Raw genomic sequence first — 72,089 nt, 5'->3', positions numbered from 1 at the left:
ATCAGGGCTGACAATCAATAGGCCTACCTCGCAGGCTGTATGTAGGCCAGTGGTTCTCAAATATTTTCACATAAAGGACCCCTAAACTGACAAAAATTAGACTACTGACCCCCATTTGATAGGATTTTGTCCTATGGTCCCCCATATGATAATAAGGTTGAGTTCTAGATGTTTTATTACAGAAAGTGTATAAAACCCATGACCAAAATAGTCATTGTGTTACTTATGAATGGAATTAGAGCAAAAATAAATTACCCCCCTTTTGGCTTGGGGACCCGCTGGAACCCCCTCAAGGACCCCTGGGGGTCCCCGCACCCCCATTTGAGAACCACTGTGTGTAGGCTATACGTAGGCTACATAATAGGTAGGCTACAAGTAGCCTACACTGCTCAAAATGTAGCATATTACAGCTGAAGTCATCAGATTGTAAGGCTTGTTCAGATCAATGGTTCTGGTCTGTGTGAGTGACTGTCTGGTGAAAAGTTCATGTAGTAGGCCTATTTTTAGGGGTCTGCAGTGGATTGTGGACTAATGGCGGCCGAGTGTATTTTTGTATAATTTTGTCCACGTCTATCTTTAGGCTGTAGGAAATTGAAAATCATGCCTAGTGCAGAGTTCCAGTTACAGCCGCTCATTATGTAGCTGCCTGGCTGTATCATTACAGCCAGCTCGGTCACGGCCTCCTGCAGCCTGCAGGCCGAGGTGGTGTCGCCTAGTTTGTGGGTAAGGGCGACATCTTGTGTCTCAAATGAGCATTTCACGGATTTCAAATTACTTTCACCTCCTTGTTTTCCATTACCTGCATTATTGGGTTTTTAGTAGTACTGTATTTTAAAAAAAGCATTTCAAAGAGTTTGAATGATGATAATTGCATGTAAGTTAATGTTAATTGCAATACTAATGCATCTCTATCTTTCTCTCTTGAAAGCAGAAGGCATCACAAAATGTGTGATGTGAGAGAGAAACTAGGGATATTTTGTGCCCGTATTTCTTCAGAGAGCACACTAATGTGAGCTGATCTTTGAAATGGCTCCGGTTAACCCTACAGGCAAAGGACGGCATAACTGAGGGATCAAATACATTCATATTTCAGATGATAAATGCCGTAAATGTAGGCCTACATTTACTTAAGACTTATTGGAACTCACTGTATTCAATCCGCATCCATGTAACCAAAAACCTTAAGTGACTAGGAAGGGTGGTGTTTCTAGAGGTAGGTTATCCAGGAAGTTATCCAGTCAAGGTTTATTGCCCATAATGTAGCGTTATTATAGGTGTGTAGTCTTTGTACACAATAAAATAGTCCCATGGTGATAAGGTCTGTGCCCACGTCAGTCATCTGCTGTGATAAGTTCTAATATAAAGACTCACACTGCCTCCAGTCTCACACTGTCCAAGGAGCAGGGTCCAAGCATCGTCCTTCAACTCTCCAACTGCACCATCTGGTAAGACTTACCTCCTGCTTGACTGGAAACCCCAAGCAGATCACTTTTGTTCCTTTTCCACATTGTTTGATGTCTGAGAGGCCTAATTCACCGTTATCTCTGTTGTATGAAAGACAGTGATTTTCAGTGTTCACTGTTGGCAAGGATCATGGTTTCACTGGAATTATGTTGCTAGGGAGCAGTTTGGACGCAAAAACATATTTTCTGTTAGCTTTTATATTAGCAAGCATGGCAACAGGAAGTAAACTTTGGTCCATTTAGAATAATGTTTTATGTTGTCAAGTTGAAACTGTCTATGAATATGACCAGTGAGTGAGAAAGGCCCTTTTCATCCAGCAGAGATGCAAGACATGGCTGTGACCAACCAACCAGGCCCATACGAGCGCTCCGACTTCCAGACGGGCCTGTTCAGCTGCTGCGATGACTGTGGAATTTGTAAGCCTCTCCTTATGAGGAGAAAATAATCTTTTTCTTTTGGAGATTCAAATGTAGGATTGCTGATAATAGGCCTACAGCAATTATTATACAAACATGGATTAGTTAAGCAGGAATCACACAGTGGTGGAAACTCAAATCCTTTACTTAAAGGAACACTCTGCCCATTTTCAACCAGCTTTGTATCATAAGAACATCAGTAGTATATCAGAAAACTGTAAACTGTTTTGAAGTCTGTCATTTAATTTGACAGTTATTGAGTGTTAAAGTGTGGACCAGTGACATCACTGGTCCACACTAACTCAAATTAATAACTCATTAACTCAAATCAACTCTCAATAACTGTCAAACTAGATGAATGACTTCAAAACCGTCATCTAGTTTGACAGTTATTGAGAGTTGATTTGAGTTAAGTAAAAGAGTAGCAGCGATTTGCATCATGGAAAAACATAAAACTAAAACTCCTGCATTCAACAAGTTATAATCCGTAAGATTTAAGTTTTGTTCTCTTGGGTGACACCTATGGTGATGAGTGGTGATTGCAGGTGAGATCCAAACTGTTATGTGACGTTAGTCAGTTTGTTCGGCCAGAGTAACCACCTGTAATGCTAGCAGAGACCGAAAAGAAAAGTAGCTTGTTAACCTACTTCACACAAGAGTTGTTGGGAACCTACAGTAACCTGCAGAGTGAGTCTATTGTGTTAGCTCCGCCCACCCTGCGTCACCACAGACACCAAGTTCATAAATGCAGCAATACTGAAAATGCAAAGGCTTCCATCAATGGGACATATGCTCATTCACCATTGTGTTAACTATAGTGACTTAACAGACAATCATTTAGAACACATCCTGTGCATAGGACAGGCTACATTAAAATGAGACCACTGATAAAGCACTTTTAAAGCAACTGACAGTAGCAGGCTGGTAGCAGGGAACTGCCATGGTGACCTTAGGGATCTCAGGGCATCACGGCCAGAGGGAGGGGCAACGGAGGCAATGTAATTAACACCCCCTTGACGTAATGTAATGTAATGCAATTAACATTGGGGCTTGATCGGATTATGACCATTTTCAAATTCGACCTTCATTTTTACGTCAACTACACACCTGTAAGGTTTCCTGACTGCATCTTGCACGGTTTTGACACCATTGCGCTGGCAAAATCTGTCCACAGACTAAAACACACACACACATACAAGGCCATGTCTTATGCCCAGTGCAAGGGCAAGCGTTATCTTTGCTAGTTTCTAGCACTTTTTCTTTTAATTAGCACTGGGTCGCTGAAACACTTCCTTTGATGTACTGACCCAGCCGTAATGAATTAAAATGAATAAAATTGATATTTTGAGTGCTAGAAACTAGGGCTGTGGCGATTCACTTATCTCCCGATTCGATACTATCACGATTCTTGGGTGCCGATTCGATTTATATTGCGATTCTTAAGTATTGCGATTCTACGATTATTGCGATTCGATATTACGATTTATTGCGATTTTTGTTTATTTTTTTCTTTTATTTTTTCAGTTTGTTTGCTTTTTTACACTAGATTAGAACATGGGAAAAGTTGAATCATACACTAGAGACTGTATATTATATATCATGAGTAGGGCTGGGCGATATAGTTAAAAACAGGGGCGGACTGGGATCATAATTCAGGCCGGGCATTAGATACCAAGCAGGCCAGGCCGATATGGGCCAACGCGCGTAAAATTTGGGCCGTTTGAAGCCAGATTTGGGCCGTTTGAAGTCCAATTTTACAATGAGATGCACCCACTTTAACCCTGAAGTGTAATTATTACTTCAGACTAACTAATAAAGTAATAAAACCACTAGTAAACCAGTAGGCGGCGCCTAGCCTGCTGTTCAGTGAGTGGCCTGACTGCAAGCACCCAAATTTTTTTTTTTTTTTTTTATTTGCGATTATCGATTCTGGAATAAAAGATCGATCCAAAAAATCGTGACATTAAAAATCGCGATACTTAGGTGAATCGATTTTTCCCCCCACCCCTACTAGAAACTAGCAAAGATAACACTTGCCCTTGCATTGGGCATAACTAAGATATGGCCCACATAGATACAAGGCGAAAACAATACCAGCAAAATAATACCAGCCGACACTGTCACGGCTGGTAATAAGTATAAATGTGCTGAATTACTTACCAGGCAACTGAATTACTGTATCCCAAGTGAAAGTCCTCATTCTTTCAGAGTAACCTGTAAGATTTTATTTTATTTGACAATGCTGAGGAAGGCTCCACGCCGAAACGTACATTGTCACTTGCTTGAAGGTAAATAAAACAACCAAAAGGAATTATTTTGAGTGCTGGTTTTTTGCCCCTCTCTTAAGATTTTATTTCCTAACATTATTATTATTTATCTATTATTACTGGGAGGAACATTAGGTGTAACTACAAAAATATACAAATACAGTACAAATAGAAATGATTGTCCCACCTGTAAGAAGTATTTCATTGTAGGCTACTAGCTCTAACGGCTCCATATACTGCAGCAGAGTTTTACACTAACAATACAACATACTTTATGAGCTTAGTGTAGCCTATGTTTTGCATGTAAAACCTGATTCTGCAAAGCAACTAGTAACCCCTACAGCTGTCAGACAAAGAGGACAGAGTACAATATTTCCCTCTGAAATGTAGTGGAAGAAAAATATAGTCTCACAAAATTTGAAATATTAATTAAAGGGCCACTAACTCTGGATTGTACTTAAAAACAGTACTTAAGCAAATGTACTTTCCACCTCTGATTAATTCAATATATTCTGTATTATGTGTTTTTCTGTTCCAGGCTGCTGTGGTATGTTTTGCATGTGGTGTCTGGGCTGCCAAATCGCCAGTGCCATGGACGAGTGCTGCCTGTGTGGGACAACCATGGCCATTCGCACGCAATACCGCACCAAATACAACATCGATGTAGGTTTTCACTGGATATCTACAACTGACTGTAGCGTAGGACTTAGTACATATCAAGGGGTGAAAACCAGAGGGGCCTAAGTGACATTTTGGGTGAAAATTAGTTATATATATCAAATGAAAGCTCTTGATGAGCTCTTCCTACTGCCAAAAGGGCACATGTGAATTCTAAACCAATCCAGAGTTATTCATCAAAAACCAAAAGACTGAACACTCTGAAGTATTTACGCCATTTTGGCCCCGATGACTTTCTTCAAAACAAAAAACAATATATTTTTTCAATGAATGTCAAAATATTGTTCATTAAGTATATTGTCAACCACATGTTTGTAAGTTATTAGTCACATAAGTCCCTAAATTACATAGTTGGAAGGTTGTGGTGCATTTTGCTTGCCAGTGTCTCATTAAAGATTGAATTTAATAAAGTCAGGGCAAAGTATGGTCATTTTTTTGGCGCTGCTGTAAAGTTGGTCAAATGTCACTTACGCCCATAGATAGTATATTACGCCCCTCTGGTTCTCACCCCTCGATATGACCATTAAATGATCATATCACAAATTCTGACATAACTGCTTCACAATGATATATTGTGAATGGCTTTAAGAGAAAAACATAGCCTAGCTAGCAAATTCACTCCGCCGTGTCCAAATTGTACGCATATTCATATGATTCACCCTGGGAGGGCACGCTGCAAAATAAGTGTGAGCCACCCAGCAGAGATTATGCTGTCGGCTTTTGATATACTATGCCTTAATAAAATAAAACAATAAATAATACTAATAACTAACGAGCGTCGGATTGGAACTGCTGCTTCCTGGAATAACCCTCCCCTCTCCTCCCCAGGGATCCTTGTGTAGTGACTTCATGTCAACAGTATTTTGTGGCTGGTGTTCCATCTGTCAACTGAAGAGAGATATCGATCGCAGGAAGGACCAAGGCATTTTCTGATTTGGGTGAGGGTTGGTCTCTGAACAGGCTCACATCCATGATCCTCACATAATCTTAACGTTTACAGAGCACTGTAAAACTATCATTCCCCTCATGACAAGTGAACAAAGGTTAGGTCCCATCCCATGGTAGCCCAGCCTTCAACGTGACTATGCCTGTAGCGTAAGTCTTCGTGATTGATAGCACATGGAGGTTACGTGGAGGCTGGGTTTACCCAGGCTAATCCCATGGTGCAACAGTTAGGCTACACATGACTTAATCTGATTTGATGTTTATGGATGCCAAGCAACATCATGACTTATTTTATATATATATATATAAATATTATTAATCATTGTTTTATCTCTCCTAGATGCTGCCATGACACCTGAGAAGTCCAGATTTCTTTCTGATAAAGATGTAAAATTATTGATGAAATTTGTATCATTTACAAGATGATCTATACATGATTTTTAATGCAAGTCGACTGTGTGATCTTTCCTGTCAACTCTTCTCTTCTGACTTCAGAGGAAATGTGATTCATCTGTTCCAGTCAGGCAGTTAAAACATTAAGTCGCTCGCGACAAACATGGAGGGTGGAGAACAATGTATCATATACTGTAATGATTTACCATGAATAACCACATTTTATCTGCGTATCTCTATAATAGTCAACTCGATTTGCGTATACTGTGCAATGAATGACGACGAGTAGTACAGGACTTACAGGTGGAGAGTGGAGTGTCCCTTCTATAACTGGTCTTACCATCACTAATGTAATCCAGATGCAAACCTTGGTCTTGGTTGATACACAATTGTTCATGTTCTAATGTTGTATCCCTTCAATAAAGGCATTTTAAATACTTTCCTTACTCCCCCCCCGTTTACTTTGAGATCAGATTTTTTTTTGGATAGTGATATTTTACCAGCAAATTCATTACTACCTTTTGTTGATCAATTCAATTCACTGTTTTGTCATTTTAACATATTTCATGTTTGCATCAAGGGTTGGGCTTTGAAATTTAATGTTTAGAAGACGTTGGTCCATACACACACAGAGAGAGAATGAGAGTGCTTGCTTGTGTGTGAGTGAGCAAGACCGAAAGAGAGAGGATGTTGGAATTGCGATAGATCGATAGAGGGGACTTTGACATGAAATGAAATGAGGAAACTTCCATCGGCAGAAAGGCAGTCTAGATATACAATGAAGCTTGTCACCATGTCCGCTAAATCCACTCTCCTTGTTCTCATCATATGCTGCCTTTTAAGTAAGCAAATTCATTTGATACCCCCCACGGGTCCGCGGCCCAAATTGGGTCCCGACCAGTGGGCAAGCTCTGCCCCTTTCCCACGAAGACGTGTAAGTAACCCCGAAAGCTGTAATTCCTCGAATGGCCACTTGAGGCAGGACTCAGAAGTCCCCTCGTTCCCGTTCACCCCCATGTTAAAATGCCCCACTTGTACGCATCTTTACAGCCTGGGCCTTAATACGGTTTTGATCTATATAGCTAATTTCACCTTTTCATAACAACTGTAGGGGGGTAATTTCTTTTTCCTATTTTGCTCCCTGGTCCTGGGATAATCTGCAGAGCTCTCTTCATCTAACTAACCCTAGTCTCTTTGGGGAAATTTAAAGCCATGTTAAAAGTCTTTGTAACCGAGAAATGCAACTGCCTAACCCGAGTTGGATTTTAGTCTCTTGTGTATTTGATGTTTGTATTAATTGTCTGTTTTATTTGTATTTTAATTTTGTAACTGTAACTGACCTGTCTTGGCCAGGTCTCCCTCGGAAAAGAGATTTCAATCTCAAGGGACTTCCTGGTTAAATAAAAATAAAAATGGCTTATATAACTCGTCTGGAGTAAAATAGACGATAGAAAAGGGGGTGATTGACAGGTCACCTGTCCAGTGATCGTGCAGCTTGCCGATCACGGACCAATAGCAGGCGGAGCTACGGCTCTGGGAAACCCCCATCTCACGTGAGGTGCGGAAGGACTCAACCCATTCCCTCCCACTCTGCTGATGAAAAATCAAGAATTAGTCCCTATTCATCTATTTAGCCTGGATGTTACAACTACCAAGTGACACGATGCCCATTCATCTTTGAGCCTGTGTGTGGGTCCAATGGAGTCACCTACCCCAAAGAGTGTGTGCTGTGCAAGAGCATGAGGTAGAACAACCAAAACAAAGGCTTCAAACGTCCTAAATAGTACTAAACACTGTGATCAAGCAGCTCTCTGACTAGGCTACATGCCTCGCAGGGAAAGTGGGACAAAGAGACTGGTAGCTAAGAGCGGACCTTGCTGAGAAAACTGCTGGAACACAACCTACGAGGAATCTGCGAGGAAGTTGTACGAACGGTGATAAAATGGAAACATTTCAACAAAGCTCTACTTGAGGAGCGAGCAAGCTAACCTTTCATTCTAAAATGACACAACCCAGCACACTTCTTCTCGCCTGCAAGTTTAATCCCCCTTGTTGATAACAGCGTGTAATAAGATCGGTTTACATGAAGCAATACATCAAGAAGCACTTGACAGGTATTGCTATGTGGGATAAGCAATTCAAAACATGAGAATGTGTTTGCAAAGGTTTTAAATAGACCAATTGTAATATACAATAAGTCCATTGATATATTTGAGTTCCTGGACTAATGTTAAAAACATCTAAATTATCATAAGCAAGCTGTTAACTCCAATATGCAGTAGGTATTTTTCGAGTTGCATGCCATAAGACACATGAAATAAATACCATGAAGTAGAGATTAAATAATAGCACTGTGTGTGTGTGTGTGTGTGTGTGTGTGTGTGTGTGTGTGTGTGTGTGTGTGTGTGTGAGGGGCAAGTCTTGATTGAACCATTTCCCATGTGGCCAAAGAGTGAACAAACAATGCTGTCCAAACATCTAGCAAAAAAAGGGAAACATCTGAAGAGAGTGACAATGACATCAGAGAGTGTCCCTTGGGGGCTTCCGTTAACTTACTGGGAGAGACGACATGGTGAGAGTTTGGAGTAAGGAAGACAAAAGACGAGGTGGGAGGGGGCTTGGCTGAGGGCGGAGTTTGGGGGAATATGTGGGAGATGGTTACTGGGTCATCTGGGTTTCCATAGCCTGCGCTGCCCACTCTGGAGCGGTGTGGGAGATGGTTACTGGGTCATCTGGGATTCCAGAGCCTGCGCTGCCCACTCTGGAGCGGCCGTGCGGATCTTCTCTAGGAGGTTGTTGACTTGGAAACATAGAGACTGGATCTGCTTGTCCCAGGTGGGAAGGGGTTCACGAGCTGAGAGACACAAGAGATGGTAGAGGAGGACGGGGGAGGGAGGAATATGAACACATTTACATGTTAGAGCTAGGGGTGGGAATCGTGGAGTAACTCACGATACGGTCACGATATTATCACGATACAGCGATTCTGCGATAATCGATATATTGGAAGAAATTTAACCTAAGATACATCACGATATGTGTAACTGAAGAGAAAAAAATACCCCTAAAAGGCAAGAAGCAGGTATTGTGTATTTATTAGCAGAATTGACATGAACTCTCTCAGAGTTCACTCACTCACTCATACCATTTTCGATAGCACGGAGGAAAAGTTACACATTAAGTATTTTTATTATTATTATTAAAACAAGAAAACCTATATAACCTATATAATTTCTAAAAGTAGATATTAATGATCAAACATTTCCATTCATGTAGCCTACAGTATTTATGTTTTTGTTTCAACTACAAACATAAATAAACGTCAACTTGAAACTATGATTCAACTACCACACACAGCATAATATTTTAGCCTGTTTATTAAAAAAAAAAAAAAAAAAAACATATCGATACTTGGTGCCAGTGTACCGATAACGTATCGCAAGTGGAAATATCGCGATACCGTGAGCATCGATATTTTGTCCCACCCCTAGTTAGAGCTTGAAAAGTACTTTGGTTAATGCCTGCACTGCTGCCCCTTCATATTAGCAGAGCATGCATTGTGTGCAGGGCTGTGTCTCACACAATCTCAGTCCTGCTTCAACAGGCTGCCCCCACCTGGCCAAAGCTGCACTTGACATTTTTTGCTGGAGATTAAACTACCCAAAGAAATCTTAACAGCGAAGACCTAATTGTAGTCTTGATTTTTTCCACTGCATGAGTTGTCAAATTCTAAAGCCGTTGACAGATAGTGGTCTATGGCTCATTTCCACCACATATAACAGCACAGTACAGCTCCACTCTATCTGGTATTACTCGGCTCTACTTGATATAGACTCTGTTTCCATAGCAAGTTTACTTGCCTCCGCCCACACCTGGTCGTCATAGCGACTGCATATCTGCCCTCCGCCCATAGCCGAAGTAGGCTATAAGTATAACGTTAAATTGAAATCAATACACGGAACTTTTAAACTGATTATGAAATACTGGTGCCTCTAAATGACCTACAGTGTACATGGGAAAATGTGACAATCGGCTAGGAGAATGGATATCACTTTGTTGTTACTCAAACTCACATGCATGCACTGCGCGGGGACGGGAGGCGCTACGAGGAGAACCCCAGCGGCAGCTCAACAGGCAAGACCGCGGCTTCGCCTGCGGCCTAGCGGAGCCAACTACAAAGGGCTTCCCGAGGAGCGCATGTTAAAGCTGAGCAAGGAGATCGATTTTATTTCACCAGCGCCAAAGGCAGCAACACAAAAGACTGATGGAAATAACATAACAGAAGAGAAGGTAAGCTAACTAAACTGGTATTGACAGTAGATGCCTACAGTAAACACGATTCTGCCTGACCAATCAGTCGTCTGCAGTGTTTTCACGTCACCATATAGTACCGGGTCCACAGCCCTAGAACCTCAACAGAGCAGGGACCAAAAGCAGCACGACTCAACCCCGATCAACCCGGGTTGTCCACGTTTTTGATCGGTGGAATGAGACAAAAAAGCGAGACGAGCTGTGCGGGGCCGCGTTGATACCAGCGGTGGAAATGGGCCAATAGAGAACTGCAGGAATGAGTCCGGGTTACTTCCGGGTTTGTCAGGGGAAAAGTGAATGGGGTTTTAAAATGGGGATTTCACTTAAATACCTAAAATAAGGTCTGTGGTTAACAAAAGTTTATGGGAACGCGAATTTGGTTTCCGCAGGATAATCTTCACAAACATAACTTTTGGAACATAAATGCGTTTTTTTTAACACGATTTTTAGAAAACGCTTCAAAAGGGATAAAAGTGATTAACGTTTGTGAAGAATATCCTGCTGAACCCAAATTCGTGTTCCCATAAACTTTTGTTAACCAAAGACCTGATTTTATGCATTTAAGTGAAATCCCCATTCTAAAACCCCATAGACTTTTCCACTGAAGAACCAAAATGACGGCGATTTCTGGTTAAGCCTACAAAAATACATCATCCCTGCGGTACTCTATTTGGACAAAACATCTAATCTTCCCCATCATTACACACCGCAATGGTCTACCCCAGAGGACAATCAATTGATTTTTGCAGTTTGATCAATAGAGACAAAGTCACACCCACTTCCGGTTTCGGCATACGAACCAAGAGATTTCATCTGCCATTCTTTTTTTCCATCTACATTTCGTAAAATTCTTATAATGCGTAGAATGCTTATATTGCGGGTTAAAATAATTTTGTTTTAAAGTTTTGGTCAGAGTGAAATGTTCTTTTCCGTGATTCTAAATATAGCTGAATCGCTTCGTTTGACCAAGTAAAACAATCTTTTATGAGCTTTTAGAAAAGAAAGGCAGATGAAATCCATTGGTTCGTATGCCTAAACAGGAAGTGGACGCGACTTTGGCTGACCTACATGGCAAATTAAAAACAAATGTTTTACAGTCAAGTGGGGTTTGTCTTCACAAAGCAGTTTAGCACTGCCAAATGTACACCTCAATGCACAGCGCAATTTACATCAAATGGGCCCGAACTCTCAGCTGAGTCAAGAGATACTGCAGCAGTTGCATGCAGAATAAAACAACAATTATCATCTTAATTATTCATGGGAAAACAAACAAACATGTGGTTAGATGAAAATCGTGATCGGGAATCGGGAATTAAGTGACTTGTATACTGCAATACGGAAATGTAAAAATTCTTTGTAAGTTATCCTCTCATTTAAGCATTCTGAATAAGACTTAAGTGGATTACTAATTTTGCAAAACACCTATCAGGCGACAGAGACATTCGTGTTGTGATTCAATGGATTCGACACACTGGCCAGTGACACTCACTCTCAAAGTGCACGATGCCATCTATCTGGTCGATGAAGCCATTCATGCGTCCTTCAGTGATCATCTGGGAGGCGATCTTCTCAGCCTGAAGGGAAAACAGAAGCACAGTTCACTGGCTTCTGCGCTCACAACGTGAAGACAAACAGCTACACAAGCCACATCTGTGAAGCACAAGCACTATTCAACATTTTGACAGATAGCTTATAGACCTTATTCGCTAACCCCGGACGGCGCCATATTGTTGACATACCGTCCTGCAGCTGACAACTATAGTAACGGCCTTATTGTCGTGTCTGTTCCATTACGCGATAGCGATGACAGCAATAAAAAACCCAGAGTTGTCGTTTGTATGCTGCCGTTAATGCCTGTAATAATAAACAAAAGAAAAAACGAGGTGAACAGACTTTGCTGTGAGGAGCTGTCAGAAAGTTTCACCTGTCTCTCCTAACTATCCACACATCTCCTGTGCTGCTGACGTACTGTATCCTCCGTCTCGCTCCCTTCACGTCTGTGGACGGTAGAGATAGAAAGAAACCACGGGGACTTTATTGCTGTCATTACTACAGCCGTGTGTAACGCAAAAAAAGCCATCAGACACTTTTCTATGCATTTGGTGTATTCTGAAGTCTGTCAAACCACAATATCAATCAGACTATCTTGACTCAACGCTTGAGTGTCTATAGGACCAAATATCATAATCATGATCCAATAGGCTTCCAGGAATTGAGCGATGGGGGGGGGGGGGGGCGCCTTTTTCCAAGCTTTTTCTGGAGGGAGTCCCACAGTCTCAGACTTTGAAAACACTTGGTTTATAGTGATTGTTAAGTAGTCTGATGAAGCTTTTGATCTAGAAAAATGCTGTCAGAATGAAAAAGTACGCCTCCGGCATAAGAATGCTTTCATACATGTCGCACCTTTGCTGGGGGGATTTCCAACAGAGCCCCCAGTTCTTCAAATGTAATGTTGTTGTAGAGTTTACTAGCGGACAGTAGGTTGTGCTCAATCACCGCTCGGTCTAAGATGCTGGAGCCTGGGACAGAGAGGAGAGGACAACCCACATCACAGCCTGGATCTGTGCATCATGACACGCTTGCAATAACACAACCAAAGTGTAATAGTTGTAATAAGAACTGCCAACTTACTGGCTCTTCATGAGACGGCTTTGCATTATACAGTGTTATTTAAACATTTTATATAACGTACAGTATTGTTAATACTAATTATATCTTATATTTTAAGTTACACACACACACACACACACACACACACACACACACACACACACACACACACACACAACACACAAACACTCCGTAGCCTATAATACACTAGTTAGCAAGTGCACACACAGAAAAGCAAAACCTTGTGCTGTCTTGCATTCACTCTAGCCAACCAATCTATCCAGCTTAGAGGCAATGTGACTTCAGATGATCTCAAACCTGAAAGACTCAAAATAGAACAAGGGAATCATCATTTTGATTTCCCTCCTTTGAAACACATGAAATGCAGTTAAAAAGCAAATGATGCAAGCATGCTTAAATCCAGTCCAAAAGCTACTTGGCTGCCAACAAGGCAAACAGAAAAATATTATTTCAGATATTACATTTGCACGATTGGCATTGGCATAGGCATAACCACCCCCCCCCCCCCAAACACCCCCTGATCCCAGGCCCAGACTGTCCTCTAATGACTCCAACATACAGTAACAGACCAGGTAGACGCTAATTATCTCACCATCTGACTCACCATCTGCTGTGGTGGCCTTCTGGTGAGGCATCAGCATGGCGGCAAACTCCTGCAGCTGGTTGCCTCTGATGATGCGGTCCAGATACATCTTCTCGAGGATACCATAGGCAGCCAGCTGCTGACAGCGCTCGTCCTTAAACAGAGTGGCCAGCATACGGGAGCGCTGCTGGCCTTCAGAGTGAACAAAGGCAAGACGATATTTAGCCTATGAAACATGTTGGCAAAACAACCAATCGGTCATAAAGAATGTAGCAGTTAAAGCCTCTGCGTGTACAGCAGGTTTGGGCATTGGCTTTGCAACGGGGGGGGGGGGGGGCTTTTGTTTTTCAGCAATTCCCTCAAAACCTTCATTGAAAGTTGAAAGCGTAAACACAGCAGTCTGTGCAGTACCTGCGGAGGCCAGTATGGTGCAGTTCAGGGCGTGCTTCAGCGCCTCTAGACGTTCACTCTCATGGACAATGGACTTATAAGACAACTCGTTGTACCGCTGTGCAGCCTCAATGAACTTCCTCCTGAAGTCTAGGACTCTAGCATAGCACACCTAAGAAGAAACACGGCGTGACAGATTTGGCTCAGTCAGTTTAGACATTGCTTACTGATTTGCACTTTCCAAGTTTGTCCAGAAAAGTAAGGCGATATGAGGCCACGGCATCACTGAGCGGCTTGTGTACCTTATAGTGAATCTGCAGCTGTTCGTTCGAGGACTCGTTCTGAAGCAGTGAGGCTCTGTTGATGTAGGCCTCTGCCTGCACTGGGTCATCATCCTCTAAGTAGAGACGGGCAATTTTCAAGTATGTATCCAACTTATAGTCAACATTGTACTGCCTATGGGGGAGGAAGTAAAATGGACTTAAAAACATGACAATCAGAAGAGAACCAGAACAGGGCAACAATAATAATACATCAGCTAATAGCGTACTTTTGTCCCGTTTCCAAGGGAATACCAACTAAAACCTGGGCAGCATTTCTCCAGTCCCCCTCCTTTTCATAAATGGTTGCTAAGTGCTGTCTGATTGAGGCCACCTGGAGGACGCACACACACAAAAAAAGAGTATGTTCTGGATGTGTAAGAACAACATGTAATTTCAATGAGAATATTCAAGTTCAAATGATCTTGTCCACAAATAGCCATCCTTACTTGTTCCTCAAAGGAGATGACCCTGGGCTGAATCTTCTCCAGGGTGAAGTGGTATACAGCTTTGGCTGTGCCGTCAGGCAGGTTGGGCAGGTGCGTGCAGAAGTCTGTGAGCAGCTGTCTGGAGATGACGAGGCTGACATTCTCGTTGACCACTGCAAAAAGAGGACAGTAGGATCATAGTAAGACATCCTGTGCATAGCACGTGTGCTGCGATTAAATCAGACTGTTTAAAATGTAAAGTCGAGCTGAAACGCCATTTGCACAGTATGTGACTTCCTTATCATGACGCATTTCCGAGTTGAACAGGGTAGAGAGGCGGGACACATAGCGAGGAGTTGGATTGGACCGTTGAAAAGTGGGCATGTCTGGGACGACGGACTGACTAATGCGAGGCAAGTCGAGTGTCTGCCGTCTGGACCAGGCAAGGGAAGAAAGCAGTCCGCTAAATAATGTATTTTACCCGACAAATCTGGAACCTACCGGTCACCTTTCACAAATCACTTTTTGACACAGTGGGGTCTCCCCCGGAGGTGGTCTCCCCGGAGAAGGTGGGCTCACAGGGTGCATAGAGGCAGCGCTGTGCGTGGTCCTACGGAGCGAAATCACTTTTTGGCACAACACCGGCCTTGGAGTGGGCCACGAGCCACGGTATCAATGTTCTTGGAATGCGAGTTAACAAGCCAATTACATGTCCTTCGCATCTACATTAAAGGCCCATTCCGTCGGTTCTGGCGAGAAATAAATGTGCACAAAGTGTTTTTTATTGGCAACAATGAGTGAATGTGCCTTGACGTAACTTAAAAATGGCGACCAGGGGCGTTTCTCTCCGACCAGCCGTTCAGAAGATACATGGAAATACCGCAGTTTCGAAGGGGTGAGCATTCCCCGCCACAGCTAGAGGATGTGACGTCTGCGCGTTCACGAGCCTGCCTCTTGTCCTAGACGGCTAACAGGAAATGGCTAACGTTACGTTCGTCGCTAGCTGCTAGCAAAAGGAAACAACACAGACTCCAGAAAAAGTCCACACTAAATAAATAAATATTTATCTAATGCTGCCCGACTGGCCAGACAGCAGCAATGTGACCGACATCGGGGGGAAACTAGAGTCAGAACTGTGTTTTCGGTTCATGAAGGAAACTTGCTGCTTGTAGCTACTGTAATGTGGTTTTGACCAGATAACGTTAGCTGCTTGCTAATGGATTTTCAAGATTCAAGATTTTTATTGTCACTCCGTAGTACAAGTATCTGACCACCTGGTCAGAAACTCTGCTAACATTACCGTCTTGTGTGAAGTAATGCAACCCTAACGTTACTACCGTTATGCTTATGGTCATGGAACATTATTGTTTGACTGCAGTTAGCTGCAGTGGTGAGTCTGCCTATTATTACCATAACGTTAGCTTGATGCTATACGTGGCTAACTAATAAGATTTAGCTATAGACAAGTTTCCTGGGCCGTTCCTAGGGCGGCGCCATAGCAGCCTTTCGTGTCGCCGGCTTCCGTTTAAGTCCACATTGCGTCCACAGCAGCGAGCACATCAGAAGGCAGCAGCCGAAATATCCAAACTTTTTTACAACGATCGATAACATCAGCTACACTAACGTTAGCAGACGTTATTAACAATGGGTTATTCTGGAACACATTGTGCAGTGCGTGGCTGTCACAAAACACAGTGCGCGTTTCCATCCACTGCTATTTTGCGAATTATAGAGCTGACAATCACCTCGTGTTTGAGGCTGTCTGAGCTGCTGATCAGCTGCTAGACCCGATATACAGCTCTGTTAAACACATCTAACGTTATTAATTTAAAGTTTCTTGATGATCTACAAGTAGACAAAGGTAGCCTACCATAACGCCATTTCTGGATTACCAGGTGCGACTCGGCAAACTAACGTTATAATCCCAACCCGATCTCCCAATTTTTTTTTTAAATAGCAACGTTTGTGGACCAACGTTGCTATGTTACAATTTCGTCTCCGAAATTGTAAAATGGTAATCCACGGAGCAGATAGTAGGTGAATACAATTTCATTCAAGTCTAGAAGTGAGTCGCCTTAAAGTTAATATCCCAGTCTTCTTCTGTTTACCACGGCGGGTATTGTGCTGCGTATTTACCATGATTTACCGTGTGTAGCCCTATTGTGTGGAGGCTACACACGGCATGTCATGTTTTGCAGTGATCAAGGCAAACTGGGTTGTTTTTGAATGGAGAGACACCTAACGTTAGTCTGGCTGACTGTGACAGAGGAGAGGACAGTAACCTAAGTCTGACTTACTGTGAGAGAGGAGAGGACTGTAACCTAACGTTAGTCTGACTGTGAGAGAGGAGAGTACTGTCACTGTAACCTAACGTTAGTCTGACTGACTGTGTCTGGCTGACGCTTCGGAGCTTTTGAGATAGTTCATCGCGTTGCCGTCCACCGCCATTGATTCCTCAAAATACGCTATAATCCTGCCTGTAGTTACGTTCGGCCATTTACACATATTATCTTCCCATGTGTCCACTGTCAACGGGTGTGGGATAGACACTCTTTCATTAGATAGGAGACTCGCAGAATGATCCCAAATTTGCATTTTTTCGGCGGTCGCTATGGCTACTACGGTAGTACGTTACGCTTCTCCGTATTCACAAACACCGGAACCGACAGACACGATCGCGGCCGAGACCGGAAGCAAACCGGAAGTGCCCAGGAAACTTGTCTATATTTATAGAAATTACCACCAGCCCCACTAATAACGTTACTGTCTTGTGTTGATAATGAATCTAACAGTCGGAAATATGCCTAACTTTAGCCTACTGTCTGTTATGCTTACGGTACATTGTTTGACTGTTCAGTTTGGTCAAGACATACCGGGGGAGAAGGCTCTGAAACATTGTTTGATTGTTCAGTTTGGTCAACTCCAGGCATTACACGGTACCGTACCTACTACAGGGGAAGCAGGATAGTTCCTGGCTCACGGTAACGTGAATATCCTATCCATTCCCCCGCAGCCAATCTAAGCCAAAACACGGCCAAACATGCCACAATAACGTCCGATAATTCATCCAGAATCCTTCCTGGGCATCTCGAGGCTGATCTGACCGATAAATTGTCCAGGTGTTCAAGTGACTTTTATGAGTTAACGTTACAAAGCAAACAACACCTCTGCTGTTGCCAGGCAACTGCTTGTGCGCGTGCGAGTATGGTGCCCGCGCGTCAGCTCGTTCACACGCTGCCAGCATTTACTCTAACGGCCACCGGCGTCAGTAACAGTGACAATTGAGGGAATGGGCCTTTAAACAAAGACATTATTATTTGTTTTATTTTTTATGTTACATGCTTATTGGCTAAGGTTAACATTTATCATGGGCTAGGAAACTCTGCCCATGTAGGCAGTAGGGCTGTGAATCTTCACTGGCCTCACGATTCGATTACGATTCAGAGGGCTACGATTCGATTACGATTATCGATGCATCTTAAATCGATGCATCACTTTTTTGCGCAATACATGATTTATTCTTTCTCACTTTCTTTTTTCTCACTGTGTGGCTACTTTTAAAATAAAAGTGCATTTGGAATTGCATTGTATTATGATCCATAATTAAAATAAACAACTGCATGTACTTCCATTATATTTTATTTGATTATTAAAAAAATAAAAAAAAAAATTAAATAATCAAAAAAAAAATTACATTTGTGAATCGATGCAGAATCGTGCACGTCCGCATTGCGATGCATCTTATAATCGATTATTTTTGACACCCCTAGTAGGCAGCCATGTTGCCTGCTTGGAATTTTCTTCTAGCCATGAAGATTGACAGTTGACAGAAATTGGATTTTTGTCAATTGTTTTTGGCATACATTGAACTCTATGCACTCTATGACCAGGGATGTGATCTAATTTGTCATTTTTCATTTCAGGTCGACTTTAAATACAGAGGCAAATAAATGCTGATCAAATTGAAAGAATGCAATCATACTTGCTTCGACAAAGGCCTTTAAGGATTCGAGTTGATCTGCATCTGTGAACTGAATGGCCTTCTCCAAAATTTGTCGATACCTGAAAAAAAGATTAGGAGTTTAGAAACGACAGATTGAAGATACTAAATAAAACATGCAACATGTGCACGCGCGCCTCTCTCTCTCAATGGCAAGACAGACATTTCCAAATAAAACAAAGATAAAGCTTGAAGCACATTCAAAACTCATACTAAATTTTAGTATTTTAGTAGCTAGCGCTAGCGTTAGCATTGTAGCAGCCAGCCACTAACAATGGTATGATATATCAACTGCCAGGAACAATAAACTGCCAACGTTCGACAACGACATGCATGCAATTGGACCATAGTTGAATGTTTCCTACTGAGAGACGGCAACACATCGAGGCTTGGGTAACGTAGAGGAAAAGCTAGCGTGTTATGTTTAGCTAAGCTAATCCTAGCTTGTCTATCTGCCAGCAATGCTATCAAGACGTCCACATAGGCCTACTAAATCACACAAAAGATTCGAATTATTATCAGCGAGTAATATATTTTGCATGAACACATACTTTGCAGCAAGATCTTTGTGCGATCCAGTGGAATTCATTAGCTGGGCAAGCTCCTGCCTGACTTCGGTCGCCATTGTCGCTGATGAAGTGTCAACGACAACGCTTTTCATGTCAAGAGGGGAGCGAGACTTCCGCTCCGTCCGACTGCGAGCTGTGCGCGTGCTTGTTTGGTCCTCCAGCAGCAGTTGCCCAGTGTCCCCGAGGCGCGCCGCGCGCCCACGTCGATTGGAAGTGCTGGTCAATGGTCAAGAGCCACAATGCCACAAGAGCAGTGGCAACTGCTCCCAACTGTGGTGTAGTTATTTAACCTGTGTCAAAAGAAGTGAAGTCCGCACACTGCATCCACTTAACTCACAGTTTATTTGTTATAATAAAAGTAGTTATTTAACCTCGCATAAGAGCCTGGGGCCGGTTGCACAAAGCACCTTAAGTTAAGATTTTCATTCGAGTCCGATTTAAGGTGTCCATAAAATAAAATCGGTTGTAGCCTACAAAACACCCTTAAATCTTCTGTTTAGGTTAAACATTTTAAGGGAAACGTAAGCACAAGATTTAAGGGTGTCTTATTTCATTTTATGGACACCTTAACTCGGACTCTAAGGAAAATCTTAACTCAACCGGCCCCTGGTACCCATCAGAAATCAGAATCAGAACTTTAATGATCCCCGGGGGGAAATTGGGACAAGTTACAGTTGCTCGTTCGCATAACACACATAGCATAAAATAAAATACACAGTAGTAATGCGATAGTAAGATAAGCAGAATAAGAAGAAAGAACACAACATAGCATGGAATAAACAGTAAACAGTATTAAATGCGATAGGAGCAAAATAGCGGAGTACGTCTAAGTAATCAAATACATAGAGTAAGTAACCTATACCTTACGTGCCAATTGTCTTTATTGCACACTGAACTTATATTATTCGGCTTGCCCTATACGTTACACGTGGCTCAGCCAGGCACTTTTTCCAGTTAGCCTATCGGCTGGCTCAGTCTCAGGGAGACTGAGCGTCTCCGAGGTGCTCTTTTAAGAGAGGCGTTAAATAGACCAATGGCTACAGGCAGGAATGATTTCCTGTGCCTCTCCGTGTTGCATCTAGGTGGAATCAGTCTCTCACTGAATGTACTCCTGTGTTTGACTAGCACGCCGTGGAGTGGGTGCGAGTCATTGCTCATGATGCAGCGTTGCCTGGATAACGTTCTCTTCTCTGACACCGCAGTTAGAGAGCCCAGGTCCAGCCCCACAATGTCCCTGGCCTTACGGATCAATTTGTTGAGTATGTTGGCATCCGCTGCCTTCAGCCTGCTGCCCCAGCACACAATAGCATAAAGGAAGGCACTAGCCACTACCTACTCATAGAACATCCTCAGCATGGTCCGGCAGACGTTGAAGGACCTCAGCCGTCTCAGAAAGTAGAGACGGCTTTGCCCCTTCTTGTAGAGTGCATCAGAGTTCTTAGCCCAGTCTAGTTTATTGTCAATGTACACTCCAAGGTACTTGTAATCCTCCACTATGTCAGCACTGACCCCGTGGATTGAAACAGGGGTCACCGGAGCCTTGACCCTCCTCAGGTCCACCACCAGCTCCTTTGTCTTTGACACGTTGAGCTGCAGGTGGTTCTGCTCACACCATGTTACCATTACTACAGGCAGGATGACCCATGACCCACCCCGTGTTCTGGTCCGCAGTGTTTTCGTTCCCCCATAGAAATGCAGTAGGCAGCCATGGGCATTCCTTTAAAACTGGGAAATAAATGGGAATGTGATGGTTCAAAGGTCATGAGCTCGAACCGTGACGTCAACAGTGCTCATATTTTCTCTCCCACATTCGTAGGAGCCTCAGCAGCCCCGACCTCAAAAATCCAAGATGGCTGCTCCGCACATCAACAGTAGTTATGGCCCGTTCCTTTACCGCAAACAAACTGGGATGTGGAGGTTGAATGACATCACATCTGTTTTGTTAGCGTTCCATTTGCAGAAAACTGGGAGCTGGGAAGTTCACTGTTGAATTGCATCACATCCATTTAAACGAATCAGATCCAGTCGCTAGCCAGGCTAGTCATCTTTAGCTATAACAGTTGATAAAAGCTGATTTAATGAGACACAAACAAGACAGAAGTGCTAATAAACAGTATCTACTATGATTTTAACTACTGTTGTTGTGCGGAGCAGCCATCTTGGATTTTTGAGGTCGGGGCTGCTGAGGCTCCTACAAGTTTGGGGGAGAAGATACGAGCACTGGTGACGTCACTGTTTGAGCTCATGACCTTTGACCCGTCAGATTCCCATTTCCCAGTTATAAAGGAATGCCCCGTTAAAATTGTAGTACTGTTAATTATGGACACCTTCTGTCTTCTGAAAATTCACTTAATACAATTTTATGTCATGTAAAATGAAAAAAAATATTGACACTAATTTGCACTTTGACACTGAAATGTAGCCAATTAAAAATCTACAGAATTTTACCTGAATATGGCGAGTAAAACAAATAATATTCTTATTGTGTGACTAAAGAATTAAATTACTTTACAAACCAGTGCATTTCTAAAAAAAAATACTCCTACAGTGTAGGAGTATTTTTTTTAGGACCTACACCTTTAAGTATGACGTAGCGGTGACGTCAGGTTAGGAGGCTGTGGCCGGGCTGTGAAATGTCAGGGAGGAATGGCGCTCGGCGCGGTATTTTGAACAATCGTCTTTTCCTTTGCCTGTTTTATCTGGAAACATCCCCCTGCACAAACATCGCATAAGCCTGATTGTGTGTTGACACATTTGAGGGCTCAGTCCACCGCGACATCGGGAAAGCAACACACGTAAGAATGTGTTAAATGTTGGGATAACATGTAGTGCTAGCTAGCTAGTGTTAGCAAGCTCAGCAAGTTTGCTAGTAGTACAGTTGTGCTGCTCGCTGGGCTGTCTTGATGAGGTTGGGTTGGATCATGGATGATAACGATGGTTAAGGTTAGTCGCCGAAGAAGAACACAAGGGGCCACAGGCATCTATGGCCACAGGACTCAGGTTATTCCCTGGAACGGATCCCTTACGCCACTAACGTTAAGTTACTGAGCAAAAGTTGTTCGTAGAACAGGTTAAGTAGCAACTAAAAAGGAAAGGACTGCCGCACGTTTTGTGTATGTTGACTGAGATGATGACAGCACCACTTAACTGTCACTTTTGTCGCTAGGTTAGCTGGTAACGTTGACGTTATTTTCCTAGGTCTATGGTCCATCTGACGCTTTTCGGGTGTAGAAACGGATCCTGATGACTTGACTGGAGCAAAACAAGAGATTTACCAAATATAAATTCACCTTAAAAACGAGCATTAACACATTCTTTAACCTTTTGGCCGTGTCATTTGCAGGCAGGCCACGCTAACTTGCCCCACTAAAACAACCAAGCAAAAGCTATTCGCGTTGCTAACGAATAGATACGTTAAAGCCGTAAAGAGGTAACGTTATAAGTCGTGCTGTCAGCATGCATATCCCAACCCATGATCCCAAACTGATAAAAAAGAAAAAGGGATTATTAAAACCCTGCGTTGTTTACGTTGTCAGTCTGACATGAGTTTGATACTCGTGAATCATTTTCAGCTCTTTATTATGATCTGATCTGTTTCACAGCGAGTTGAGTTGGTATTTAGATGTAGACTAAAGTTAAAGGCATTATCAATGTTAGCTGAAGAGCTAACAGCGCTGATGACGAGGTAAAAATGGCGGATCTTTCGAAATCCTACCCCGGCCTGAAATAGTACCGTAGCGAGCAAACGGCTTGTCGCTTTCTCTCACTCTTTGCCTTTGATCGCGAACAACTGCTGCTTTTGAGATAATTCAGTGCAACTCGACACAATTCCATCTGGTTGTTTTGAACGAAAGTCGTTTAGTGGGGTGGATAGGGTTCATATGTTAGTGTGTTATGTTGATGAGTGGAGCAGGACAAAGATTTGCTCTGCCTGAGCCGATCGGTGCGGCCTAGCTAACCCAGTATATCAGGCTGATATCAGCTGTCAGCTGCTGAAATAAGTGTGATGCAAAACACATCTAGCTAGAAATCTCTGTTAATGAAAAGCATGCGAGTCTTGAAACCTGGTTTACGAAGACCCGTAAAGTTGGCAGCAGTTGGGCAGTGTTGTTTTGAGTGCACGGCTAACTAGTTAGCTCCTGCCTGGCTTGTTTATATCTATCTCCAAAGCATTTTGCCAGTTGATTAGATTTTCTAATCGGTAATTATGCTAATGTTCATATAATCATTATTTTATATAAGAATAATGTATCTTTTTGGTTATTATATATAACAACTATGTGTCAGAGAATATACTATTATTGTCTAAATTATGACAACTGCTTGAGTGCACAAGGCAGTGTGATGTATTTTGATTCTTATTATTATTTGATTATGATGCATTCAATAAACAGGTAAACTGCATACTGGCAACAACATTTGTGGTGTCATTAGCCCAAAAGTGACCCTACTACTGTACTTTGTGTATATATAATATATACACTCGTGCAGTAGGGTCACATAGCCTTCCATAAGGTAATAGTGGGGAACGGCTGTTCAAAACGCTCTCCTACCTGTCTCAGATGTCCGATTGCAGATCCAAATATATAATAGTCCTCCTACGGAAGCCAGTAATTTAGCCGGGGCGGTTAAAATGATACTGCTGTGTGAAACACAGTCTTAAAAGCAGTCTTTCCACAGCCTGTGCTGAATTTACAGCAGGGTGTGTTTGATCTCACTATCATGGTGCACCGCTTGCACACGGCGAGCAAACTCATGCAGTCACACGGAGACGGCGGCTCAGTCAGTGATCAACGCAAATCCAGTGCACCTGGTAAGCAAAACATGTCATGAAATACTCAAACTCCCAAGGTTCCTGTCGGCACTAAGAAGCTTCTCCTCTCCTAAATACAGCACAAGCTGTGGAAACTGGAAAGACTGCTTTTAAACGGTTGTTTCACGCAGCAGTATCATTTTAACCGCCCCGGCTAAATTACTGGCTTCCGTAGGAGGACTATCATATCTTCGGATCTGCAATTGGACGTCGGAGACGGGTAGGAGAGTGTTTTGAACAGCCGTTCCCCCCTATTGCCTATTGGGAGGCTATGTGACCCGTCCCTAATACTGCACGAGTGTATATATTATATATACACAAAGTACAGTAGGTCACTTTAAGGATATGGTCTCATCTAAAACTAGATTAGCATAAGCCATTTAATGTGAAGAACTCAAAATGTTTTAATGTCTTCAAGATATTTAACTGAATTGCATATCTTTCCCGTTGATTAATTTATGTGTGACAGAGCATGCATTGCAATTAAAAAGTCTGTGTTGTTCTTTCAGCAGTAACTGAGAGCTGAGAGATTGCAAGCATGGATGTGGTGTCGTCAGAGCTCAACAGTCTCCTTCCTGATGAGATCATGGACACCGAGGCCATAGCGATGGAGTCCAGTGAGGACACGGTGGTCCCAATGGAGACAGATACGCCCATTGTTCCAGAAAATGTGAGCCTCTGTTCGGATGTCTCTTCAGCAGAGCGCACCCAGGCTCTGACCACCTCCACCACCACCGACTCCAGACTGAGCATCAGCTCTCCAAGCCTGCTTCCCCTCTCACTCTCCGGTACATCGTCGTCCCTTTTCACCCTCAAACCGGTCCTGGCCACTTCCACAGCCAGCACCAAAACTACAGATAGCTTGACTGGGACCAGTGTTACTACAAGTGGGTGTGCGTTATCGAACTTGAAGCTCTCAGCTCCCTATACCATCTCTGCCGCAAACCACCAGATCATCCTCAACAAGGTGGCCTCAGCTCAAGCCACTGAAGCGATAAAGTCTGCAGGCACTTCAGCCCAGCTTATCAAGCAGCAGGATGGGCAAAAACTGTTGTATTTGCAGCAGAAATCGGGGCAGCCCATAGTGCTCCAGCTACCGCACACAGGCAGCAAGCCTGGCATCGGGCATGCTTCACCAGACGGCAAGTCCCAACTTCCTCAGTTTAAGGTGGTGACCATCGGGGGGAGGTCTGAACTGAAGCCGGTGGTAGGGAGCTCTGCCACTCAGGTGTCCACTCTGCAGGCCCAGCAGCTGAAGACTATGCAGGCAAGACCTAGTGATTTTAACTCATATTGATTCTGAACAAGTGATTGTAAAAAAAAAAAAAAAAAGTTAATATAATTTGACGATTTATTTTGGCAGGGATGGAATATGATAATTTGCTAATAATTTCAGCAAATATGTTGAAAATTGTGTTGTTCTAAAAGAAAATCTTTAGTATTGCCAAGCACTGAAAGCGTGTAAGTGAAGTGTGACTAATTCTTGGCAGCTATGACACACATGGCATAGAGGGGTGACATGAAGCACCCTCAGGCAGCCATGTTGGAGTTCCACTGGACTGGAGGCTCTTGGGCAACAATTATAATGAACAGCTGATTGCATTTCTAAACATATGACTCAGCAGTCTGAAGAAAATGGATGAGCTACAACAGGATTTTAATCAAGTAGTAAAGTTAAATTAGTTTGATATTAAGCAGCACCCATACTATTTATGTAAATACTATGCTATGATGACCTATGCCTGTATCTTATTTTTTATTTAAATGAAGACAGGAGATTTGAATTAAACCATCAATTCAGGGGCCGTACAAAAATGTAAATACTTGTGGATTGTAAAAAATAAAATAAAACAAATACATGTACAAAAAACTCCAAATGTGGTCATCACAGTGGCAGTATTTTGAGATTCATCAAGAATTCACTTAGTCAGGACTCAGGAGCCATGCTTAGATCAGTTCATCAAAACACTTTTCACACACATTCCAGATATCGCCATCAAGGTGTGAATAAAAATGTCTCATATTTATGCATATTCATTTTATTTGATTATACCTCCTCCACAGATCGCGAAGAACGCACAGGTTTCCTCAGCCGCGCCAAATATCAAGTTCATCATCACTAAAACTGTTAGCAGCAAAGGACTAACTACTCAGACATCAGTATCTCCTGTTATCGGAGGTAATTGTATTTTCATCAGTTTTATATTGTGCACTGACATATCTTTTTTGCCTGTGAAGTTAATTGCTAAAAACCACGTTACTTTTGTTGGGCTGTTAATAAATAAATCTTTTGTCAAATTGTGTGCCATGTGCTCTCAGGACGGGTCCTACCAAGTACCCCAGTGTTGCCCCCAAGGACCATTACTCTAACTGAGCCCCTCAACAGTAGCATTCAAAATCTCTCCGGCAAAAAGATTGCTATTTCGCCCCTCAAGAGTCCCAGCAAGGTAAGTTCCACACACTACTCCTCATTTACGCAAATACATCTTTCAATCTTGATTGTTTGAAAACGACATCTGCAAGACCCGCCAGCTTCATGCATCATGGCATCCCAAATGAATCCATGAAGTGTTTGTTTGGCGTATTTTGTTGGATTGGGCTGAAGCGGTCACCTTGCTGCACAGATAAACGAAACACAAACTGTTTTTTCTTCTTTTTTAAGTTGACCCTACATAACTGACCACACACTGCACTCTGTTATAACTGACCACACACTGCACTCTGTTGACCCTACATAACTGACCACACACTGCACTCTGTTTGACCCTACATAACTGACCTCACACTGCACCCTGTTATAACTGACCACACACTGCACTCTGTTTGACCCTACATATCTGACCACGCACTGCAGTCTGTTATAACTGACCACACACTGCACTCTGTTATAACTGATCACACACTGCACTGTTATAACTGACCGCACTCTGCACTCTGTTTGACCCTACATAACTGACCACACACTGCACTCTGACCCTACATAACTGACCACACACTGCACTCTGTTGAGCCTACATAACTGACCACACACTGCACTCTGTTGAGCCTACATAACTGACCACACACTGCACTCTGTTGAGCCTACATAACTGACCACACACTGCACTCTTTTATAACTGACCACACACTGCACTTTGTTATAACTGACCACACACTGCACTCTGTTATAACTGACCACACACTGCACTCTGTTGACCCTACATAACTGACCACACACTGCACTCTGTTGAGCCTACATAACTGACCACACACTGCACTCTGTTGAGCCTACATACCTGACCACACACTGCACTCTGTTATAACTGACCACACACTGCACTTTGTTATAACTGACCACACACTGCACTCTGTTATAACTGACCACACACTGCACTCTATTATAACTGACCACACACTGCACTGTGTTTGACCCTACATAACTGACCACACACTGCACTCTGTTATAACTGACCACACACTGCACTCTATTATAACTGACCACACACTGACTGCACTGTGTTTGACTCTACATAACTGACCACACACTGCACTGTGTTATAACTGTCCACACACTGCACTCTATTATAACTGACCACACACTGACTGCACTGTGTTTGACCCTACATAACTGACCACACACTGCACTGTGTTATAACTGACCACACACTGCACTGTGTTTGACCCTACATAACTGACCACACACTGCACTGTGTTTGACCCTACATAACTGACCACACACTGCACTGTGTTATAACTGTCCACACACTGCACTCTATTATAACTGACCACACACTGACTGCACTGTGTTTGACCCTACATAACTGACCACACACTGCACTGTGTTATAACTGACCACACACTGCACTGTGTTTGACCCTACATAACTGACCACACACTGCACTCTGTTTGACCCTACATAACTGACCACACACTGCACTGTGTTATAACTGTCCACACACTGCACTCTGTTATAACTGACCACACACTGCACTGTGTTATAACTGACCACACACTGCACTCTGTTTGACCCTACATAACTGACCACACACTGCACTCTGTTATAACTGACCACACACTGCACTTTGTTATAACTGACCACACACTGCACTGTGTTTGCTTGTCTCTGCCAGCTGACCGTGGTGTCTGTGGCTTCCCCTCAGAAGTCGGTGGCACTGCCTGTCAATGTAACCCTTGGCCAGCAGATCCTTACAGTGCAACAGTCCACATCTGGGTCCCCGGTCAAGGTGGTCCCTAGCCAGTCCACAGCGCAGGTAAGGTGACAGGTTTCTGTAGCAAAGGCATTGTCTGGTGTATAAATGTGTCATTAAAACGGTTTACCACTGTTGAGAGACCGTAAACTGTTGAGCTGTATTGTGTGTGTGTTATTATTCTCTCATTCTGACGTCATGCTTCTGCCTAATATGCTACTTGCACTTTTGCAGACGCTAAAACCAGTGCAGTCAGTGACTGTGGGAAGTGTGGCTGGCTCCCAATACAAGACCATCATCCCCCTGGCCACCCAGCCCAACGTGCAGCAGATTCAGGTGCCAGGCAGCAGGTTCCACTACGTCCGCCTGGTCACCGCATGCACAGCCAGCAGCACAGGACACACCGCCGGCCCCAGCACCAGCACCATGCAAACAGGTCACACATGCACAGACCTCTCCACAGTCACGGTTGCCTTTTGGCCCGTTCCCTTATCGCAAACAAACTGGGATGTGGGCGGTTGAATGACGTCACACCCGTTTTGTTAGACGTTCCATTTGCGGAAAACTGGGAACTGGGAAGTTCACTGTTAAATTGCGACACATCCGTTTAAATGAGTGAGAGCCGGTCGCTAGCCAGGCTAGCCATCTTTGGCAATAACAGTTGATAACAAGGCATTTTGCGCATACATACAAACACTGTAGCAACATGTCCACACAGATATAAGTTAGACCGTGCTGTGTGTACAGCTGATTTAATGAGACACAAACAAGACAGAAGTGCTAATGAACAGTATTTACTACGATTTTAGCTACTGTTGTTGCGCGGAGCAGCCATCTTGGATTTTTGAGGTCGGGGCTGCTGAGGCGACAACTCCGACGAGTTTGGGAGAGAAAATACGAGCGCTGGTGACGTCACCGTTCGAGCTCATGACCTTTGAACCATCAGATTCCCATTTCCCAGTTATAAAGGAATGCCACATTCGTCTCTCCAAATATGATTACTGGTCCAGATAGTGCTTACAGTATTGCCATTGACAACTCATGATTCTTATGTCCCACAGCTAAACCCATGGTGGTCAATGCAGGAGCAATGAGGATGTCTGTCCCAATCGTCCAAGCACAAACCATGGCACAGGTGACTTGGTTGTTAATCAAATATTGTCTGCCTGAATTCAAAGAATATCTGTTCTGACTATGGAGGTCGTTTTGATGTGAAATACAATGCTAAAAAGAGTGTCACTATGATCTGCAGAACAAGAGGCGATAAGGATCTTTCCTTTCCTTCTTTTTATCGGTCTGGGCAGGTGCTGGCAGTGTAGAACTAAATATTTGGGTCATATTATAACTGATCAAATGAGTGATGATGATGACTTGTACAGACAGAGGCGTGTACTGTATGCTCAAGCTAACATGCTGAGGAAGGGGTTTTATTTTTGCTCAGATGATGTAAAGGTAAACCTGTATAGAGCCTACTGTACTCCTCTGTATACTGCCCCCCTGTGGGTCAAGTTTAAGCAGGCTAGCATTAAAAAGCTCCAGGTTGCTTATAATGACTGCCTGAGGATCCTTCTTAGGAAGCCAAGGTGTTGCAGCGCCAGTGAAATGTTTTGTGGAGCAGGAGTGAGCACCTTTCATGCCCTGTTGAGAAACCTGATGTATAGGTTTATCTGTCGTCTGAATGTGTCCCAGAATATGATAATTATGTTGCCGTCTCAGCCTAATCTCAGTGACACGAGATACCCGTCTTCCATCTGGAAACATTGGTACAGTGTCTTATTGTAGTATTGTTGAGTTGCTAGTGTTCTTATTGTGTTGTTTACCTGTTTTATATGCAGTGTGTTTTTTTTTATTGGACCTTGTGTCTGTCAATAAAGTGATGATGAAAGAGCATTCTGTAACATTATGGATGTATGTATGTCCTGGTCAGGTGGTGCCTAAGGCCCTGACCTCGGCAGCCCAGGTCGTGACCACCAGTCCACAGCAGCAACGCCTGATCATGCCTGCCACGCCGCTCCCCCAGATCCAGCCCAACTACACCAACCTCCCTCCTGGCACCATGCTGGCACCAGCTCCTGGGGGCGGGAACGTGGGCTACGCCGTTGTGCCAGCACAATATGTCACGCAGGTTAGCAGCGTTTTATCGAATACACTTAAAAGTCCCCGGAAACCAGAAATCATTTTTTATTATTTCGCATTTTGAGTTCATCGCATCACAGGAACCTATGTTAATAAGTCACCAGGCAAATTTGAACGATGATGAACGTCGCAAAGGATATACATTTAGGTTTGACTGTCATGACAGTCTTTTCCCCTGCTGACTGTGTGGGCGTGTCCCGTGTGTGTGCGTGCAGGACTGCAGGTCTCCTCCGAGAGAGAGAGCGAGAGAGAGAGGGAAGGAAAGAGAGAGAGATTGTGTGTGTGTGTGTGTGTGTGTGTGTGTGTGTTCGCTCGTTGCTCGGCGCATACTGACAGAGAGGAAGAGAGACTGCCGCTGCGAGTGCACAGCGCTACTGTGTGTGTGCGCGCTTGCGTGTGTGTGTGAGAGAGAGAGAGAGCAGGCAGCATAGCGCTCGGCACACAGGCACACAGAGCGGGAGGGAGACAGACAGACACTGAGCGAGCGCTGTGGGGGCAAGAAGGTTTTATAAGAACGGACAAAAAATCTTATGACGTGATAAGATCATTCATTTTAGCACCGCGCGCACCGCTCTCTTCAATGAGGAAGTGGAAATCCAGACCTTGTAGAAAAGTGGCGATTTTGGGGGTTTGGGTTGAAACTAATGTCTCCTACTTTCTGAGGCACACAATTACTCACATAAGACCCTAAATTTAATAGTTAGAAGGTTTTTGTGGATTTTGGTTTCCAGGGACTTTAAAGGTGAAGGTGGTTCATGATAGTTACTGTGTGCAAAAGGAGTTTGAGTCTCTACGATATTCCTGTGTTGACCTTAACTGTTGCTTTCTTTGTCCCTCCTGTAGCTGCAGCAGTCACAGTTTGTGTCGGTGGCCAGCGGCCCGGGTTTCTCTGCTACCTCTAGCACCCAGACTCAAAGCAGACTGCCCCTCAATGGGTAAGGAGGCACATACAGACAGTTAGCATTGGAATATACTATAGGTTATACTGGAAATCACGAGTTCTTTTGGGTGCTGAATGTTTTGACTAGATTTCCTGCCGCAAACATGAATTAAAAATGAATTCAGGGTTTATATTTAATATTGCACAATACCTGTAGTAAACATACCCTATACAAAATACCTGTCGTGAGCTTTAGAAAATACCACTACCAAACACTGGGGAAAAAAAGTTATGAAAAGTATTATAAAAGTTTTATGAAAGTAAAAAACGAATGAGAAAATCCCAAAGTATACTAACCCTGTTGATCGGTAGATGGACTATGATTTCAATTAGATCTAAATTATGTTATCCATTTGCTCACAGCTTGTCAACGGCAGAATCAACCACAAGACCACGGAAACCATGCAACTGTACCAAGTCACAGTGTCTTAAGCTGTAAGTATGGCTGTTTATTTTTGTCTTTACTAGTGTTATATTTGACAAGCTTGTAGTGAGGGGACGTTCGACTCCTTTTACTAACTCGAGGTTGTATGAGTGACTCACTAAAGAGAGTGGGGGTTTTCGAGTCACCTGAGTTAGTTACCCTCCAGAGGCTGGGGAATCGCCCCCCTCCCGCGCCCAGAGCAGCTCACCAGAGACGTCCGACTCTGCTAGTCTGCTGGGTAACTTTCGGTGGAACGGGTCATTTCGCGGGGGCTGTGTTGTGATTCCTGATGCTCAAATGCATGTATGTATTCAGCTCAGCTGACTCCAGACCAGCAGCCATACTCCACCCAGAGCCATGTCAGCTCAGCTCTACTCGAGCGGACTCCAGACCAGCGCGCGTACACTAAGTTTTAGTTTTAAACTATTGTAGGAGCCATTTTATGGTTTTCCTATTCCTGTTCAAAGTTGAGCACTAGGTGGAACCCTGGAGTCACCGGTTACTTAGGGAGGTGGGTAGCAATCATGCTCCAGGTGTGTTGCTAGATGGGGAAGCTATACAGTTTTTGACCGCCACCGTATGCCACGGTTGGTGCTGTATATGTAGTATGGAATAATTGTTATGGTGAATGACACTGCATCGGTATGGATTCTTGCCTATCTTGATAGTTGAAGACCATTGGCGGGCACATTCATCAAAGCAAGAAACTGGAGTCGGAATCTTATTTATTTACAGACACTGCTGTTGGCCGGCGCGTCAATTAGGTCACCGTCTATGTAGCCACCTCAGTGGCTTAAAGTTCTAGGCTTAGCCGCTACAACTATGTTGTCATTTAGCACTTGCAGGCATTTTTTTATTTCACGATTCAATCATTACCTTTGCTAGACGAACGTGAAGTATATTGTGAATACTTTCTAACGTGAGGGGAGCAAACAAACCAACTCTGAGGTCGGCTAATTTTGGGTATAAAATGATTGTATTGTTTTCCATTAACCTTCATGGTGGGTTACTGTGACGTGGAATTTGTGGGTGAGTGAGACCAGTGCTTGCCTGGTGCAGACGGGTGCGGTCAGCTGGAGCTCAGGGCACGGTGGTGACTAGGGATGCAACGGTATGAGTTTCTGACGATATGATAACCTTGGACAAAAATACCACGGTTTCACGGTATCGCGGACCATTTGTGTTTTTACAATAGCCGAAATATTCCCATACAGCCGACGTCGTCTTTTTAGATGGGGGGAAAGTTCAGGGGGGTCCTTGCGGCTCCTCTCTACTGTGCTCTAGTCTAGGTAGGCATGCAGCCAGGGGCAGGGGCGCGTAAGCTGCACTCTGCAAGCGACCTGGGCACTTTGTTTTGGGGAAACAGCTGATACTGTGGGGAAGGTATTTACGGGAAATTTTAGTGGTTTTGATACCGTGACATTTTCAAACCGCGGTATACCTTCAAACGGTATACCGCTGCATCCCTAGTGGTGACAGGAGAGTGAGTGGGGAGGGGCTGCTCCATTGCTACAGCAATTAACTTGATACAGGGGGCGCCGACGAGTCGAGTCAGACCATACTCGTGAGTCCCGAGTCAGTAAAAAGAGTTTTGAACGATTCGCCCATCACTACAAACTTGTCTATAAATGAAGCCTGATCTTATGTCATTTTGTTTATAGAATGATGTATTGTAGCAGCTACTGGCAACAGTAACAGTGTTGTTAATCTGAGTAAACCCGCCTGTGTGTGTATTGTTCCCTCTCTATTTAACAGCACATTCAGACAGTTGTAATAAGTAGAGTTCTGTTCTCCCCCCACCCCCCTTCCTTCCAGATACTGTGACTGCTTTGCAAATGGGGAGTTCTGCAATAACTGCAATTGCAATAATTGCTTCAATAACCTGGAGCATGAAACCGAACGACTTAAAGCCATTAAGGTGAGTTGGAACTTTGGAGGTGGGAAGTTGTGTTATTGAACTGGATTGCTTCATGCCAGACAGGTGAAACGGTGAAAACGACTCTTGTCTGTTTGCAGACGTGTCTGGACCGCAATCCAGAGGCCTTCAAGCCTAAAATTGGCAAAGGCAAAGAGGGCGAGTCGGACCGTCGACACAGCAAAGGCTGCAACTGCAAACGCTCGGGCTGCCTGAAGAACTACTGCGAGTGCTACGAGGTGCGTAACTGCTCATATTGACTAGGGTTGTCAAAAGTATCGATAGTATCGATAAAAGTCAATACTAAAAATTTTAAACGGATACAATACTCATTTGCAACAGGTATCACTATCAATAGTATCGATAAGTGTCAATACTAAAAAAATTAAACGGATACAATACTCATTTGCAACTGTATCAATATCAGCAGTGCTTTCTCCTAATGAAAAATCAAACATACCACTGATTTCTCCCTCCCTGTCATTGGTGCGTATATTTTGCTTCAACAAATTCAAAGTATTCTGATAGGCTGATGACTAGAACAGGTGTAATCTGCTGTGTTCTGATAGGCTGATGACTAGAGCAGGTGTAATCTGCTGTGTTCTGATAGGCTGATGACTAGAGCAGGTGTAATCTGCTGTGTTCTGATAGGCTGATGACTAGAGCAGGTGTAATCTGCTGTGTTCTGATAGGCTGATGACTAGAGCAGGTGTAATCTGTTGTGTTCTGATAGGCTGATGACTAGAGCAGGTGTAATCTGCTGTGTAAGGTCAACGTTTTGAATGAGTTTTATCAGGCCTAGATTATGGAGAAGCGTGCATCGTCCGTCTGTCTTTGTTTATTTTTTATGCCTCTTGATGCGTTGTCATCCTGCCGCATGGTATCGAAAATGGTATCGAGTATCGATATTTTCCTCGGTATCGGTATCGAAGTAGAAATTCTAGTATCGTGACATCGCTAATATTGACACCATGGAGTGTTTGCGTGATGCAACCTGACCTGACGTCTCTCCTCTTTTCTGATTCTCTCCCTTCATACTGAAGGCAAAGATCATGTGCTCGTCCATTTGCAAGTGTGTGGGCTGTAAGAACTTTGAGGAGAGCCCGGAGAGGAAGACGCTGATGCACCTGGCTGACGCTGCAGAGGTTCGAGTGCAGCAGCAGACCGCAGCCAAGACCAAGCTGTCGTCGCAAATCTCAGACCTGCTCATGCGGACCGCACCCGTCGTTTCAAGTGGAGGCGGGAGGTAATATCTTTTTCTCTCTATGACGGGGATATTGAATGAGTAGGAGCATTTTCAAGCTTAAGCGCGTGCGTGTGCATGACCACTGTGTGCTATGGAAAATAAGTGGGGAGGCTCTGAGGATCCCCCCCCCCCCCTCCCCTGATTTCCCCGCCCTCCCTCCCTATGTGTAACAGTATTATTGACATTAATTAACAAGATAAATGGGGTTAAACAAACAAGTCAGGAAACTGACATGAGAAACACAGGCTTTCCAATTAATGTATTAAAGGGCAAGTTACGCACAACATTGTTCATGAGCCTCTACCCCCAATACCCCCCCCCCCTGTATTTTTCTCCTATTTCCTTCTCAATTGTACTTGAGCAATTCCCTGTCGTTGCCCTCAGCCGATCTGCGGAGAGCCGTAGACTAGCACACGCTTCCTCCGATACATGTGCAGTCGGCAGCCGCAGCCGAGTTTCACCGGTAGGACGTAGCGCGTGGGAGGATCACGCTATTTCCCCCAGTTCCCCTGTGGTGGGAGTTCTAGTTTTATCATTGTCGATCCCCAAAAAGGCGCCCCCACCGACCAGAGGAGGCGCTAGTGCAGCAACAGTCCAGGACTCGTACATATTGCACAACATATCGGTTTCATTTATTAAAATTTGACTAGGCAGGGTACAACAGTATAAAAACACAGTTTTTAAACCGTGATCCTGAAATGCGTCCAAACTTTACAGTGATCAATCATCATAGATAATAGCTATGAATTTAGCAACATAAAGCCTGAAGTGCAATTTAAATAAGCGAAATAAGATAAAGTCATTTATAAAACAGTTTAAGGGCGCGAGGAAAAAAAGAGAGTTCATGTCTTTTGGTCCTGCTCGTGGGCACAACGTATTCTCGACGCCGACAGAGAGAATAAGTGGAAGTTGAGGCTGGATGGAGGAAACCATGCAGGGGGGGGGGAGCTATCCTTGAGTATGTTGGTGAGGGGTACGCAGGGTGGCCTCATCCCACCGTTCACTCATATCACGGGCACAGTATTACAGTGGTTGTTTGATCTCGCTGTGTACCTTGAAACAGTATCTCGTTACATGTCGAATGGAAGGTGTAGTATTCTTCTTTTAGCACTGACATGCTGCATGTACATCCTGTCTGTGTTTTGCTGTAATTTTGATGTCTGTAATGTGTGGTATTTCTTGCGATGACACGTTACAGGTATATCAATTGTTGCGTACATCCTGTCTGTGTTTTGCTGTAATTTTGATGTCTGTAATGCTGTGGTATCTTTTGCGATGACACGTTACATGTATATTTCAGTTTGTGCGTTGAATGAATGTAATGAGTGATTGTTTTGATATTTATTGGGGACTACGGATGTAAATTAGCATTAGCTAACTCCGGCATATTTACATGTTTTCGTATATAGAGGCTTCTGTATTTCTGAACATGTCCATTAATGTGCATTGTCCCGTCACAATAAACCAATAAAGTAAAGTAAAGTACATCCCGAGTTCCAAGCACACATTTAGTGCAATTGGAGTGCAAGCGGCCAAACCACCTCTGTCCACCTCTGGTTATGGAGGATGACGCACTTCCTTCCTAATGCCATATCTCCTCCCGCTGCAGGCTGCCCTATACGTTTCTGACCAAGGAGGTGGTGGAAGCGACGTGCGAGTGTCTGCTGGAGCAGGCCAAGCAGGCGGAGCAGACTCACCAGCCTCAGGTCCAGGCGGAGAGGATGATCCTGGAGGAGTTCGGACACTGTCTCATGAGGATCATCAACTCCGCGGGGAACGCCAGAACAGACTGTGCCTCCATCAACTGCTAGGGCAGGCACTGGCTCTCTCCACACACACACACGCACACACCACCCACCCTTAGAGAGCCAGCTTGGGGAGCTGAGGGGAATGGATATATGTGCGCTCTGTCTCAGTCAGACCCCTCTGGCGTATCTCCTGCAGGGACAAAGGGCGTGTCCCTCGTCAAAAGGCAGAACAGTGGCCAGAGAGCCAGCCGGAATTGGGGGGAAAAAACTGTGAACAGTCCTGTGCACTGGTCACTTACTTTGTAAGGATACAAAATAAAGGAAGGACAAACGGACAGAGCCAAAACGTCTCTGATGGAATCACCTTCAAAATGTTCATCAAGCTGAAGCTGGTTCACATGGCTGTGGTTCACAATGACTCAGTGTGGACAGAACTGAGCAGGAATCCAGGTACCGACAGCCAGGGCACTGCAAGGCTGTCTCTCAATCAAGCCCCCACCCTCCCTCCACTCTTCTTTTTATCATCTTGAGATTTTCGCTCGAAAATATGCCTGTAATCCCATTTTTATGTAATCAATATATCTGTGCTCACAGCCGGCATACAAAACATTTATCTTTTGATATTTATTTTGACAAGTATTTGTAATCCTTGTGAGCATTAATAACGTGTGGCTTATGGTGCTTCAAACTGTTGATTATTCATCTAGGCTAAAGGCTAAAGCGTTTTGTACATGGAAATGAGTAGAGGCAACATTAGACTCAATCCAAAAGGCAAACACACAGAGATGAGGCATCATGCAGAGAGCTTCCACTGTGCAGCTCTGCTCAGAACAGTTGGAAGATGGCTGGATTGGCAGAGCTACACACGTTTTGGAAAGTGTCCGCTGGTGCTAATAGCCAAGACTAGAGAGCAACAGTCCCACGGCATAGAATTGAGTGGAAGCATCCCTGCCAGGGATCGAACACAGGGCATCCCTGCCAGGGATCGAACACAGGTCTCCTGATTGCGAGTCTGCATTGTTGACATTGCGATCCTTGGATCTTCTGCTGTTGCGGGGCTGTAAATGAAAATAAATGACTGATGTGACTCATTAAAGTGATGTTTCTGACACTCGTTCCTAAAGAGCGCGCAGCAAATTGTCCTCAACCTGATCCGTCCACGCTGGTCCGGTGTCGCCGGGGTACAAAACGAGAGCCCATCAGGGAGCTTAGCCCGTTCATTGTGAAGCTACCGTAGTTCAAATTCATTGAACTTGCTTGAAATCACCCAATCGCCACCCATTCCGTTTCTTCGAGACATCCTTGTAGATTGGACGCTGTGTGTCGTGCAGAATCCGCTTCTGTGCACTACCTACGATAAGATGTTCCTCGTCCATGTTGATGCGGGAATGGAGCAGTAACACACATAGCATGTGGGATATCAACCAATGAAAACAATTTGGAGGCGGGGCAAGGTGGAAAAAGTTTGCATTGCTTATGTCAGGAACAGCTGTGAGTATAATGTACAGGTCAGATAATATCCACAAATTACGCCTGCAAGAAAGATTTTCTCAAAGCGGTTCAAGATCCTTTTCCTTAATTTTTCCTGTAAATGCTCAGTAAAGGTTCAACCCAACCTGCACCTGGGACAAACAGCTTGTAAACCAACCTGCACCTGGGACAAACAGCTTGTAAACCAACCTGCACCTGGGACAAACAGCTTGTAAACCAACCTGCACCTGGGACAAACAGCGTGTAAACTCAGAGTTCAAGGTGCTGCACTGGCAGTTTGCATACAGTGTTGTGTCACTTAAGCTTTATTACAGTATCATGCAACATAATTCAAAAATGCACATTATATATATATATATATATATATATATATATATATACAGTGTATATATATATATATATATATATATATATAAAGTTGTTTGATCAGGTTGTTGGATGCATGGTATTAGATGTTTTTGCCAATATCCGATATTTTCCAACTCTTGCTCTGAATTTCAGAGAACATCAAGTTTCTCCTGTAGTGGAATGAACAGATTATGTCTACTCTTATCATGATGTCCCACTCGCAGATGCAGACATAAATACAATGCTTTTCAAAATGTACACGTTCACTGGGCAAAACAAGAAAATGACTTCAACTTAGGTTATGTTAAACATGCAGTTTTTTTATTTTTATTTATGTATGTAACATTTTCTTTCAAACAAAAGTAAGTCATCATCCTACTTAATCAGGCTTGTCGCCGGGCATTTAGTCAAGCATTTGGGCATAATGAAAGCGTCATTTTATCGGCTTGTCATGTCATGATACCGATATTTCATTTTAAAGCCTTTATCGGCCGATACCAATGACTGTCCCGATATCATCGTACATCCATAGTTGCTGGTGTTCAATGATTTCTTCAGATTTCTTCCTCTCTTCAGAGTAGCACCACAAACCTTGCAGTAAAATACTCCCAAATTCCTGGCATTTTTCTAATTTAGACTAATTTTAGATTGAGTTCTAATGACCTTTGCTGCTCCCCCCCCAAAAGCACCAGCTTTGCTGTCACTCTCCACTGTATTGTGTCAGATAATGCAGACATGCCTTGAAATAATTCTAAAACAGACTGGGATCATTATTTTTCATGCTCTGGGATCGGGATTGCAAATATTTTTGTGCGAATGGTTTTCTGTTTAGAGGTTTGGTTGGAAAGAGTTGTGTAAGCATTACATTACTGTGTATGTCCACATTTTGAATTGATCATGTTTCTGTTTTCACATTTTGTAGTCGACCAAACAATGGTTTTAACTGCGCATTGCTCATTCATACAATAACTTGTTTTAAACAAACTTCTGATGATACTGAATGCAAAGGAGTGACAGTCGGTAAATATTCCAGATATGTGGATCACAGGAACTTGACGTCCATCCACAGCAGCTCTGTGTAGCCCCTAAAGAGTGCGAACACCACATCGCACAAAGTACCAATACTGCAAAAAGTACCATGGTACCTGAATTGAGAAATGGTACTGTGTTGTACTATTCATCATATTTACTTTTGGGATCTTGTGCATAAATTGACTCTCACAGATGTTAATCGTTGTGAAAACGTATTTGTACAAATGAAGTTTGCACGGCATTTCAGTAGAAAATCTCACACTGTAGCGCTGAAGATAATCACCTGCTGTGTTCATACAGCCCGGCTGTCTTGGTGGGCGGCGGCCTGCCTGAATAGGGGAAGTGGTGTGACGGCAAAATGTCTTAGAGGAAACACTCTTTGTAGTTTCCTGTCTTACAGGAAACACTCTTTGTAGTTTCCTTTTCCGGTATTCTCAAAGTCAACCTGGTGGGTAAGATTGATGTACAACAATGTCTGCTTGTGTAATTATTGCATTTCAAACAACTTTTAAGTATCATGTGATTTAGATTAGGCCATTTCATTGTTTCAGGGGGGAGGTTGTGATTTTTGATTCAGAACCTGGTATCTGTATCAAGACATGTTTTGGTGTTGTGACAACACTACTCGTTATAGATTATTACACCTCACTTCAGAGTTATAGATTGTAAATTGTAATTGTAAATTGCTTGCTGTAACAGCTATTGTTTTAAAACAAAGTCAAGGATCAAACTCGAAATTCCTGTCCGCCATTTTGTATCACAGATGTAGACTATTGACATTTTATCACCTATAATTTTGTTCCTGATTTGAATTTGTGTTGGTGTGAGTTGTGATTAGGCCTCTTGTTAACATTTTTTATCACCCTTTGATATGATAATGCGATGTCATCACAAATTGAAAGGTTTTGGTCTATACTGTGCTGCTCAGTGTTTGCATCCTTTTCAAATTTTGTTCATTTGTTAAGACATGAGGCAAACTTTTAAACACATTTGAATATGACTATTTCATTATTCTGTCTACCGACATTACAGAGAAAACACACACACACACACACACACACACACACACACAGTGAGAGAGTAGCAGTAGCCCTGGCAAACTAAAGTTTCATTTCACTGACTTACTTAATCATTAGATCTGAGTGATAGACCAAATCAATAGCAATGATGAGTGTCGGGTGTCTTTGCTATACATCTTCCGAAAGTGACCACGAAATAGTTTGAAAGATATACTGGTAGTACCACTCCAACACTAGAGAGGGCGCTAAAGGTAGTGGACCAGCTTTTCTGAATGAATATGATTGGCCGATGCGCGCCAAAGAACGTACATTGATAAGAACTAAAAAGTATTGTTCCCTTCATAGCAACAACGCGCAGCAGAAGTACGCCTCCGCCATTTTGGCCCCTAAGGAGTGAAACCTGTCTTTGGTAAAACGGCATCCAGTAAAACTATTTAATTGTGTATTATTTATTCAATCTAGGAAGGAATCAAAGCAGAAACATGTAGGCTAAAACATGTTTGAAAACATTCATTCTGAATTTCATTAAATACATTGTATGGGCCAAGATGGCGGCAGCGCTGCTTTGGCACTACCGCAGCGCCTCTAGCGGCTGTTTCAAAAAATGCATAAAGCTGTCGACTCTTTTCTTCCACCCTCACTGTTCGCGCATTTATTCTGCTGGGCGGGCGGTTTGTTTGTCCTAAACTCAAATAACGTCTAATCTGAGGAAGAATGGACGACTCTTCAAAATGTTTACTACAGCGGCTCATAAAACGGATACCCACACAAATGCTGAAAACAACTCTGGGCAAGTGGGGTCGTTTGACGATGGAACAGCAACACTCGCTGGACTTCAAACAACCAAAATCGGTGTTTACGGAAAATCTCCTCGCCCTCTGTCAAGTATGCGGTGCTGTTTTCAACCAATCAAAAGACTTTATTTCAGACTCAAGGTCCATATGAGAAAACACAAGAAGAAAGACAACGCACACACGCACACACGCACGCACGCACGCACACACACACACACACACACACACACACACACACACACACACACACACACACACACACACACACACACACACACACACACACACACACACACACACACACACACACACACACACACACACTCTCTCACACACACGCAGTATCATAGCATCATGCATAGCCTTCATAAAAGAGAACTGTACCACGTTTAGCTAACTAGTGTTGAACCAGTAGACGTAGACCAATAGATTAACCTTAAACATGTGTTTTCTCCACAGGAAAGCGATTTGGCAATTAAACATATCACAGAACTTGAGATGATTTGTAAGTGAAAGTGTTTGGTAATTTTCACATGAATGCGGATAGCTGGTTAATAACTTGCGGTGCATAAACAAATAATGCTTTGTGTTGTGCCTCACTTGTCTTTCAGATGTCATTGACAATCCAGACCAGGGGATGTGGCGTGCCTTCCAGCTGCTAGACCCTGAAGGTAAGTAGCTAGCTAGCCATCCATCCATCCGAATAATGTTTATATTAATGTCCAGAGGGGGCACAGGGGGACAGATCTATAAACATGATTTGAATGGCTAGCTATTTAAAGTTGCAACTGATGTTTATACTAATTTGTAGTAGTAGTGGTGCTGTTATATAGTGCAACCAACCCACTAACCTACTATTGTATCTGTCTCCCTTTTCTCTGTTCCCCAGAGGACGCCCCTTCTATAGAGCTAAACCAGTTCAAGGAGCAGTTTAAATCTCATCTCACTGAGCTCATCGGACGTGTAAGTCAGATATTCCCTCTGGCATGATCAGTGAGTGATAATAAGATCCTAGAATTTATAGCAGTCTGTCAATTAATAATTAATCACATATTTAGTGATATTGTCATTGGCCTTTCTGTGTTTAACAGTCTGCTTTTGTCATTATACCCAAGGTGTCTATCAAAATGAAGGACACAGATGAGGCAGTATGGATTCGAATTGCCTGGGGGAACAGCTTCTCCCAGCCCAACCACCTGAAACCAACATATGTTGTTCATGATCTTCAGACCCCTTATGTCTTTGTGACCAGCATGAATTCAGTGCAAAAGCCCCTGTTATCCCAGGTGGGACATGAGTTGTATCAACCATAACATTGCTGTGACTGTTACTAGGCATTAATTGTAGGTCTTGGTAACCTTCGCTAACGTCTTGTACCTTGCAGGCCTGGGTTCTTCTCTAATGTCTTGTACCTTGCAGGCCTGGGTTCTTCTCTAATGTCTTCCTTGGTTCTTCTCTAATGTCTTGTACCTTGCAGGCCTGGGTTCTTCTCTAATGTCTTGTACCTTGCAGGCCTGGGTTCTTCTCTAATGTCTTCCTTGGTTCTTCTCTAATGTCTTGTACCTTGCAAGCCTTGGTTCTTCTCTAATGTCTTCCTTGGTTCTTCTCTAATGTCTTGTACCTTGCAAGCCTTGGTTCTTCTCTAATGTCTTGTACCTTGCAGGCCTTGGTTCTTCTCTAATGTCTTCCTTGGTTCTTCTCTAATGTCTTGTACCTTGCAAGCCTTGGTTCTTCTCTAATGTCTTCCTTGGTTCTTCTCTAATGTCTTGTACCTTGCAGGCCTGGGTTCTTCTCTAATGTCTTCCTTGGTTCTTCTCTAATGTCTTGTACCTTGCAAGCCTTGGTTCTTCTCTAATGTCTTGTACCTTGCAAGCCTTGGTTCTTCTCTAATGTCTTGTACCTTGCAGGCCTTGGTTCTTCTCTAATGTCTTGTACCTTGCAGGCCTTGGTTCTTCTCTAATGTCTTGTACCTTGCAGGCCTTGGTTCTTCTCTAATGTCTTGTACCTTGCAAGCCTTGGTTCTTCTCTAATGTCTTGTACCTTGCAGGCCTTGGTTCTTCTCTAATGTCTTGTACCTTGCAGGCCTTGGTTCTTCTCTAATGTCTTGTACCTTGCAAGCCTTGGTTCTTCTCTAATGTCTTGTACCTTGCAGGCCTGGGTTCTTCTCTAATGTCTTGTACCTTGCAGGCCTTGGTTCTTCTCTAATGTCTTGTACCTTGCAGGCCTGGGTTCTTCTCTAATGTCTTGTACCTTGCAGGCCTTGGTTCTTTAATGTCTTGTACCTTGCAGGCCTGGGTTCTTCTCTAATGTCTTGTACCTTGCAGGCCTTAGTTCTTCTCTAATGTCTTGTACCTTGCAGGCCTTGGTTCTTCTCTAATGTCTTGTACCTTGCAAGCCTTGGTTCTTCTCTAATGTCTTGTACCTTGCAGGCCTTGGTTCTTCTCTAATGTCTTGTACCTTGCAGGCCTTGGTTCTTCTCTAATGTCTTGTACCTTGCAAGCCTTGGTTCTTCTCTAATGTCTTCCTTGGTTCTTCTCTAATGTCTTGTACCTTGCAAGCCTTGGTTCTTCTCTAATGTCTTGTACCTTGCAGGCCTTGGTTCTTCTCTAATGTCTTCCTTGGTTCTTCTCTAATGTCTTGTACCTTGCAAGCCTTGGTTCTTCTCTAATGTCTTCCTTGGTTCTTCTCTAATGTCTTGTACCTTGCAGGCCTGGGTTCTTCTCTAATGTCTTCCTTGGTTCTTCTCTAATGTCTTGTACCTTGCAAGCCTTGGTTCTTCTCTAATGTCTTGTACCTTGCAAGCCTTGGTTCTTCTCTAATGTCTTGTACCTTGCAGGCCTTGGTTCTTCTCTAATGTCTTGTACCTTGCAGGCCTTGGTTCTTCTCTAATGTCTTGTACCTTGCAGGCCTTGGTTCTTCTCTAATGTCTTGTACCTTGCAAGCCTTGGTTCTTCTCTAATGTCTTGTACCTTGCAGGCCTTGGTTCTTCTCTAATGTCTTGTACCTTGCAGGCCTTGGTTCTTCTCTAATGTCTTGTACCTTGCAAGCCTTGGTTCTTCTCTAATGTCTTGTACCTTGCAGGCCTGGGTTCTTCTCTAATGTCTTGTACCTTGCAGGCCTTGGTTCTTCTCTAATGTCTTGTACCTTGCAGGCCTGGGTTCTTCTCTAATGTCTTGTACCTTGCAGGCCTTGGTTCTTCTCTAATGTCTTGTACCTTGCAGGCCTGGGTTCTTCTCTAATGTCTTGTACCTTGCAGGCCTTAGTTCTTCTCTAATGTCTTGTACCTTGCAGGCCTGGGTTCTTCTCTAATGTCTTGTACCTTGCAGGCCTTGGTTCTTCTCTAATGTCTTGTACCTTGCAGGCCTTAGTTCTTCTCTAATGTCTTGTACCTTGCAGGCCTGGGTTCTTCTCTAATGTCTTGTACCTTGCAGGCCTGGGTTCTTCTCTAATGTCTTCCTTGGTTCTTCTCTAATGTCTTGTACCTTGCAGGCCTGGGTTCTTCTCTAATGTCTTGTACCTTGCAGGCCTGGGTTCTTCTCTAATGTCTTCCTTGGTTCTTCTCTAATGTCTTGTACCTTGCAAGCCTTGGTTCTTCTCTAATGTCTTGTACCTTGCAGGCCTTGGTCCTGAGCACCAGACACGGCACTATTAAGGATGCTAACCTCAGTGGACGGAAGCTCACTGCCATCAGGGACCTGCTGATGAAACGATATCAACAGGTGGGCTACATTTGAACTTTAACTGATTCCTGATATGGGGCAATAAAAGCCCATTTTGACTTGTTATTATAATATAAACTTATATATATATATATATACTGTGTGTGCTTCTGGGATGCGGGTCGGGGTCTTAATTGGCCTCGGCTGGGTCTACTGGGCGAGGGTGTATGATGTTGACAGACCCGAAACACCTAACGACCCCAGATAACATCACTGATGACGCGTCCCAGCGCATGCGACAGTAGTGTATTTGAGAATATAGAATTCTGGCTTGCCTCTGGCCAGTGACACTTAGGAAAGACTAGGTGACAACCAAGTATAGTTTGGTGACGAGCTGGAGAGACAGTTGACGGCCAGAGAGACGGCAACCCGGTACGGGATGGGATTAGCACCCCATCTTGGCTCTCTCGTGAGGGAGAAATCCACAAACGCTACGGATTAGCCTCCTGAAAATCTGCGCAAGATCGGCGCGGCCTGAGGTCCTCCAGGCTAGAGCGAGGTGCTCGACGCAGGTAAATGACGTGCAGCGCACAGGCCCTCTTGAGGCGTCCTTGAGGTATTCTCTCAGCCTCTGGATTGCCTTTGCCACGGGAGGGTCTGGTGAGACGAAGGAGGAGCACGGCCGGGAGTAACCCACAGAGCCTAGATCCTCCATGCACCGAAGGGCCAATACTGCGGCGTAGCACTAGCTCTATTGCAGCGGATTGGGCGTTCTCGTTTACCCCTTCCGCGGGCAACGTTGCAGATAGAGTAGTAAAGCTGATCCGTGAGCGGCTTCTGGGACGCGAGTCGGGGTCTTAATTGGCCTCGGCTGGGTCTACTGGGCGAGGGTGTATGATGTTGACAGACCCGAAACACCTAACGACCCCAGATAACATCACTGATGACGCGTCCCAGCGCATGCGGCAGTAGTGTATTTGAGAATATAGAATTCTGGCTTGCCTCTGGCCAGTGACACTTAGGAAAGACTAGGTGACAACCAAGTATAGTTTGGTGACGAGCTGGAGAGACAGTTGACGGCCGGAGAGACGGCAACCCGGTACGGGATGGGATTAGCACCCCATCTTGGCTCTCTCGTGAGGGAGAAATCCACAAACGCTACAGATTAGCCTCCTGAAAATCTGCGCAAGATCGGCGCGGCCTGAGGTCCTCCAGGCTAGAGCGAGGTGCTCGACGCAGGTAAATGACGTGCAGCGCACAGGCCCTCTTGAGGCGTCCTTGAGGTATTCTCTCAGCCTCTGGATTGCCTTTGCCACGGGAGGGTCTGGTGAGACGAAGGAGGAGCACGGCCGGGAGTAACCCACAGAGCCTAGATCCTCCATGCACCGAAGGGCCAATACTGCGGCGTAGCACTAGCTCTATTGCAGCGGATTGGGCGTTCTCGTTTACCCCTTCCGCGGGCAACGTTGCAGATAGAGTAGTAAGGCTGATCCGTGAGCGGCTTCTGGGACGCGAGTCGGGGTCTTAATTGGCCTCGGCTGGGTCTACTGGGCGAGGGTGTATGATGTTGACAGACCCGAAACACCTAACGACCCCAGATAACATCACTGATGACGCGTCCCAGCGCATGCGGCAGTAGTGTATTTGAGAATATGAATATGTGTGTGTATATATATATATATATATATATATATATATATATATATATATATATATATACATATATACATACTGTGTGTGTGTATATATATATATACTGTATATACATGTATATCCACCTTATTTCTAGCTGCCATGATGCCTTACGTGAAATATGGTTGCTTCTTCCGGTGTAATCCTCCCCACCCATTTATACAAAATGTCAAGTGAATGCAGAATTTATGACAGTTTTGGTCAGTCTGTCTGCTTGACAATCCCATTTTGCTGCAATAAAAATGGTTGAAGTGAGATGAACAGACTGGAAACTTTATTTCATTAGATAAAACAGATGTTGACAAAGTTTTTTCCTTGGGGGACATTATTTGCAGTTGAAAAAAGGGAATAAATCGCAATATATATTATCTCACAATATCGCAATACTCAATATATTGCAATACTAGCATATCACAATATTATTGGATTGGATTGTGATACTATTGTATTGTGGGGCATCTGGTGATTCCCACCCCTAACAATTATGTGTGCAAGTGTTATCCTTTTGGAGAAAATTATCCTTTGCTATTTTTGTTTGTTTTTCTGTGATGGGAAGAAGGAAGGAAACGGATATTGTTGAATAAATATGTGAAATGTCATGTTGACCCAATATGTTTACCTGTATATTGTAAGTGAAGTTTGTACCCTGTTCAGAACAAACTTAAATATGTCTGACTGCGATATATATGAAGCTCAACTTGTGAAAGTCTGTTTGGATTTAGTTTGGTATTTACCGGTACATAAAAAAAAAAAACTAGTTTCTCCAGGCCCTCAACTCAATACCCATTTACAGACCTGCTCCCTTAATGAATAGGAGCCTGACTTTGTGACTGTAATCAAACCAAAAATAAATGTGTTTTGAGTTTGTCACGCTGCAGAAAAATGTGTTATTAACCACTCAGTCAAATTTGAACAATTTAAAAATGTCACCGCGTATGTAAATTAGGTTTCAAAATCATGAAAAACTAAGCACTGCTCTGAAACTGTGGGAGAGTGTCTTATGAAGTGTCCACAGTGCCCCCCCCCCCCACGTTTTTTTTTAATTATTATTCTTGCAGGGTAGAGGCACTTCAGCCTGATTGGTTCGCGGAGCATAACCACGCCCGATTCAAACCCAGTATTAGGAAAGCTTACGAAACCTTAAATGACAATGTATCGAATTTAGATTGAAACTAATTTCGAATACTTTTTTATGCTTACTATTATGTACACAAGACCCAGAATAACATCATTAGAAGGTTGTTGTGGATTTGGGTTTGCATTGCCTTTAAAAGGATATGTATACTCTGGGACATAATTTTGGGGGGTTTAGTATGGGGCCTGGCTGTTTCTGTACTGAAATCAACAAGAAAATATTTTGACTAACAAAATCAGTGTTGTTGCCAGTTGGAGTAACTACAGAAAGTGCAACTCTTAGCGTAGTGTTAACTATGTATAACTCAAGCCGCTAGAATTGTAGCTTGGGAAGAGAGAGAGAGTTGCTATTCACATAATGATTGAACTGTACATGATCGTACATACAATCAATGTAATGTGAATTCTCTCTTATGGTGAATTTGGCCTTACAATTGTATCAACATTGGTACGACTGAATCCTCAAATACTTAATCTCTGTTTTGTTTATAGGTGTTTACCACCAAGCATCCCAGTCCTCTGATGGAAGAGAATGAAGTTGTCTCACGTATGTTCGGCTACTTATATTGAAACATCAATCAAGTCCACTTTTATACAACTGCGGTGCGTAGTATAATGCACCATTCATTTATTTTCGTAGACCCACACATCGTAAGAGAAGATGCTGAAACTGCAGAAAACCGACTTCAGATGGCCTGTGAGGCCTTTGGTGACAGAATGTTACCTGAGCTGCAGACTGCAGTTTACAAGGTACGTAATGAGACATGATGGTGTTAGAATGAAGGTGAATAATAACTGCATGCTGGGATAGACTTCTGAACAGGAATAAGGCTGTATGGAAAAAAGTGATTTAATAAGTAAAAGAGCAGTTGCGTAGGAAAAACCCAAGAAACCAGGCCATCGATTTAATCTGTCTCAGTGAAAGAAAGAAAAAGTATGGTATAGAAACGCGTAACGCGTCATCATTCAGAAACCACGCCCAAGACGGGGGTCAAACAGAAATCCCCCCTCCAATCCTGGCGTTCTATGTCACGTGCATGGTTGCGTGTTGCACAAAAAGATCGTATATAATGAAGATGAACACTCCAACTTACTTCCTTGACAGCTAGATCCACATTTTTCTTCTCGCCAATTCTCAATGGCTTCCTTGTTTTGTTCAGGAGTACAAAAAAACTTTAACTGGCGTTTTTTTACATTTGTTGTCTGTGCAGCCCACCACACAACAGCTTTTAGCCATGTTTAATTCAAGGAAAATTACTAGGGATGCACCGATTGCGATTTTGTTGGCCGATTCCGATTTCCGATTTTTGAATAGTCTGACTTGCCGATACCGATTTTTGCCGATTCCGATTTTTTTTCTAAGAACAATAATTGGCAGGTTATTTTTTTACTTTTTAACTTTGCTTAAACACATTGACTGCCAGCCGTTTTTTTTTGCTGTAGGTAGCTTCTGCCAGGCCGTTTTTTGAGGATTCTGGCTCATTTTAAAAGAGCCGAGGATTCTTTTCTGCTTGGAGTTTGTGAACACAAAGTTCAGAAAAGTACTAATAGAATGTGTGCTTTCTCTGTCTAAAAGAGTTAGTTTGTAGAGTTAGTAGTTATGTAGATATTAGCCGTTGAGTACAGCATGGTTTCAGCTGTCTGAGAGTGAAAGCTGAGATAATCGCAGTTTTGTGAAATTCAATCAAACAGGCAGAACAGTCACTTTAACCATTTATTTTTGGCATCAGTGAGAGATCAGACATCCAAACAATATAGTTCCGAACGCCCTCTCCTTCAACTCCTCCCTCCGTGGGCGTGTCTAGTGGCTTTCAGCCTGCGTTTGTCACAAGCGAGTGCTCTGCTGCTGCTGCTGCTGCAGCGAGTTTGAGCAGCCTCCCTCCCTGGCAGCGAGTTTGAGCAGCCTCCCTCCCTGGCAGCGAGTGTGGATAGGGCTCACTCGTCTCTTGGGTTTGAGAGCCCCGATGAAGCCCCGTGCGACTCTAGGCTTTATGCAAATTTGCAATCCCCCGTGTGCTGCTGCTGGCGCGGCCCGAGAGCGGCGAGTCTGGTGACTGATGACTGTAAAATCGGCAAGCCATTTCCTTGAGAATGGAGGAAGCAGCCGCGGGAGGCGGCTGCTTTTGGTTGACTTTCTCTCTGTCGGGAGGGCACCGTCGCCACCTAGCTGGTCGGTAAAATAGATTATACACATTCAATACTTCCAATATCTCCATAGGAGACGCGGGGGGCATTGATCCACGTAGCACCGTCAAAAAAAAAAATATATTTTTTTTGACGACTCAACTCGTCGTTGGCAGTGAACAGCTGGATTGTGTTTGACGACTCAACTCGTTGTTGGCAGTGAACGTGTTAATAGAAAATTAACATTCATGTCACATTTCTTATCATTTGCATGAGGTAGGACGATCTCACTCAAAAACATCTCAAAATAAAAGTGTTCCAGGTTACTGGACAGAGCTTTTCTTTTTTGTGTAAATACAATGAATATAAAACAATTAATTCCAGTATATCCCACAGCTATCATGCATTTACTTTTCCAAAAGAAAAAAGGTGCAACAGAACAGGGGCTTCAGATGGAAAGTAGCCTATGGCTAAATCTGTTACAAAGCATCTCTTCCCCTATGGTGTTTAATGTTTTTTTGTATAGGCCTATGTCCCTGCCAAATAAACTAATAAAATAAAATAAATAAACGTCAAAATGTTATCCATGGACAAGGAGTTTATAGCCTATAGCTCGAGCCCAGAGACCTTCGAAGCCATGCCCACTCTACAGTTGTGGATTTGGCTGTTATTGAGTAGCCTAGATGAGGAAATGAGTTTGAGTTGACTCAGTTTGAATATCGTAGTTTACACACAGAGCGCGTTTTTTTTAATCTGCCATTCGAAAAAAAATCATCTCTCACAGAAAACTGATGCGTTTTATTATTATGTTCGTCGTTCTATTCGCATTCGCAATACGAAACAAAAGTCATCTCCTGGCTGTACACGTTACAACGTGACGGATAGCAGCAGCAGCAGCAGGCAGCGGTGATGTGGAGGCTGGTCGGGGAAGAGGGGACGGTGAGGTGAAGCGAGCCGCTCAGACTGGAGACTGTGGACTCCAACCTACCCGGCGGCCCCTCCGCGGCTCCACACCGATGAAGACATGCTGTGGCATGTGTGTACTGTGTAGTGGCAGCTTTGGCTGCAACTCATCCACTCTGTCTCGCTGCTTTTGGGTTCGCGCACGTCACTTGAAAATCGGCTCACAGAATCTGCATTTTAGGGTGACCGGCGCAGATCACCGATCGAGGCCGATCACGTGAAAATCGGCCATTTCCGGTCACGTGCCGATCGATCGGTGCATCCCTAAAAATTACGCTGGTGTGTGGAAATGAACTGAGCTTTTCCCCCGTGATGGGCGTGGCCTATTTCATGCAGTGTCTCTATGGATGTTTGCCTTGATTTGCAACAAGTTTTGATTGGTTCATCTTTCCTTAGCTGGAGACGAAATTCAGAGATGTCACCAACGAGACCATGATGGAGAAGGAGGAGCCCTTCAGATGTGTCGTCACATTTGCAGGCCCCAACATCCTAGAGTCGCTCAAACAGTGTGCAGCCTCAGGTACGAAGCGTTTGTGTTAGAAGGGTGAAAACATAAGTATACTATAATGTAGATGGGGAGATAACGGGAGAGTTAAATCTATTACCATGCACGCACGACATTCTCTCCATGGGCTAACTTCTAATCAATGAAATCCTAATGAAATTAAAGTCGAGCTGAACCCAAAAATGACTTTTCTTTTCTTTTAGTTCAAATCCCCTTGGTATGCAGTGCACCTATTTAATAATGTATGCAAACAAAATCCCAACAATCTAATTTCTTTAGTGTTTGACACTTTTTCACATCAAAAGTTAATTTTTCAAGATTTCATTGATAACAGTAATGTACAGTTTGCTGATGTCACCTAGTACTATCAAATTTCTACCCCATTCCAACCAATCATATCACGACATGCAGCTGTCAATCAAATCTTCATTTTAGGATAATTTTCTCTTCCAAACGAGGTCGAAAATGGCGCCTAGTGCCTGTCATCTGGCAGAATTCCTATCCCATAAACTAACTACTAACTTGGCCAATTGTTAGAAACATGAACAAAAAACAAAAACTATAATCTCTAAGAATGCAAAGAAATGTAACTGGCTCGTTAAAATGCGCATTCCAGGGATATCGTATCGTTACAGCAGCGATAATGGCGCGCGCATCCGAGAGCTTGGTTGTCAGGGGTCGCACTTCGGAGATTCCAGGCCGACGTGCTGCACTCTCCGCTCGGCAACACGAAGGCAGCTGGCTGCTTGCGGCTCGCTGAGCTCCACTCCTCCCGTCAAAAGGCTCTTCCCGAGGGGAGCGCCACAACACACTGAATCCCACTCGATTTGGAGGCGGAACACGCCAGGATTGGCCAAAGCCCAATCCAGTCCCAGAATTGTCAAATAAAATCATCGACATGATACTATGACCCGCCTCTCAACCTGTCATCTTAGACAAACTATGTTTTCAGTCTGAAACTGACTCATTATGCACGTGACGAACAGGTTCAGTTCGACTTTAAATATTCTTTAATAAAGTGATTTGTTTAAAAAGCCGCCTTCTGAGTACCTTTTGTGAGGTCAAATCGGTGCACCATCAACATAGAAAACATCTATTTTGATTCCAACTAAAAAAAAAATCATCAGTAAGCGGTGAATTTTTCCCCACTAAAATTGGTATCGGTCTCAAAAATCTCATATTGGTTTGGCTCTAGTACCACCTCCGCCATTTCGAGCCAGGAAAATCCCTCTTCTAGATGGCAATAAACCGTAATTTTCACATGCAACATGCGTACTCCAATCCTGGAGACTGAACCGCCCAAAGCGACACCCCATGAAAGATCAGCTGATGTCACAATCTCGAGATCAGCCGATGATGTCGCAATATCAAGAGTGACATCAACATTGTGACATCGTCAGTGATGTCACAGACACTGATGAATGTGACCAAAATCGGGACATCGTCAGTGATGTCACAGACACTGATTGTCATAAACGTGACCAAAATTATGACTCAAAACTTCATTCACACAGGGTCCGTCGCTCGCGTTGCTCGACTGTAGCCTGCTCTAGTGAGTGTTGATGGCAGTTGTTTCAGGGGTATCCTCTGAAACAAATCTTCATGTCTCAAGAAGTACAAATCCGACAATTCCGATTTTTACCTTCAGAGAAACAGCAGGTCTGGATGAACATTTGAATGTATAATATAGCCTATTAAAAATTGTGGACATGGTGACAGTTGAACTGGAAAAACAATCTGTTGAAATTAGCAAAAATTGAACAGCATATACTGCTAAATAAGGCATCATATCTCGAAGACTACACATTCCATGATTTAGTCACATGCGGTGATGGAGAACAAATGTGGCAACAGTTTGGCATGCTGGCCACATGTATTTTGTTGGCAACCTAGTTTTAGGTAGTTAACTGAAAATGTGTGGCAAGTAAAAAAGATGTTAAGGTTAGGGTTTTCTTATTTAACCACGACCATACCCAAACCCTAACCCTAATGTTTGAAAATAAGAAAAATGCTTATTAAAAAATAAAAGATTTGTGTGGTTAGACCAGGAGTCGAACCCCACTCATCAGATTGGAAGGCAAGGACCTTATGCAAGCCACGAGCCGAAAGCACAAGCTGAGCTTTCCCCCCGATGACCGATGATGTCATAGACATTGTGACATCACTGATGACAGGAAATTGGCTCGAGCCAGAGAAACTCGGGTTGAGTGCGCATGATTTGGGATGAGTTTGGTCACACACCTCAAAAAGTGCCCCCATGGTTAACGATTTTCTTGTAATAAATTAAACCAAAAATTATTTAAAGACCACAATAAGAAAATTGTAAGAGTGAAAACAACACATTCTAGTAGCTGCTGCTACTTTGAGAAATGCTGCACTGAAAAAAGTAAGCAAAAATGACAGAAAATATTGCATGTATTTCCTGAAACCGAGACAAATAGTAGTTAATAATCATTCATTTTGCGGCCCTACCTTTTTAACTCAATGTATTGTTTTGTTGTTTTGAGTTCTGCTGATTCAATACATTTTTGTAATTCACAGGAATTGCCTCCACTCCCATCACACCGCTGCTCTCATCTATCACCAAAAAAGGAAGGAATAACTTTGTGATCACAGACAACGGCCTTGGTCCCTCCTCAAGGAGATGAAGGCAAATGTACCATTTACATATTGGACCGATTCTCAGTTCTTCCTATTAGAATTAAAATATTTCATTGTATGTATGTATAATGTTGGTGGATTAAGTAGAGCTGCAACAATTAGTTGATTAATCGATTAGTTGACCAACTGAAAATTAAGGGTTAGGTTTTGTTACAATTGATAAATTCTTAAATGTGAATATTTCCGTGTTTCTTTAGTCTTCTATGATGATGAACTATCCCGATTCCCGACTAAGAATTCTGCCAGTCGAAGCAGATTTGGCTGTTCAATATGAATATCTGACCATTTTTTTCTTTTTCTTTTTTTACAAGACTATCTGCAATCAGAAAATCCATTGGCATGAGCTGGTTTGATTTCTTTGTTTAATTAGGAATTTAGGAACGTTACCTTGTGGCTTATGTCCTCATAATAAAAGTTTGTTGATTGAATGTATCTTATGCTTTTTACATTGTGGTGATTTCTGTAAATTAATCAACAAGAGACTGCAAATATGAGAAATGCTCATCTGTGTTCTTTTATTGCTGGTGAGCGGGCCAATGTCAGAACAGTGTCCGACCAGAGGCAAATTCCACATTGTGCTTTGATCTTATAGCCTTACTGGATAATAGCTGAGTCATGACAAATCAGCACAATAGACAGAAGCTCTATTGACAAATAAATGTTTGATACATGGGGAACATCTTGGAGAGAGCTGTCTGTCATACCCTCAATCAAAAATAAAGAAGGGGCAGGACAATGAAAGATAGAACATAGCCTACCAACCAAATCAAAATGACAAGGAAAACACTAAGAATAACCACTGACAGTAAATATATAGAATAACACAAAAATCGAAGCAAAACACAATCTGTGACAATCTGTTAACAAAAGTCCATTAGACCACTCTGCATCTAAACATGACATCACTACCACTGGCGTTATCCAATCATCATCCAGCTCGTTGCTCTCATACAGTTTACATCAGATCCCATCCACTCCACACACCCAAACCAGTAAGGCCTACATGCACATAGACATAGGCCTAACTGCCGTTTTTCCCCCATATCGGCTCTACTCGCTTAATCTTTTAATTAAGCTTTAACTTGCAATTGTTTTCCCTGTTTATGTGTAAAACGTAAAGACAGTGTGTACCGACTACCGACCCAATGTCGTTCAAAAGTCAGTGTAGCCAGTCGGTGATTAATCAGAACGCGAGCTCCAGAGTGCCTTGCGGCACGGTGATTGGTCAAAACCGAGCATGGGCAACCGAGTATGCGCGCCAAAACAGCATTAATTCGGTAGCTTGCTCACGTCTGTCTCATTCAGGTGCTGCAGTCAAACGTGTACGGGTTGGACCGTTTTCCGTTTGTCGACTCGTGTGTGTTGTTTTTGTCGTGTTGCGTTGAATTGTCGAGTTGGCTAGCTGCTAGCAAATAACTGGCTTTCCGTTGGTTGTGAAGATCTACTCGCGGTGGACTGCAGCGAAGCCAAACTGACGGTAACTCAACTCTGTGGCGTTGGCTTTCATCGATTTTCTCTACCGCCATGGACCTCCAGGTAACGCAATTGCCGTTTTCCCTTTCTCATAGCCTCTGGGAAGATGAAGGTGAGTTGACCCGGATCGCACCCAGTGTATGGTGTTGACAGATGGTAAATGTTGAATTATCGTACCAGAGGGTCAAAATTATCGTTTTTGGAGGTAAATTATCGTAAGCCCCCCGCCCCCCGCCTAAGTGGAGCAAAATTTGTTTTTTCCCCAATGTTATTTTGTAAGTTTTTGCTCCAACTGAAATGTTTTATGGTCACTCACGATTCAGTAGGTCATGCTTTGGCTTGGTGGTTCTTACAGCTTTAAAACTCATTATATAAGCATTTTTCAAAATGTCTGTGGAGAAAATGAATGGGAAATTCACTTCTGGGGCAAAATATGTCACGTGACTGTTCAGTTCTATAAACAGATAGACGTAGGATTAGATTGATTTACAACTGTGTCACAAAATGATAAATTATTGTACATTTGGGGGATTTTGGGATTATTGATCGTACAGAGGTCGAAATTATGTACAAATACGATAATTACAAGTCTGGCAACGCTGGTCGCACCGTTATGATTTCTCTTTACACCGCTTCACCAAGGCATGGAATCAATGGCTGCACAACTTAGCTTAACTTACTTTGCTTTTTTTGGCCCGTGTGTGGTGAGAACACACAGGGCCTTAGATTCCCGTCTGTCGGGAATTACTTTGCTGGCCTATTTACTGGCCTATTTGGCCGCTGGTCCTTCACCTCTCTGCAGTCCGGTAGGTGGCGGTAATGCACCTCGAAGCTGGTCTTAGGAGGAACATTCTTAAAGTTTGAAATATCGAAATGCATGCTGAATGGTGTAGGCCAGCGATCCTCAAAGTCCGGACTCCGGTCCGCATCCGGACCGAGCCCTATAACCTATAAATCATTGAGAATTGTTACATTTCACGGAGCTTTTCTTTTTTAACCGGCACATGCTTTTCTACCCTTTACGGTACTGGTTTATCTGCCAGGAAGCTCAAAGACCAATGCATGCGCTGTAAATCATCACACGTGATGCTACTCAGCCAATCAAATATCCGATTCGATTCTGCCCGTTCCAGACGGTTCCAGTGCTGCAGGCGAGAGAGTGTCAGTGACACATGGACGAAGTAGAGACGAGAGACTCGGAGATATGCGAGAGATATAAGTCATTTCACGTGGCGTGCTCAAAAGAAACGAGTAGACCGCAAAAACAAAGATTTTGTTTTAATCCGGAGCAGGCAGACTCTTAGATGTTCATTCATTGTTCTCACGGGCAGCTCAAAACCAGGCAGTATGTATGTCTCATGTGAAGTGCGATGCAATCCTAACCTGTCTGTGAAAGTGCCACACGAGCAAACACTCAAATCCAGACTGAGGGCACAATCACACATTCACTGCCCAACGGCATGTGACGTTTGTATTGCGAACGATCGATAGACAGACAGACAGACAGATACATAGAGACAGACAGACCGATAGATACATAGAGACAGACATTGAGACAGACAGACAGATAGATAGATAGATAGATAGGGAGCTCACTTCTCTCAATAGGAAAGGTGGCGTAAAGGGAAGAAAAGGGGATTTTTTTCTCAAATTAAAGCACTTTTAAGATGCACATTTTCCCAAAGCACTCTGTTGTATGTTCTTTTTAAATGCAGCCATTATTTTACTTGAAATGAGAAAATAACATGTATTTATTATTAGTGTAGGCTAGTTATTTATAATTAATCCAGTTAAATATGAAAACTAAATCAACACGGGCCTATGCCAGGTTTCCACCTGGCCTTGTTTTAACAGGATTTTCAGAAAACGTTTAAAGTCATAAAAGTGATTCTCGTTTGTGAAGATTATCTTGCTGAACACAAATTACCACTCCCATAAACTTAACCACAGACCTTATTACATGCATTTAAGCGAAATTTCCATTCTAAAATCCCATATCCTTTTCCCCCTAAGAACCAACATGGTGGCTATTTCTGGTTAAGCCGACAAACATACGTCATCCCTCCTCCCTACACTGGACAGATACTCTTTTTTTAGTGCCTATATCACCTGTGACATCGACACCTCTGATGTCACTCAAACAGTTCTGATGTCATCAGTGAGTGATGTCATCAGTGTCAAAGCAGTGCAGGACTGGTTGGTTGCTTACAAAGGACAGGCCAGCTCGATGGACCACAGCTCCTCAGAGGACTACTCTAAGGAGAAGCTGGATGAGAGGATGTCCCTCAACAGCTGCAGTGACAGCGGCTTCCAAACAGCTCTGTGCCGCATCTGCTTCGAGGGGGCCGATCAGGGGGCGCTGTTGAGCCCGTGCTGCTGCAGCGGCTCGATACGTTGCTGCCACGAGTCGTGCCTCATGAAACGGATCAGCGTGAGAGGAGCTTGGAGCTGTGAACTCTGCGACTATAAATACCATGTTATTAGCAGCGGCATCAAGAACCCCCTGCAGTGGCAGTCCATCTCTCTGACCCTGAGAGACAAGGGTGTGGTGCTCATTCTGCTCCTCAATCTCTTACTGATAGTCAACATCAACATCCCCCTACATCCCCTCAGCTACTGTTGTTTAGTAGTCTTGTTGTTCCACTATGGGGGTCTGTCATTCTGTATCTTCCACCGGTGGCAGGTGGTCAACCAGAGATGGAAGGTCCTCAACTACGATAAGGCTCGTAACCTGCAGCAGCCAGAAGAAGAAGAAGAAGAAGAAGAAGAAGAAGAAGAAGAAGAAGAAGAAGAAGAAGAAGAAGAAGAAGAAGAAGAAGAAGAAGAAGAAGAAGAAGAAGAAGAAGAAGAAGAAGAAGAAGAAGAAGAAGAAGAAGAAGAAGAAGAAGAAGAAGAAGAAGAAGAAGAAGAAGAAGAAGAAGAAGAAGAAGAAGAAGAAGAAGAAGAAGAAGAAGAAGAAGAAGAGACATCCAGCCCTGCTGGAAGCTGCATGACCCCATGATCAGCCCCTCCACCACCACCACTGCTGTCATCTCGTTGCTGGCTGTCACCGCTGCCAGCCCTGCGACTGCGAGGCGTTGTCACCCACAACGATGATGGCAACATTGGCGTCGGAGCCCTGCAACAACACTGGAAACTCACTGCCGCCGCGGTGATGGAGCCGAACAACACCAGGAACTCGCTGTTGCTGCAGTGATGGATCAGAAAAACATCGGGAACTCGCTGTCGCTATGGTGATGGGGCAGCAACCTAGATAGGCTACTGCCGGACATACAGTACAGCCTGCCCCACCTGCTGGGTCACTGGCGGGTGAATGTTATGTGTTTATATATATATAAATATATATATATATATATATTTATATATATATATATAAACACCAGTGTTGGGCAAGTTACTTTCAAAATGTAATATACTACATATTACTAGTTACTTTCATTTGAAAGTAATAAGTTACTTTACAATATTACTTTCTGTGTAAAATAACTCGTTACTTATTACACTACTTTTGCATTACTTTTACCAAAATAACAGCAGCAGCAGAATGACAGTGACTTCAACCGCCTTGAAGTCAGTGTAAACCACCCAAAATTCTAAATTTGATTCTTTTCCTTTGTTATTGTCATCTGTAGTGGTTATTTGCATAAAAACACACAATTTGATTAGGAAATGATTGTATCTTTTTTTAAATATGTGCTTTGATTTAATCAAATGTAACTCAGTTTGTAACTTGAGTTACTTGACAAAGTAACTGGTATAATATTACTGAAATCCTATAAGTAATAAGTTATATTACTGAGTTACTGCTAAAAGTAATATATTACATGTAATACGTTACTTTTGTAATGAGTTACCCCCAAGACTGATAAACACATAACATTCACCCGCCAGTGACCCAGCAGGTGGGGCAGGCTGTACTGTATGTCCGGCAGTAGCCTATCTAGGTTTCTGCCCCGGTTTCTAGTAGCCTATCTAGGTTTCTGCCAATCAACAAGCGAATCGATTCTGCCTGCTGCTGCTGCTGCTGCTGCGGGAGAGTTGACACGCGGACGGACGGAGGAGAGGCGAGACTCGGAGAAATGCAAGAGATAGAAGTACTTTCACATCGCGTGCTCAAAAGAAACGAGTAGACCGTGAAAACAAAGCTTAAGTTTTAATCCAGAGCAGGCAGACTCATGTTCATTCATTGGTCTGACGAGCAGTTCAAAACCAATCTGTCTCGTGAAGTGTGACGCGATCCTGACCAGCTGTCTATATGGAAGCGCCACACATGAGCAAACACACACACACTCAAATCCAGACTGAGGGCACACACACATTCACTGCCCAACAACATGCGAAGTTTGCATTGCGAGCGACCAATAGATAGAAAGACAGACAGACAGACAGACAGAGTGGGAGCTCACTTCTATCAAGAGAAAAGGAGGTTTGTTGGCTGAGAGCCTGACTGATTCTTCCGGACTTCACAATAAGAGTAGACATTAACAGATACAGAACAGTCTTTTACACTAGCAAATCCTCTCCCTCTTCCCACTCAAATTAGCAGCACACGGGCCTATGCCAGGTTTCGACCTGGCCTTGTTTTTTATATATTTTATTTTACAATTTTCAGGACAAAAACAGGCTCAGACAAAACAGAACAAAACAAGACAAAAACAAAAAAAATATATATATCAAAGACAGACAGACAGACAGACAGACAGACAGAGTGGGAGCTCACTTCTATCAAGAGAAAAGGAGGTTTGTTGGCTGAGAGCCTGACTGATTCAAAAGGCATTGTCTAAATTAAACGTTAAGAAATCAAAAGGAGAGGACGATATTGCCCCCTTCTTTCTTCGCCTTAGCGCACAACTGATCGCCTCTCCGATTGCGCATTTATTTAATTTAACATTTACTTCGGGCGAAATTCCTTCCATTTGGAAATTCGCTCAAATCATACCTTTATTTAAAGGTGGCGACCCGAGTATTCTTGATAATTACCGTCCAATCTCCAAATTATGTTGTCTTGCTAAAGTCCTGGAAGCTCTCGTAAACGAGCAGCTTCGAATATTCATGGATCTCTTATAGTGTTCTTCAAACGCAGCAATCAGGTTTTAGACCAAAATATAGCACAATAACGGCCTCCTCTCTTGTAATAAACGACATACAAAACTGTCTTGATGCCCGCCAGCACTGCGCGGCTATCTTTATTGATCTGTCAAAGGCGTTTGACACGGTAGACCACAATATACTTCTGAGTAAACTGTCCTCCATTGGCTTAGATAGACAATCAGTCACATGGTTCTCCAATTACCTCACGGGGAGAAAACATTCCATAGTTACAGACAGTACGCGGTCTAACACCCTTCCTATTAATAAGGGGGTCCCTCAAGGTTCTATCTCAGGCCCAACCCTGTTCACACTCTATATAAATAACATTCTCTTTCCAAGTGAGCTCTGTAATGTCCATTACTATGCAGACGATACGATCTTATATTGTGTCGGGGATACCCCCGCCCAGGCCGTCGCAGGCTTACAATCTGCCTTCAATGCTCTTCAAAACTCCCTGTTTAACCTCAAATTGGTTCTAAATTCCAAAAAGACAAAATGGATGCTTTTTTCCAGGTCCCCATCCATCATGGACAGCCTTAGCATAGTAACCCTACAAGGCGAAGCTATCGAAACTGTTGAATCCTATAAATACCTTGGTATCTGGGTGGATAGCAAACTATCCTTCAATGAGCATATTGAGCACCTTGTAAAAAAACTTAGGAGGAAAGTTGGATTCTTGTACAGAAATAAGTCCTGTTTTTCTGCATCCTCTAGAAAACAATTGGTTCAATCTCTAATACTGTCTGTTTTTGACTATGGTGATATTGTGTATATGCATGCCTCATCTTCTGCCTTGAAGTCACTTGATGCCGTGTATCACAGCGCGCTGCGCTTCATAACTGGAGATAAATTTCTTACTCACCACTGTGTTCTGTATGAAAAGGTGTGTTGGCCCTCTCTTTCAGTCAGAAGAGAACAGCACTGTCTTTTGTTTATTTATAAAGCCCTAATCGGTCAGCTTCCTCCATATCTGTGTTCACTTCTCACTCATGCAAGCAATCGCTACGGCACACGCTCACAGTCTTACATCAGGCTGCGTGTCCCGCGTGTGAGGACCGAGCAAGGAAAGACTGCTTTCTCGTATTATGCTCCGGTCAAATGGAATTCACTGCAGGACATTATAAAATTGGATCAATTACTTCCTCTGGTCTCGTTCAAGGCACTCCTTCGCGACACCTTGTGTGAGAGATGCACATGTTTTTAGCTAATTGTTCTATTGTCGACGGACTCTAGTTGTAATTAGCTCTGTTTTGATTTTACTTGCTTTAAATTGACCTTGTTGTTTTGATTGTTCTTATCACTTGTCCTGTTTGTCTGAAACTTTTTGTATATGTACTTTTGTAGCAGGGCACTCTTGAAAATGAGGGCTTGCTCTCAAGAGGCTTCCCTGGGTAAATAAAGGCAATCAATCAATCAATCAATCAATCAACATTTCAATGTTACAACATTGTGCTATCAGCCACATCAAGTGCTTATTGTGCTTGTAAGAGATGTGCGTGGGATCCCATGCAAGGTTTCCATGAAAAGTCAGCTGGGAAAGTTACTTGTTGCCTTCAACCTCGTCTAAGTAGGCCAATGTAGGCCTAGCAATGTACCCGGCGTTGCCCGGGTTAAATAGGCACAAAGCAATACAACTGCGTCTTTGCTTGGCCGGAAATGATGGTGGTTTCCAGGACTATACAACTTACCCATGACCTTCCCCCGGATCATAACCCACCCCCATGCAAACTTTCGTCCCAATCCGATCCGACGTGTGGGTGTGAGGTGGTTTCCAGGTCATCATAACCCATTGTCATGCAAGTTTTCGGCCCAATCCGACCCGGGGTGTGCGCGTGAGATGGTTTCCAGGATTTTCCATGACTTTCCAGGTGGTTCCAGGACTTGATGACCTACCCATGTATGACCTTCCCCCGGATCATAACCCACCACCATGCAAAATTTCACAACCCAATCCGACCTGGGGTGTGGGTGCACAACACTAAAGATGCACGCACACACCACACACACACACGTCAACTATATTATATTAGGCATCTCGTGCGCTACGGGCGCTCGATTCCTAGGCTTGCCCGTTGCGCAGCCTCGCCCGCCCTGCAGCTTGCCGTGCTGGGCCTGCAGCTCGCATACGCAGCTCATCTGCTGTGTGGCCTTGTCTGCGCTATTGCCGCGCGAGAGGGTGTGGGTGTGTGTGTTGCTCACTAAATGTTAATGCGTGTGTGTGCCCCTTAAGTTTACATCCATCAGTCTTATGATCATCAGTGGGACAACAACTGAAACACTGATGATGTCACTGATGACATCAGTGATGTCACAATGCACAAATCAGTGACATCAGTGTTAGAATTGGTAAGTGACATCACTGATGACATCACTTATGACATCATCAGTGATGATGTGATTTACAACATCACTGATGACATCAATGGGACAAGGAAACTTGGCCACATGCTCCTTTTTATAATAAGGCATAATATAATAATATATTTGATGCCAATTTTCAACATGTCAATATTTTCCTCAGGATTTTATTCTTGGCATGGTGGAAAAGCCCGCTATACCATTTACACCATGGCACACCAAAAGTCTCCATTGAAAACAATAATTAATACTTGTGGGGAATCTGATCAAAATTGCATTATAATCAATATCATATATTAATTATAATCAATTCAGGTTAAGCACTTCCCATAGACACCAGTGTAGTATTGCTCAATTCTACAGTAAATATGTAATCAAACAAACTGCATCATATCAGAGGTGGACTTTACCAACTGGCCAATATCACATTTTTAAAGGCGGCCAACAACATACTGTAATATCAGTGCAAACCTACTCACCATGTCGAATGTCTCTCTATAGGTGACCTCAACTAATCGTCGATGGAGGAAGGCTGTAGATCACAGCTTGTACGGCTCCAGGGTGTACGCCTCCAAGAACCCGGTCCTCAGCCCAGTCACCGAGATCCTGAACCCCACCAGTCGATCCCCCACACCCCAGAAGCCTGGCTCCAGGAAGCGCACAGGTAAAACACACACGCTGACATGGTGCTTCAAGTGCAACTATTGTAAGTAACAGTACTGTAGTACCATATGGTCCTAAAAGTGAGTTCACACCACGCAACTTGGAATCCATACTTTCAATGGGAATCTTCAATGATCTTGACACATCAGACTAAATATCTTTCCTGTATGAAACTGACATTGAACTTGTAGGGTTCTTGTCGGGAAATATACTGATATTTTACTTGTGTATACCATTATTGGTATGAAATTACTGTAAAGAAATAATAATCATAATAATAGAACAAGATCAACTTTATCTGCCTCTATGCACTGCCTCGTATCAACTAGTATGTCAGTGGGTAGTCTCTCCCCAGACTCCCCAGTCTGGTCCCCAGGTCCCCAGGGTTTTTGAAGGCGGGTTGAAATTGAATGAGTGACAGAGGCACCTGGCAAGCCCAAGCCTCCGGGGCCAATGCAGGCACCTGGCAAGCCCAAACCTTCGGGCCAATGCAGGCACCTGGCAAGCCCAAACCTTCGGGGCCAACGCAGGCACCTGGCAAGCCCAAGCCTTCGGGGCCAGCGCAGGCACCTGGCAAGCCCAAACCTCTGGGGCCAACGCAGGCACCTGGCAAGCCCAAGCCGGACCGTCTGTTCTGGGTTGCGCCCGGTGAGACCAAGAAGAACAGTCGAGCCCGAGGAAGAGAGAGAAAGGCTGCCAACAGGGTTGATGGTGTTTTTCAAATCAAATACGCAATTTCCCCTTGGGGACCAATACAGTTATTAAGATTCTGATTCTGACACTGCATTCTGAACTGACCCTCACAGCTCTACCCTGTGGCCACTGTGAGAACTGTGAGAACTAAGACAAACCCCCCGTACTCAAACCATGGCATCAACTTGATGGCATTTTCACATTTGCATACAGTAGGTTACTATCAAAGACGTGTCTAAGTAATTTCTAAGACAATACAAGTAATTTCCACAGTGGTAAACATTCTAGGTATTGTACTGCACTAGGATAGTTACTCAGTACTTTACAGTCTTCCATAATGGGCAAAGAGCAGAAAAATTACCATAAATTACTGACAATGTGATGGTGAATATAGGGGTATCATATAGTCATATTGTATCTTCATTCTATAACTGCCCCATTAACATCAGTACATGTTCTGGTGAGCTTGTGGACTGACTGACTGATATTGGGTGCTGATGTACACAGCATTGTACATGGTTTTAAAGTTAAGTGTTAAAGTTTTAGCTTACTTATTGTTTTTAACAAATGTTTTGGTTGAGATATTTCCATTGTTAGGTTGATTTCTGTGGTTTAAACAGTTTTGTAAGTTTTGAGTTCAAAAGATGCACTGACTCAGCTATTTTAATTACTGTACAGTCATTTCCAGAATGTCCTAGTGCAGGGATACTCAACTTGCTTTGCCCGGGGGCCACTTTCGTGAAATGATAGAAGGCCAGGGGCCAGTTAATAAACAAACAATGTACATTTTTCTGTAGCGGATTGTAGGTTTTTGGGGTGCCAGCCGGAGTTTAGTCTGACAATGTTGTGCACACCGGATAGTTAGTTTGGTTAAGTTAGTTAGGTTAAGTACATACATAAGTGCCTGGGTAGCGAGCAGATGGCAGTATTTGACAATTTAGCAGCTAAATCATAGATTATTGAAAGATATTCCATATTCCAGACTGAAATCCTATAACAGAAGTGGAGTATTTGCCAGAATGACATGAACATTTGGACACTTATCCAGCGGGTATCTTGCATGTTGCATTCAGGTGCACTGTACTCTCCGCTGCAAGAGCCTCCTACCTATCAGATCTTATTAACACTAATAAAAATAATCCTAAATTTCTATTTGACACGGTCGCAAATCTTACTCGCAAACCCTCCCCCAATACAAACTCTCCATTTACAGCTAATGACTTCCTTGACTTCTTTAACCGTAAGATTATCTGTATTAGAGATGAAATTAGCAACTCTCTATTACTCACAAAGGGTGCTAACCCCTCTCCTAGCCCTGTCCTTAGAACCTTAGACGAGAGTACTATACTCTCGAATTTTGAGACTATCTCTCTAAATGCACTTTCAAAAATTGTACTTTCATCTAAATCCACAACCTGTTTATTCGACCCTCTCCCTGCAAAGTTGATTAAGGAACTCCTTCCAATACTAGGCCCCCCCTTACTTAACATTATCAATAGCTCCCTCTCCTCTGGCATTGTCCCTACCTCCTTCAAATCTGCTGTAATCAAACCTCTACTTAAAAAGCCAAACCTTGATTCTGAGGTTCTTAACAACTTCAGGCCAATCTCAAATCTCCCCTTCCTCTCTAAAGTTCTTGAAAGAGTAGTCTCGACACAATTAACTGACTACCTCTCACATAATAAACTTCTCGATCCCTTTCAATCTGGTTTTAGATCACTCCATAGTACTGAAACTGCTCTTACAAAAGTAACCAATGACCTTCTCCTTGCGTCCGACTCTAATTTCTCCTCTCTTCTCATTTTATTAGACTTAAGCGCAGCCTTCGATACAATCGATCATAAGATCCTCCTAGACCGCTTATCTAACTACGTAGGTATCCGGGGCACTGCCCTATCCTGGCTAAAGTCATATTTGTCTGATAGGACACACTGTGTCTCATATAAAAATATTATGTCCACTTTCTCCTCAGTGAAGTTTGGTGTACCGCAGGGATCAGTCCTGGGTCCCTTACTCTTTGGAGTTTACTTACTGCCTCTTTGTGAAATTTTCCGTAGATATGGCATTAACTTTCACTGTTATGCCGATGATACCCAAATTTATATACCAATTAGACCAGACGATCGCTCTAAACTCGCTAATCTTGAATCCTGCTTAATCGCTGTTACAGACTGGATGTCAAATAATTTCTTACGACTAAACGCAAACAAAACTGAACTACTAGTTGTTGGCCCAAAAACCCAACTTCCATTTCTCACTGATCTTAGTCTGAACATTAAGAACTGCGTAATTACTCCAAACTCAAAGGTGAAAAACCTAGGTGTTACCTTTGATCCTACTCTGTCATTCGATGCTCACATTAAGGATATCACTAAAATAGCTTTCTTTCATCTTCGCAATATCTCAAAGATCCGTCCCTTGCTAAATGCAACGGATGCCGAAACCTTAATACACGCCTTTGTTTCATCTAGACTCGACTACTGTAACGTCTTATTCTCTGGCCTTCCACTTTGTAGCACAAATAAATTACAACTCGTGCAAAACGCCGCTGCTAGAATTCTAACTAGAACTAAGAAGTTTGATCATATAACTCCGGTCTTAATCTCCCTCCACTGGCTCCCAATTCAGGCCAGATCAGACTTTAAAGTGCTTCTGTTAACCTATAAATCTTTGCATGGGCTCGCACCTCCGTACTTATCTGAGCTAATCATTCCTTATGTTCCCACGCGTACTCTCCGCTCACAGGACGGTAATTATCTTACCGTCCCTAAAATTAAGAAAAAATCAGCAGGTAGCAGAGCATTTTCTTACCGTGCTCCACATCTCTGGAACCAGCTTCCTCTGTCAGTTAGGGAAGCTGGCTCCATTGAAATCTTCAAAACTAGACTCAAAACCCATTTATTCTCCCAATCATTTGGTTGTGCTTGATAGTTGTGTTTGATGATGTCATTCTCTAGAAATATTTATTAGCTCTTGAGTACATACAATCCTGAATTGCTGAGCGGGCTGTCTCAAGCCAGCAATATCATTATAAACTTATACTTGACCTAATTTAATAATATGGCATCAGTCGACCCAGTAGCTTAGATACAAAATCTAATAGCTGGTGAATAAACTTAGTCCTGATCTGCTGAGCGGGCAATCACAAGCCAGCAGTATCAGTATAAACTTAGACTTGACCTAATTTAGTTTTGTTTGTTGTAGGTCATGATTAACGGTCCGCATCAACAGGGCTGAATCATTGACAGTGGTGTTAGGTGGTACTTAGACCTGAATTAGCAGTATAGTATTAGTCATCCTAAAAAAAAAAAAAAAATCCTAATAAATTTTGTTTTGACCTAATTTTATTGTTGTCTATAGAGTTAGTTCCACCTCTGCGCAGATTCCCCCGCTCTCTTCTCTCTCTCCCCCTCAGGTGTCCTTCATTGGCCTGACGTACACCCCCGCCGCTGCAGCCCTAGGTCCGGCCGTCATCGCCCTAGCCACCTGTCGTCACTCTAGGCCATCTACCCGCTACTCCTTCTACTGTCTGACACCCCGGCCTCATCACCTCCAACTCCTATCCTCCCCTCCCCTTAATCACCACCTCCGACTCTTATCCTCCCCTCCCCTCCTCTTAGCTAGTATTCTCTAAACCTACGAACACTTAAAGACTACATTTTCTATTTCCTTTGGACTCTACTTTTTACATTTTTAATTTTCTGTTCTCTTGTAAATTTTATTTCCATAATAAACCATTTACAGAGTTTCACTGCCGGAAAACTCTGTACATGGTTTAGCCCGGCATCTCTCGGCCTGTCTCGGAGGGGAGTCCCCGGATGGGGGTCCGCTGCTGGGTCCACTGCCTGGGTGGGCCCGCCCCCCACGTGGCCTGCTCTCTCAGTTCCCAGTCACTAGCTGGGGGCGGGTCTGGGAGCGGGTCGCGTGGGGGGTGGGTTTACCCAGGCGACCATTGCTGGGCCCCTGTAGCACAACGACCTCACAAGGTTCCTCCTCAGCCAAGCCAAGTCACTGGGGCAATCCATTTGGTGGAAAGGTTTTCTTGCGTTCACTGGGGGTGTGGGGACGCCGCTGTGTCCCGGCCCGGCCTTCTCTCCCACGCCTTATGTGGGGGGGGGGGCCGGGGCGGGGGGCATCGGTGCTCTTCATCACTGGTCGAGGGCTGCCGGTTGGTTTAGAACAGTTTAGGTAGGCGATAGATTAGCTACAGCCTAAGGCTGACCTGTTATAGTGTTCAGGCAAAGATCAGACTAGAGCAGAGTAGGATAGGCCAGATTAGGCTGTAGACTAGCTAGATACTATGTCCCAGTTAGCTCTGGTTAATGCTTAGAGTAGTCAGTTGTCTGATCTTCCCCCCCCCCTCTCTTTCTCTTTCCCCCGCTCCTTTCCCTTCTTCCCCCTCCTGTTCCCCACTCTCCCACATTTCCCACTCCCCCCCCCGCCCCCTCTCTTTCCATGCTCTTCCCTCCCCCGCCGCCCCTTCCCACGTTCCCCCTGCTCTCCCTCCCCTGCACCCTCCCACCTCTCCTTCTCTGTTCTCTCCTCCTCCCTGTCCTCTCCCCTCTCTCACATTCCCCCTGCACTCCTTCCCCTGCACCCCCCCACCTCTCCTTCTCTGCTCTCTCCTCCTCTCTGTCCTCTCGGGGGGGGGGGGGGGGGGGGAGGAGGGGGCGGAGAGGTCTGTTCCTCCCCCGCCTCCTCCTCCCGCGTTCCCCCTGCACCCTCCCACTTCTCCTTCTCTGTTCTCTCCTCCTCTCCCCCTGCACTCCTTCCCCTGCACCCTCCCACCTCTCCTTCTCTGTTCTCTCCTCCTCTCTGTCCTCTCTGGGGGGGGGGGGGGGGGGGGGGGGGGGGGGGATGTGGGACGCTCCCCCTGCTTCTCTACCCTGGCTCTCCCTCCCCTGCACCCCCATCTCTCCTTCTCCACATTCCTATCTTCTCCCCACCTCCACCCTCTCCTCCGTCTATATTGCTCATTCTCTCCCCACCTCCTCCCTCCCCCTGCTCTCTTCTCCCCCACACCTCCCCTCCCTTCCCCTCTCCTGCTCTCTCCTCTTGCTCCTTCCCCACCTCCTATACCCTCCCCACCCCATCACTCTCTCACATTCCCCCTGCTATTCTCCCTTCTCCTGCGCTCTCCTCTGCTCTCCCCTCATTCCTATATTTTCTATATTATCAATTGTTCAAATGTTATCTTTATTCTGTATATTCTTGTTACTGTTGTGTCAGCTAGAATTAGCTAGACATACTTTCTGTGAAGCCCTCTGAGACATGCTTGTGAATTAGGGCTATATAAATAAACTTGACTTGACTGTAAAACAAATATATATATATATATATATATATATATATATATATATATATATATATATATAAATATATATATATACTTGCTACATTTGAAATCACTTCTGTCACAGAGTCAAATAAATCCAAAGTTTCCACAAGTTTTCTATGAACTGTGCACCAGAAACTATTGGCCTTCACTAAGTGACGCACACCCCGGTCCCACTCAACCAGCTCTGCCTCGGTGTGACGGTGCCTGTAGCTGCACCCCAGACAGAGCCCAGCAGCCTGCTGCCTCCATGTTTAGTTCAAGTTGATTCATATTAAACATGTCACGGTAAATACACCGCGCGTTGACCAACTTCAGGGTTTCAAAATAAAATGTCAGGTTTTTGAAAGGCAATAACAGAGATGTGTCGAATTGTCGATGATTTTACCAGCCAGCCAGTGTATTCTACACTGATTTTGAGTCATTAGGTCACATGACCTGGAAGGTATTGAGCCGAAAATGCTTATTTTTCGATAAAGAAAATAATATGAAATATATGGAGTATTAAACTCCAATAAAAATAGGTGTGTCCTAACCAGGCAGTGTAGTAATGTGATTCTACACTGATTTTGAGTCATTAGGTCACATGACCTGGAAGTTATTGAGCCGAAAAGGCGAAATTTTCAGAAAATGCATGTTTCCATAAAGAAATTAATTATGAAATTTGGGGAGTATTAAACCTAAATAAAAAAAAGTGTGTCCTAACCAGGCAGTGTAGTAATGTGATTCTACACTGATTTTGAGTCATTAGGTCACATTTTCTTGCATTTTGGGCGAGAGAGAGAGAGAGAGAGAGAGAGACAGAGGGAGAGCAGGGGAGAGAGAGAGCGTGCACACCGCTGCTCTTGTCTGCAGCACACACTGTGGCTCGAGAGATGTGCAGCGCACGGTTAACTTCACATAGTGCAGCCTGAGAGATGTGCATTCCCAGTAACTAGTAGCAATAATAACAATACCAAAGGCCAAATACTTACCATACTAATGATAATAGCTACTACCCATATTAATACAACAGTGCATCTTTGCACAAAGCTCTCAAGTGTTGTATAACTGGCACAATTGAAGACAGCCTCAAATCTTTCTCAACAGCTGCTACAGGCTATTTGCAACGGACAATTATAAATTCCATTCTAAGCTGTGCTCTTATTGTGATGTTAGTTAATGTTTTGTTCAGATGAAGCTAGCCTACTATGGTTCTACTTCAATACCTATATGGTTCAGTAGTATATTGTTCTACTAGAAAAGTCTGACTAACTTTAATGTTTTCGTGTGTGGAAGGCACACACCTGCCATGTGTTTAATCTGTACATGAAGCCATGACTTGAATCCCATGTCAGCAACCTGTCTGGTCTGTTTTATTGTAGCCTACACATTTTAGTCAGATAATTTATGTTTTTATTTGCAGATTGTGTGAATCAACCAGAGGGCAAAGCATAGAGAGGGGTGAATAGAAATGTATATTTTTTGTAAGTTAGAAAATACAGTATATCTAAATTTTAGACTGCCTCAAATCATCGATAGCGTGTCCCACATTGTCCCACACAAACGTACTCTTTGTCCCACATTTGGTTTGCTGGGATCTGGTCACCCTATGTATGGTTAATAATATTCTGTGTGAAGATATTTTCTGAGATAAATGGGCCTTGAGCATCAAGGCCCATTTATCTCAGAAAATATCTTCACAACTAAACAACTAAATAACATAAGATAATTGCATAGTTATAGCTACTGTGATGCTGTGCATGTTGGTGCATGTCATTTGTGTGAATAATTTCATAGTGAGATGATGAGCTCGTGTGGAGAGGAGGTGGTGAGGAGTGAAGCAGAAACATTATGTAATGACACACTATGACAATAGTAACTGATAATTTGGTCCTGCATAGCCTACTGATATTTTCTGTTTTTTTTTTTCTCATCTCAGCCTGAGGGGAGTGGAGCAGAGCAAAACAGAGGACACCAGACCACAGCAGAGGAGAGGAGAGGAGAGGAGAGCAGAGTTGAGGAGACCAGACCAGAGGATGAGGAGGGGAGGTGGTGAGAACTTCTTGTAAGTGAAAGAGGCTAATGCTGACATTTATCAATTCATGAATTTGCTAAGTGGACTCCCGCCAGAACCCTATCAAGGACCTCTGGTGGTCCCTGGACCTCACTTTGAGACCCACTAATCTTGTTCTTCTGTATTCATCTCAAATGACTCACAACATGGGTATTTACGGATTGGAAAAAACAATTTTTTTTAAGTGGGCCTCC

General features: G+C 43.5%; 4 protein-coding genes across 6 annotated transcripts; 3 read left to right on the top strand and 1 right to left on the bottom strand.

The window, feature by feature from the left end:
- Window positions 1–1,795: 1,795 nt before the first annotated feature.
- LOC310781340 (placenta-specific gene 8 protein-like) lies at window positions 1,796–5,758 on the top strand (the record flags this gene model as incomplete). The annotated part of the gene is made up of 3 exons (XM_083641951.1): window positions 1,796–1,880; window positions 4,686–4,810; window positions 5,654–5,758. 3 exons carry the CDS (start codon window positions 1,796–1,798, stop codon window positions 5,756–5,758), a joined length of 315 nt encoding a protein of 104 aa, XP_083498077.1.
- A 2,364-nt stretch (window positions 5,759–8,122) lies between these two features.
- cops4 (COP9 constitutive photomorphogenic homolog subunit 4 (Arabidopsis)) lies at window positions 8,123–19,512 on the bottom strand. 3 transcript variants are annotated; one of them, XM_083641943.1, is made up of 10 exons: window positions 19,378–19,506; window positions 18,809–18,888; window positions 14,848–14,999; window positions 14,629–14,732; window positions 14,381–14,534; window positions 14,100–14,250; window positions 13,710–13,880; window positions 12,878–12,993; window positions 11,964–12,048; window positions 8,123–9,017 (listed from the first exon to the last, which is right to left on the bottom strand). In XM_083641943.1, exons 1-10 carry the CDS (start codon window positions 19,485–19,487, stop codon window positions 8,884–8,886), a joined length of 1,257 nt encoding a protein of 418 aa, XP_083498069.1. In that variant the 5' UTR covers window positions 19,488–19,506; the 3' UTR covers window positions 8,123–8,883. The 3 variants fall into 3 exon arrangements, with proteins under 3 accessions (XP_083498069.1, XP_083498070.1, XP_083498068.1); XM_083641944.1 differs by having other exon boundaries at window positions 8,124–9,017; window positions 13,698–13,880; window positions 18,813–18,888; window positions 19,378–19,512; XM_083641942.1 differs by having other exon boundaries at window positions 8,124–9,017; window positions 13,698–13,880.
- Window positions 19,513–22,156: 2,644 nt separating this feature from the next.
- lin54 (lin-54 DREAM MuvB core complex component) lies at window positions 22,157–37,430 on the top strand. The gene is made up of 14 exons (XM_083641940.1): window positions 22,157–22,190; window positions 24,718–25,475; window positions 26,273–26,387; window positions 26,528–26,655; window positions 28,318–28,458; window positions 28,630–28,831; window positions 29,457–29,530; window positions 30,323–30,520; window positions 31,375–31,466; window positions 31,835–31,906; window positions 33,711–33,813; window positions 33,912–34,049; window positions 34,854–35,056; window positions 36,666–37,430. The coding sequence occupies exons 2-14, from the start codon at window positions 24,747–24,749 to the stop codon at window positions 36,865–36,867; spliced, it is 2,397 nt and encodes a 798-aa protein (XP_083498066.1). The 5' UTR covers window positions 22,157–22,190; window positions 24,718–24,746; the 3' UTR covers window positions 36,868–37,430.
- A 3,978-nt stretch (window positions 37,431–41,408) lies between these two features.
- Window positions 41,409–54,559, top strand: LOC310781338 (centromere protein N-like; the record flags this gene model as incomplete). The annotated part of the gene is made up of 10 exons (XM_083641947.1): window positions 41,409–41,579; window positions 41,948–41,993; window positions 42,100–42,159; window positions 42,378–42,451; window positions 42,604–42,774; window positions 45,106–45,207; window positions 48,466–48,520; window positions 48,614–48,723; window positions 51,457–51,580; window positions 54,107–54,559. The coding sequence occupies 10 exons, from the start codon at window positions 41,409–41,411 to the stop codon at window positions 54,211–54,213; spliced, it is 1,020 nt and encodes a 339-aa protein (XP_083498073.1). The 3' UTR covers window positions 54,214–54,559.
- Between the last annotated feature and the right edge of the window lie 17,530 nt (window positions 54,560–72,089).

This window comes from Poromitra crassiceps (assembly GCF_964638095.1).
Source record: "Poromitra crassiceps genome assembly, chromosome: 8".
NCBI lineage: Eukaryota > Metazoa > Chordata > Actinopteri > Beryciformes > Melamphaidae > Poromitra > Poromitra crassiceps.
This window is presented reverse-complemented; position numbering and strand designations above follow the sequence as displayed.

Coding starts and splice junctions, on each gene's coding strand:
- cops4 (XM_083641942.1), bottom strand. CDS start 19,487: ATGAAAAGCGTTGTCGTTGACACTTCATCAGCGACAATGGCGACCGAA. Junction 14,251..14,380: donor AGCTGCAGATTCACTATAAG/GTACACAAGCCG, acceptor GTTTCTTCTTAG/GTGTGCTATGCTAGAGTCCT. Junction 12,049..12,877: donor TGGAAATCCCCCCAGCAAAG/GTGCGACATGTA, acceptor TTTTCCCTTCAG/GCTGAGAAGATCGCCTCCCA.
- lin54 (XM_083641940.1), top strand. CDS start 24,747: ATGGATGTGGTGTCGTCAGAGCTCAACAGTCTCCTTCCTGATGAGATC. Junction 30,521..31,374: donor CAGCACAATATGTCACGCAG/GTTAGCAGCGTT, acceptor TCCCTCCTGTAG/CTGCAGCAGTCACAGTTTGT. Junction 31,467..31,834: donor AGCAGACTGCCCCTCAATGG/GTAAGGAGGCAC, acceptor ATTTGCTCACAG/CTTGTCAACGGCAGAATCAA.